The 72,089-nt window shown below is 43.7% G+C and overlaps 3 protein-coding genes and 1 long non-coding RNA gene across 6 annotated transcripts; 1 reads left to right on the top strand and 3 right to left on the bottom strand.

The window, feature by feature from the left end:
• Positions 1-16,252: 16,252 nt before the first annotated feature.
• Positions 16,253-17,517, bottom strand: LOC127336415 (uncharacterized). Its single transcript, XR_007873302.2, has 2 exons — positions 16,874-17,517; positions 16,253-16,651 (listed from the first exon to the last, which is right to left on the bottom strand). It is a non-coding gene; the product is annotated as an uncharacterized lncRNA (long non-coding RNA).
• Positions 17,518-43,026: 25,509 nt separating this feature from the next.
• LOC127336414 (protein HOTHEAD-like) lies at positions 43,027-45,959 on the bottom strand. The gene is made up of 5 exons (XM_051363223.2): positions 45,394-45,959; positions 44,651-45,298; positions 44,109-44,539; positions 43,468-44,033; positions 43,027-43,289 (listed from the first exon to the last, which is right to left on the bottom strand). The coding sequence occupies exons 1-5, from the start codon at positions 45,614-45,616 to the stop codon at positions 43,223-43,225; spliced, it is 1,935 nt and encodes a 644-aa protein (XP_051219183.1). The 5' UTR covers positions 45,617-45,959; the 3' UTR covers positions 43,027-43,222.
• Positions 45,960-46,143: 184 nt separating this feature from the next.
• Positions 46,144-52,790, bottom strand: LOC127336413 (SPX domain-containing membrane protein OsI_17046). 3 transcript variants are annotated; one of them, XM_051363220.2, is made up of 12 exons: positions 52,561-52,790; positions 52,297-52,468; positions 50,900-50,977; positions 50,474-50,594; positions 50,033-50,344; positions 49,824-49,931; positions 49,245-49,699; positions 48,832-49,133; positions 48,458-48,633; positions 47,928-48,118; positions 46,831-46,964; positions 46,144-46,715 (listed from the first exon to the last, which is right to left on the bottom strand). In XM_051363220.2, the coding sequence occupies exons 3-12, from the start codon at positions 50,950-50,952 to the stop codon at positions 46,477-46,479; spliced, it is 2,091 nt and encodes a 696-aa protein (XP_051219180.1). In that variant the 5' UTR covers positions 50,953-50,977; positions 52,297-52,468; positions 52,561-52,790; the 3' UTR covers positions 46,144-46,476. The 3 variants fall into 3 exon arrangements, with proteins under 3 accessions (XP_051219180.1, XP_051219179.1, XP_051219181.1); XM_051363219.2 differs by having other exon boundaries at positions 50,900-50,968; XM_051363221.2 differs by having other exon boundaries at positions 48,458-48,630; positions 50,900-50,968; positions 52,561-52,788.
• Positions 52,791-62,168: 9,378 nt separating this feature from the next.
• LOC127329473 (cation/calcium exchanger 1-like) lies at positions 62,169-63,434 on the top strand (the record flags this gene model as incomplete). Its single annotated transcript, XM_071825682.1, has 1 exon — positions 62,169-63,434. A coding segment is annotated over one exon (1,266 nt), but the record flags the coding sequence as incomplete, so codon positions are not given.
• Positions 63,435-72,089: the final 8,655 nt, after the last annotated feature.

The following is a 72,089-nucleotide window of genomic DNA, read 5'->3' as shown; positions in this document are numbered from 1 at the left end:
GTCACACAATGAAATTCTTGGGTATTAGTATCATATTAGTTGGTATGAAGTGTCATACAAAACAACGCAATACAAGAATACAATGGCCTAAGTGACTGACAAGGAATATGATAGGAATGCACGTCTGGAACAAAATAAAGTGTTATTATGTTCGTCGTTGACATTCTATCTAGCCCTTAGAATTTATAATAAAGAACTTAATAATTGTTATTTTGCTCTGGTCAAATGAAAACAATGAGTTGTTCAAATTATGACATTACTCCATGTACGATGGATAAGTTATTATAAATCTTAATGGTGAAACACACACACATAATACTGACGCTAAAATGCCATAAGGCAAATGATTTGAATTCCACTTATTTGTGGAACCGCCATTTAGGTCATGTTAGAAAGGAACGCATGAAGGAACTCCATGCAAATGGATTTTTGGAGTCATTTGATTTTTGAATCATTTGGCGCTTGCAAATCTTTTCTAAAGAGAATGATTAAAATACCGTTCATAGGCCAAGAATTGAACGGACAACAAACTTAGTTAAAAAATACATAATGATGTATATGGTTCACTGAGCATAGTTGTGTGCGGGAGATTCTTCTACTTCATGAAAACTTTCAACAATGAATTGAGTATATATATGTGGATATATTCGATAAGGAAGAAGTTTGAAACATTTGAATGGATTCAAATAAATTTCAGCATGAAGTGGAAATCATCGTAATAGAAAAGTCAAATATCTATGATTGGATCATGGTGAAAATATTTGAATTACGAGTTTTAGCGAACATCTAAGAGAGTCATGAAATTGTTCTACAACTCACATTTCTTGGAGAATCATAATGATGATATAGTATCCAAGAGATGTATCCAAACCTTGTTGGATTAATGATGAGATAAAATATTATGACGCCATTATATTTTTGTAGATAATGCTTTAGTGACTACCGCTTTTACACTGAATAGAGCATCATCATGATCCGTTGAAATGACACCATACAAGTTATGGTATGGGTATAAACCCTAATAGTCTTTTCTTTAAATTTTGGTCTAAAAGTTTACAACCAAAATCGGATAAATGTCTTTGTTGGTTATCCCAGAGAATTAATTGGGAATTCTTCCCACTACGAGACAAAGACAAAAGTGTTTGTCAATGTTTCTTATTTCCGAGAAATTGTTTCTAGTGAAGTATTTGAGTGGGAGGACAATATAATTTGATAAGGTTTATGAAACTGAGCATAATGATCAGAGTAGCACAGCATCGGAATTGGTTTCGGAAGCGGCCACGACGATCATGGCTCCCATGACTACAAAGTGTTTTAGCCATGGAGATCGAAGTACATATTGAACCTTGTAGGTATGGTTTACTTTGTGATCAAATAAATGATTTGTGGACAAAGGATTGATTTTGAACAATGATAAACCAACTACAAACAAAGAAGTTATGATGGGCCCTGACTCCGTTAAAATGGCTATATGCCATGAAATCCAAGATAGATAAATACTTTTTGAAAGTAAATGGATCTATAAAATTGATGGACTTGGATGGAATATCCTTAAAGAAGCTCGACTTGTCAAAAAATTGTTTACGACAAAGTTCAAAGAGTTGACTACGATAAGATTAGATCTTCCGTAGCAATGCTTATAGTCTATGTGGATTATTCTAGTAATCACTACATATTTCTTTTATGAGATATGCTAGTAGGATGGCAAAATACATTACTTATCAGAAGTATGTATTAAAAGGTGTATACAAGATACAACCAAGAGTTTTGCTGGTCCGTGGAATACTAGATAGGTATACAAACTTCAATTGAATGAAGTGAGTATCGCGGAGTTGAATCTTCACCAGATGAAATAGTCAAAGAGTTTTTGATTTCATCAGAGACGATGAAGAGGCTTGCATTTGCAAGAAATTAAGTGGGAGCGCTGAGACATATTTATAATACTTATGTAGATGACATATAGTTGGTTATAAATGATGTAATTATATACTTGATTAAAAGGTTTCATTGAAAATTAACTTCAATGAAAGGATTTGGACTGAAACATATTTAGTGTCAAGATCTATGAAGATAGATTGAAACACAAAATAAGTTTAAGTCAAAGTACATAGAATGGATATTAAAATAGTTCAATATAGAAATATTAAGAAAATATTCTTGTCATGTTAAGTTTTAACAAGACTTGAGTGTATCTGACACTCAATAAGTAAAAACACATGAGTGATTATAGATCACGAATAATATGTACACAATCAGATGTCATGTGCTATAAAGTGTTATGAGCATATACCAGAATGATTCATATGATGATCATTGGACGACAGTAAGAATATTCTTGAGTACTTTAGAAGAACTAAGGATATATATATATATATATAGTTTTATATGGGAAATGACAAACAAATCGTTGTAAGATGTTGCACCGATATTTGTTTTGTCACATATAAAAATAAAATTTCAATCTCAAATTAGACTAAGTGTTGTTTAAAAGATAGCACAAATAAGCTAGAAGTTGTCTATGCTAGATTTAGAAGAGTTCTAAATATTATGACGGATTCTACAAAAGAAGGTAGAATATGTCATTGTTTTGACAATGACAAAGGATGTTAAAGTCAAGAGGTTCTTTGAGAACTTGGTGTAATTCCGACAGAGTCAGAACTTTGAAGCTATATTGTGTGTGACAATATTAGTGACATATTTCAGACCGCGGAATTAAGGTTCCACCAGAAGATCAAACATATTTAATGCCGACTCATTTGGAAATGAGTGATGCGTTGAGACGCAAATGAATTACAAAATACATACGTTTCTGAGCATGTCAGATCCGTTGACTAAAACCTCTCCCGTGAGCAAAACATGATAAAGCACCAGAAGGCCAAGGTGTTATATCTTTACAAATGTAAACTAGATTATTGACTCTAGTGCAAGTGGGAGACTGAAGGAGATATGCCCTAGAGGCAATAATAAAGTGGTTATTATTTATATCTTTATGTTTATGATAAATGTTTATATATCATGCTATAATTGTATTAACCGAAACATTAGTACATGTGTGATATGTAGACAAACAAAGAAGTCCCTAGTATGCCTCTTAAACTAGCTTGTTGATTAATGGATGATTAGTTTCATAATCATGAACATTGGATGTTATTAATAACAAGGTTATATCATTATATGAATGATGTAATGGACACACCCAATTAAGCGTAGCATAAGATCTCGTCATTAAGTTATTTGCTATAAGCTTTCGATACATAGTTACCTAGTCCTTATGACCATGAGATCATGTAAATCACTTATACCGGAAAGGTACTTTGATTACACCAAACACCACTGCGTAAATGGGTGGCTATAAAGGTGGGATTAAGTATCCTAAAGTATGAGTTGAGGCATATGGATCAACGATGGGATTTGTCCATCCCGATGACGGATAGATATACTCTCGGGCCCTCTCGGTGGAATGTCGTCTAAATGTCTTGCAAGCATATGAATGAGTTCATAAGAGACCACATACCACGGTACGAGTAAAGAGTACTTGTCAGGAGACGAGGTTGAACAAGGTATAGAGTGATACCGAAGATCAAACCTCGGACAAGTAAAATATCGCGTGACAAAGGGAATTGGTATTGTATGTGAATGGTTCATTCGATCACTAAAAGTCATCGTTGAATATGTGGGAGCCATTATGGATCTCCAGATCCCGCTATTGGTTATTGGTCGGAGTGAGTACTCAACCATGTCCGCATAGTTCACAAACCGTAGGGTGACACACTTAAAGTTGGATGTTGAAATGGTAGAACTTGAATATGGAATGGAGTTCGAATATTTGTTCGGAGTCCCGGATAAGATCCCGGACATCACGAGGAGTTCCGTAATGGTCCGGAGAATAAGATTCATATATAGGATGTCATTTTATGTGAATTAAAATGTCGCGGAAGGTTCTATGGAAGGTTCTAGAAGGTTCTAGAAAAGTCCGGAAGAAACCACCAAGGAAGGTGGAGTCCACATGGGACTCCACCTCCATGGCCGGCCAACCCTAGTGGGGGAGGAGTCCCAAGTGGACTCCCCCTTAGGGGCCGGCCACCCCCATATGGGAGGTGGAACTCCCACCTCTAGTGGGAGTCCTAGCTTGGCTAGGTTTCCCCTCCATATGGAAGGTTTTTGGTTCGGGTCTTATTCGAAGACTTGGAGACCAACTCTTGGGGATCCACCTATATAATGAGGGGCCAAGGGAGGGGGCCGGCCACCCCCTCCCAAACCCCAAGACCACAAGCTGGCCGCCCCCCTTGAAGTGGCCGGCCACCCCCTCCCAAACCCTAGCCGCCCCCTCTCCTCCATATCTCCCGCGTAGCTTTAGCGAAGCTCCGCCGGAGTTCTCCACCGCCACCGACACCACGCCGTCGTGCTGTCGGATTCAAGAGGAGCTACTACTTCCGCTGCCCGCTGGAATGGGAGGTGGACGTCGTCTTCATCAACAACCGAACGTGTGACCGAGTACGGAGGTGCTGCCCGTTCGTGGCGCCGGAACCAATCGTGATCAAGATCTTCTACGCGCTTTTGCAAGCGGCAAGTGAACGTCTACCGCAGCAACAAGAGCCTCCTCTTGTAGGCTTTGGAATCTCTTCAAGGGTGAGACTCGATAAACCCCTCGTTGCTACCGTCTTCTAGATTGCATCTTGGCTTGGATTGCGTGTTCGCGGTAGGAAATTTTTTGTTTTCTATGCAACGTTATCCTACACCTCGATCGGCTCTCAGGTTGTCCCATGAATCGGCTCAAGGAGCCGATCCACCCATGGTTCGTATGAGGTCTACGATCACATGGTGGTCCTGCTTGATCAATATGAAGCTAAAGCGACCTACGACGATTTAGGGTTTTCACCACATAATCGGAACATCCTACGCGTGATTGAGCCTGGCAGCCACGCACGGTGAATAATAAACCAACCCTAGATAAGGCCTAAAAACCAACATGAAGTTGATCCCCGGAACATCCTATTTAGGGCCAGCAGATTACACCCTACGTGCTACTGGATCCTTCAACCCGTTTGCAAGGCCTAACTATGCAGATGTTAAACTAATCCTTGAGGAACAAGGAGCAATCATAACAGGTCGGATCTACTAAACAACGATCAAGCGAGGTGCCGCCCTTACACCTGAAATAGGTGTAAGGGCGGCTAGACGTCTAAGGATTGCATGGACGAAAGCATGTGACACGATGAAACAATGCTAACCCTAACACATCTATGATAACTACGTTGCTCGCCATCAACAAGGCTTCAGCACGAGCAACGCATGAACAGCGAATAAACGTGTGCTGCCTAGATCGCAAGATGCGATCTAGGCAGCATGGTGCTTACCCGGAAGAAACCCTCGAAACAAGGGGTTGGCGATGCGCCTAGATTGGTTTGTGATGAACGTGATTGTTGTCTTTCTCAATAACCCTAGATACATATTTATAGTCCGTAGACTTTCTAACGTGGGAGTAATCCCAACCGTGCACGAGCCAAATTCTATCTAACCGACACGTATCCTACTATATTTACAGATACACGGGCAAACTAGCCCAAACTTTGTATACAAGGCCGATTCATGTATTTCTTCCAGGTATATTCTTCAAGCCCATCTTAATCGCGGCCCACCTCTGATCCGGTCAAATTCTGGTGATAACACCTTTGCCTTGCAGCCGATTTATGCCACAGTTGACGCTGTGGCAGATTTTGCTGATCAATTCACTCGTCTGGAGTCTGAGAATGCTCATCTTCGAAAGACCATCAAGACTTCGGCTGACCAAGTGCTGGAGGCTAACAAGCTCGCAGCCGATGCTCAAAATGAAAACATCTTGCTGAAAGATGAACTGAAGAAGCTGAAGCAGAAGATGAAGGATGAGCAGGATGCTAGACGCGAGGCTGCAATTGCAAACTTGTTGAGTAAGTTCCTCCGTGCATGTTACTTTTCCAGTACTTTCCTCCAGATTACTTATCTATTTTCTTCCAGGCGCTGCCGATATTACCATCAATCGAGCCCGCAAGCTTCGGGAAGATTCCATGTCTGACGCCCTGTCACTCGCTACTGAGTCCAACATCCAAGTCCTTGGACTTTTGCAAAAAACCAAGGGAGCATTGTCAAGGTTATTCTCGATGATATACCCGAAATGAGGCAGGACAAGACTCTTGGCGAGATGGCAGATGCTTTCTTCGTCGACCCTTCTGAGCCTGTAGAGGTACTTAATCGCCGTTCCCGTTTGTTTGGGGCGGTTCTTACTTTTTAGCTACTAATGGGTCATGGGCTGCGCTCTGAGCTAGAAAAGTTGTCTAAGGCATTGCCTGTAGATAACAACAATTGCCTAGTCAATCTCGAGCCCTTCAAACAATCGGCAGTAACATGTTCTAATCAACTCCTCAAGCTGGTTGACGAGGCGAAGACCAAAACTGCGCCTGAAGCTGCCCCTGGCTCATCATCAGCTCTTCCTTGAATGAATTCTTGCTTTGTCAGCTGTAATTAAGGCCTGATACAGTTTAACCTAGTCCTGTTTTATTCTGGCTCTGTTGCCAGTGTCAACAATCTTTTGGATGTAATATATACGTTGTTGCGCTCCCGATGGGAGTTTTTATTAATGCTGTTCTAAACTGAGAATTGTGCTGCAGATTCCTTCGTCTTCTTCTCGTGTCAATCCTTCTTTAAATTCTTCGACTAGCGATGAATTCGACCTTGTACGTCGTTTATGTGACCAAATATCCCGATTAAATAGAGACATAACCACCCTTCACGCAATGGCAGCATTGGTGAAAAGAAAGAGTGAGATTGCTACTGCAATCAAACAACATGCTCTTGACCGTCTCCGTGTTGCTACTGAAAGTTTGAGCTGTAAGTGTCCATCCATCTGTCGATTTTTACCGAAGCTTGAATATTCCTTGACTGATTTTTGCTTTTCAACAGTCGTAGCTTCTGATGAATCAGAGGAAAACAACAGGATCCATGAAAAGATTGAAGCGATGACCAATGTTGCTCACCCGAAGCACGAATTATGGTCCCATCGACCGAAGGCTGTTGTCGTGGCCAAATTCGAACATCGAGCAGAGAAGGTGCACTATTACTTTGACAAGTATCACGCTCATCTCTCGATGGTGTGGAGAACCTTGTTTCCTTTAGACCAGGCACCCGATACTTTATCTGCTTTGTTTACCCGATTTAATACTCCAGAAAGGATTCGACTGTTGGTGCGGAAGGAACTCCTGGCCGGCGCCGAACTTGCTTTTGCTTCAGTTTTAGCATGTCACCCGACCTTAGATTTGGAGGCCATAGCAAATACCAGCAGGAGTTTAAACCAATATTATGACATTGCTAGAAATCCCGCATATGTCATCATCTCTCGAATGGAAACAGGTATTGAAAGGGATCTGAAGGCCCGAGAGGACCAAGGAAACCTGCCATGAAATTATGCATTCATATGTATGTAATGACCTTGTACCTGCAAGGGATAATTTCATATGTAACTTAATGTGTGTTTTATACATCATGTACTTTTGGTCAATTTGCTAATCCGGTTAATAATTTTTTGTCGAGGGCGGCTGAGTGATCAAGTCAGCATGCTCACTCGATGTCAACACCCGGATTTTTAAGTCCAGATGCCTATTATGCCATACATCGCAATCCCAGGAAGATTATTTTTGCGAGACATAACAATTGATAGCATAGAGTCATCATTCATTACAAACCATAGTCTTCTTACAACAACGGATCACATGATCCACACTTACAATAATAGTTGATCTAATGATCAACAAACACAACACATAGCGGAAGCGAAGTAGTAGTCCATCTAATCCACAGGCAATGCTTGACGTTAGGAGATGATCCTAATTATCGTAGACGTCCTGCTGTCCATCGTCCTGATACTGCTGCTCCTCCTCATAGTCTGGCCATTTGAATAGCCAGGGACACAGCCATGAGTACTTTAAAGTACTCGCAAACTAATACTAGTGTAAGTACTTATCAATTTTAGTACGGGGGTGCTAAGCTCTAAGTTTATTTGCATAAAGCCAATTTTATTTCATAAGCACTTTTAAATGAAAGACTCCTCATTTGCCTAACTTAACTCAAGTGGGAACATTAGTGTCATTCCCACAACCATGTTGTGTTCAAGATAAATTCACCATTCAATTCACCATTCAATCCACCATTCAATTTTAGAAATATCTGACAACAGAACAGTATGGCCTTTCCAATCGTCTGTAACCGTGGACACGGCTATTCGAATAGTTTTACACTCTGCAGAGGTTGCACACTTGTGCCACAACTTTTGATTACATCCGTCAGGGATAACCCTAAATAATCATAACTCAGTATGCGGATCATCAACCATAACCTTTCACTTATAAACTCTAGTATAGGCACTTCTCCCCATGAGTTTGGCCTCCCGGTGATAGCCAACTGTTATCCCGGGAACTGCACAGGGATTGAGTCGTACATTCACCTCATTTCACGTCATTTCACTTTCAACGGAGGCAGCCTCGGCATAACCTCTATGACGCTTGTTTAGAGGGAACCCATACTAAGGTGCATAAGTTTCTAGTTAAGCCTTACCCATAATCAGGTATTGTGGGGGTACACTAAAATTGGAATGGTATCGCATCCGAACCCAATCATCAGTTTTTGTCAAAGTCACCATTTCATTCATGTCATATTCACCTTCAAAATCTTTCAATAGAATGACTCATCATTCCAAGGTTTTCAAAGTCATTGGTTTTCACATGTTCCCATCTAGAGTAGTCATTTTTAGTTTAGCACTAGCAACTAGTCATGAGGGGTGCTAATCTAGCTTGTATTTCTCTAGGCTACCTTTGATGTTCTTGTAACCATATATACTTAGACCAAGATCAACAATAAAGTAAGCTTTGATAAAATAAAGTAAAATCTTGCAAGTAATAAAAATTGGGATGGGATCCTTAAACAAAATAGAAGTGTAATGGTGCCTTGCTCTAGTAGAGCTTTGCACTTGTGAGCTTGCAAGAGTATAGCTTGCCTTGAGTGGTGTATTGATCAAAGTGTTCTTCTTCCTCCTCGTAGACCTCCTCCTCCTGGTATTCCTCGGTACTAGCGTCTATACACTAATACGAGGTATACAACCACCAAACAATTCTTAAGGGCTATACTAAGCACACAATTGGTTCACACAAACTATTCTAGCATCACAATATTATTACTTGGTGTGTTACTTTGTTTCCTTTTAAGAAAAATAATTTCCTCTCATTGAAATAATTATAAGGTTTGCTATTGTTGTTCTTTGAGAAATAATTTCCTCTCATTGAATCTTGTTTAAGATTTAATCTCCTCAAATAATGAAGTATGATCACATGTTGACCAAGGTCAACACTTCATAATTATCATTTGGGAAAATGATTTAAATGAGATACTCCATCTCATGCAATTTAAATATTACTATGAATAACTTAAGACCATGATTTAAATGAGAGAGTAACTCTCATACTATTTAAATAGATTAATTGAAATAATTTAAATGGACTAGAAATGGCCACATAGCCATTATTTTGCTCTAGCCCATGATCATATGAAGTAACCATGTCATATTTTTACATATTCAGATAGACAATATGAAATGTGATTTTTGAGAGTTGGAATCAACTAAAAATCATTTATGGTTAATTTTTAATAAATGTTTGAAGTTTGAAAAGGCCCTGCCTTGTTATTTTTACTACATTATTTCTACAACAAGTCTAGGCTGAGACTGGTGGAGTTGGATAGATAATTTCACAGACTTTCCAAAAATATTAAATTCATCAAATTTGGCTCAGTAGATTTGATTCTATTCAAATTTAAAAAAGGGTCCAGTATTGAATTTGAATTGAAACAGCAAAACAAGATTTGAATTTTTGGGCCTGGCGGGAAAGCTTAACGGGCCACAGGGGTGAAAAATAAACGGGCCAGCCCAGCAGCGTGGCTCGCACGCATGGGCTGCCTGACAAGGTGGGCTCCACCCGTCAGCGAAACTTAACAAGCGAAACAGTATGGGTGCGTGTGAGATGTAGGATTAGGAGAAGATCTGACGGCCGTGGATCGTCGTCGTCTCCGACGAGATCCGGCGTCTCTGGCGGCGAGGCTAGGGGGTCGGAGAGCCTACCGGTGCTACGGCGATCGACGACGATGTGCGCAGCGACGTTGGCGTGGACGACGAGGCTCCAGGTACAAGTGGCTCCGCTCGAGGTGGCTCCAATCGACGGCGCGGTGCTGCGGGTACTGGCGGGCTCCGCCATCAAATTGGCGATGCTCCGGTGAGGATGTGTCTAGGTAAGAGGTCGAGGAGAAGCAGAGATGGGAGGAGAGTGAGATGGTGTGAGGAATGGAGGAGCGGAGGAGCTCTATTTATAGCATCGGAGGGGTGCTGCGGGTGCCCGTGGAGGTCGACCATGGTGCGGCCGTTCCAGTGCGCGAAGGGGCAAGGTAAGGACGGCACGGGGTTCCTGGCATCATGGCGAGCCTCGCGTGCTAGCTAGCGCGGCAAAAGCGAGACGGGACGGTGCAGGAGAGGGCGGCGCATGCTACGGTGTCCGGCGGCAAAGTTATTCGCGGGCGGCGGCGATAGAGCTGGCGCAGGCATTCGAGTGTGTCCAGCGTGTAGCCGTTGGCGAGAAGATGCCGTGTGCATAGAAGGAGGTGCAGGGAAGGACGGGTGTGATACGTCTCCAACGTATCTATAATTTCTGATGTTCCATGCTTGTTTTATGACAATACCAACATGTTTTGTTCACACTTTATATCATTTTATGCGTTTTCCGGAACTAACCTATTGACGAGATGCCGAAAGGCCAGTTGCTGTATTCTGCTGTTTTTGGTTTCAGAAATCCTAGTAAGGAAATATTTTCGGAATCGAACGAAATCAACTCCGGAGATCTTATAATTTCAGGAAGCTTCCGGAGCACCGAAGAAAAGTCAGAGGGGTGCCAGGGGGCCCCACCTCACAGGGTGGCGCGGCCCAAGGGGGGCACGCCCCCCTATGGTGTGGGCACCCCGTGGCCCCTCCGACTCCGACTCTCCGCCTATATATTCGTCCCTGACCTAAAAACATCGACCAGTTCGACGGAAACAGAGAAAACCATCCAGAGCCGCCGCCATCGCGAAAGTCCAATTCGGGGGACAGAAGTCGCTGTTCCGGCACCCTGCCGGGACGGGGAATTGCCCCCGGAGCCATCTCCACCACCGTCTCCACCGCCATCTTCACCGCCATCGCTGCCTCCATGATGAGGAGGGACTAATCCACCCCCGAGGCTGAGGGCTCCGCTGTAGCTATGTGGTTCATCTCTCTCCCATGTACCTCAATACAATAATCTCATGAGCTGCTTTACATGATTGAGATTCATATGAGTTTTGTATCACTATTCATCTATGTGCTACTCTAGTGATGTTATTAAAGTATTCTATTCCTCCTGCACGGTGTAATGGTGACAGTGTGTGCATCCGTGTTAGTACTTGGCGTAGGCTATGATTATGATCTCTTGTAGATTATGAAGTTAACTATTGCTATGATGGTATTGATGTGATCTATTCCTCCTTTCGTAGCGTGAAGGTGACAGTGTGCATGCTACATTAGTACTTGGTTTAGTCATGTTGATCTTTCATGCACTCTAAGGTTATTTAAATATGAACATTAAATTGTGGAGCTTGTTAACTCCGGTATTGAGGGTTCGTGTAATCCTACGCAATGGTGTTCATCATCCAACAAGAGGGTGTAGAGTATGCATTTATCTATTCTGTTATGTGATCAATGTTGAGAGTGTCCACTAGTGAAAGTAGGATCCCTGGGCCTTGCTTCCAAGCATCGAATCTCCGTTTGTTTACTGTTTTACTGCGTTACTACTGCTGCGTTACTACTGCTTGTTTACTGTCCTGGGCAAAGCACTTTTATGGTGCCGTTGCTACTGCTTATTCATACCACCTGTATTTCACTATCTCTTCGCCGAACTAGTGCACCTATTAGGTGTGTTGGGGACACAAGAGACTTCTTGCCTTGTGGTTGCAGGGTTGCATGAGAGGGATATCTTTGACCTCTTCCTCCCTGAGTTCGATAAACCTTGGGTGATCCACTTAAGGGAAACTTGCTGCTGTTCTACAAACCTCTGCTCTTGGAGGCCCAACACTGTCTACAAGAATAGAAGCACCCGTAGACATCAAGCTATTTTCTGGCGCCGTTGCCGGGGAGGAAAGGTAAAAGGCACTCATACTTCGGTTCCAGGTAACAGTACTTTTCTGGCGCCATTGTGTTTGTGCTCGAAGCTATTTCCTTTAGATCCTGCAATTGCATCTTTTTGTTTCTTGTTTACACTAGTTAGGCATAATGGAATACAACTATGAGCTTTTTGATTTATTTCCTAAGTTAGGACATGAATTGTGTGATGCGAAAATTAAAGAACCTATGGAGCCTCAATTGCATGCTAGTAGTAATGTTATTAGTATGAACGCAATCACTACTAATGCTATGAACAAGTCTAAGCTTGGGGAAGCTAGTTTATATAAAAATAATTTTTTTTGCTCTTCAGCTTTTGAAGAAATATTTTGCTCTAATAATGCTTTATCTCCCATATGCGATAACTCTAATGATGCTTCTGATATTTTAAATCCACCTACTGCAAGTACTTCTTTCAAGATACCCATGAAAATTATTGAACGTGTTATGGATAACTGCTATGAAGGGGATGGAACTGTCCATCCTAAAGATCATTTACTGTTTTTGCATGAATTATGCGGGTTATTCAAGTGTGCAGGTATCTCTATGGATGAAGTGAGGAAGAAGCTATTCTCTGTTTCATTGTCTGGTAAAGCGGCGCATTGGTATAAATTATTGGAGAATAGTCATTCTCTTGGTTGGGAGGAAATTGCATCTCTCTTTTATTCTAAATTTTATCCTCCTCATGAAGTGCATATTGATAGGAATTATATTTATAACTTTTATCCTCGTGATGGAGAGAGTATTTCTCAAGCGTGGGGGAGATTGAAGTCACTAATTCTCAAATGTCCCATTCATGAGCTCCCCCGTAATGTTATTGTTAACAATTTTTATGCGAGGCTTTCAGGACAACACAAGGACTATCTGGATTCCTATTCGGAGGGATCTTTCACAAGCAAGGAGGTTGAAGCTAGGTGGGATCTTCTTGATCGGATTGAGGACAACGCTGAAGGATGGGAGAACGACAAAGGTAAAGAGTCAGGTATAAATTATGATTATGAATGCATTGAAGCTTTTATGGATACCGATAAATTTCGAAATATGAGTGCTACTTATGGTCTTGACTCTCAAGTTGCTGCAAATATTTATAAAGCCTTTGCTTCTCATTTTGAATTGCCTAAAAAGAATTTTGATAAGTATCATGAACCTTTTAAAGAGGCTTGCATGAAGAATGAAATTGTTGTTAATTATTGCAATAAGCATGCTCAAACTCCTAAGAATGCTATTTCCTATAAGCATGTTAATTTTTGTGGAATACATAGACCTTGTGGAATTAATCAAATCAAAGATGAATATTGTATCCATCATGCTAATGAAAAAACTAGAAAGTGGCTTAGGGCTCTAGATGATCTTGGTAAAAAAGTTTGTACTCTCTATCCTTTTATTTGTGAAGTTTGCCATGAAGTGGGTAATTTTAATTTTCAATGCTCCTCCAATGATAATTTGAACCCAATGAGTGCTGCAAATTTGTATTGTGATGATGAAATTACTCCTAATCAGCATGATGAACTTACTTTATTTTTGGGGTGTGAAGAACTGTCGAGAAAAATCTCTTTGTTACATATGAGTGATCCTGATATTGATGATGTCCTGCATGGGTGTTTTTCTTATTGCATTGATAATAGCCATACAAATACTTACATACAAAATATTTTAGAAGATGACACCTTGCCAAAATATGATAGGACCGCTGTGTGTTTTCAACTAATTAATGAAAAGGAGGGATCCTCCCAAGTTTCTTCTATTGTTTCTGAAAGAAAATCAGGTTATGCGGACAAGCCACCCTTCAAGCCTCTTCCTCCTAAAGAGGGGAACGAGGAGAAGGAAGAGAAGAAGAAGAAGAAAAAGGGAACGAAGAAGAAGAAGGAGAATAAAAAGAAAGAGGTAACGGCGTATCCCCGCGTGAATGAGATAACGCTAGGTAACCGTAAGTATGTTGCTCCTAATGATTATTGTGATAATGAATCTGAATACGATGATTTTCCTATGTCCTTTACATACATTAGCAATCATGATTTGAATGAGCACGCTACTTTTGATATTGCAAATCTCTGGGAAACTAATTCTGAAAATGACGATGACAATAATTGCCATAGTGTCAGTGCTATCCATGCTTCCTCCCATAAAGATATAGAAAGCTCTATGCTTGGGGAAGAGGTGTTTGAAAATCCTTTAGCTACTGGTCATTATGTTCTTGATACATCTCCTTCTAATAACAATAATGGTGTGGACACAGATAAACCGACTGTGAAAGATAACTATTCTATTTCCTATGATGACACTGTTCCTCCGATCTCTGATGATTATTATAAAGAATGCTATGATATAGGTTCTAACTATCCTTATGAGGCTTGTCATAGTCATGATTGGATTACCAAAAACAATTCCCTTAATATGCAACTTGTTTACCATGTTCAAATTCTTGATAATAATCTTGCTCCAATTACTATTAATGAGAATAACTCTTCTTATGCCAAATTTAATGATACTTCTATGCATATGAACCATGATAAGAATGTTTTAAGTGATGGGTATATTGTGGATTTCATCAATGATGCTACTAAAAGTTATTATGAGAGAGGGAAATATGGTCGTATGCATCTTAATAATATTAAGTTTCCCCTCTTTATGTTGAGAATCTTGAAGTTACTCGTGTTTTATCCGCTTATGCTTGTCACTTTGTTCTTCATGAATTCATTTGTGTACAAGATTCCTCTTCATAGGAAGCATGTTAGACTTAAATTTGTTTTGAATTTGCCTCTTGAAGCTCTCTTTTTGCTTCAAATACTATTTCCTGCGAGTGGATCATTAAAACTGCTGAGCCCATCTTAATGGCTATAAATAAAGAACTTCTTGGGAGATAACCCATGTGTTATTTTGCTACAGTACTTTGTTTTTATTTTGTGTCTTGGAAGTTGTTTACTACTGTAGCAACCTCTCCTTATCTTAGTTTAGTGTTTTGTTGTGCCAAGTAAAGTCGTTGATAGTAAAGTTCATACTAGATTTGGATTACTGCGCAGAAACAGATTTCTTTGCTGTCACTAATCTGGGCAAAATTCTCTGTAGGTAACTCAGAAAATTATGCCAATTTACGTGAGTGATCCTCAGATATGTACGCAACTTTCATTCAATTTGAGCATTTTCATTTGAGCAAGTCTGTTGCCCCTTTAAAATTCGTCTTTACGGACTGTTCTGTTTTGACAGATTCTGCCTTTTATTTCGCATTACTTCTTTTGCTATGTGGGATGGATTTCTTTGTTCCATTGACTTCCAGTAGCTTTGAGCAATGTCCAGAAGTGTTAAGAATGATTGTGTCACCTCTGAACATGTGAGTTTTTTATTATGCACTAACCCTCTAATGAGTTTGTTTCGAGTTTGATGTGGAGGAAGTTTTCAAGGGTCAAGAGAGGAGGATGATATACTATGATCAAGGAGAGTGAAAAGTCTAAGGTTGGGGATGCCCCGGTGGTTCATCCCTGCATATTTCAAGAAGACTCAAGCATCTAAGCTTGGGGATGCCCAAGGCATCCCCTTCTTCATCGACAAATTATTAGGTTCCTTCTCTTGAAACTATATTTTTATTCGGTCACATCTTATGTACTTTACTTGGAGCGTCTGTTTATTTTTGTTTTTGTTTGAATAAATGCTTGTATGGGAGAGAGACACGCTCCGCTGGTTCGTATGAACACGTATGTTCTTAGCTTTTAATGTTCATAGCGAAGGTTGAAACTGCTTCGTTAATTGTTATATGGTTGGAAACGGAAAATGCTACATGTAGTAATTGGTATGATGTCTTGAATAACTTGATACTTGGCAATTGTTGTGCTCTTGTTTAAGCTCTTGCATCATATACTTTGCACCTATTAGTGAAGATAGGAAAAGTGCCTGTGCGTTGCTACGGATGATTTTCATTAGATAATTTTTTATGTCACATATAATTTACGGAAATAGGTTTTTCATTTATTTCCTTCCATCTGCATATATGAACAACAACACAAAACAATCAGCAACAAATTATCAAAACACAACAACCTGTAGCAACTATATCAATAGGAATCAGTAGCCATATAATTCTTGTTCTGGTCAAATCACAGTATTTTCTTTCTTCCGTCTGATGCAACCATGACAGGAAAAGGTTTATTCACTTTATTCTATGATATGCTACGGTAGTTACAAACAAGAGATCTCCATCACAGGCTTCATTATGTGTGGCTTGAAGTCTTCTTTGTTCACTAAGAAACAGCTTAGCAAATGAATGAATTCATCACCTGAAGATGCCCCCTTAGGATCCACAAGAATGTGAGAATCGGACATCTCGGACACAGTTGACTAATAATTTTACATGCACGTGTATAAACACCACAATACCAGATCACGCCCAGTTCCGAGAGAGATCTCCACGCTAGCATGTACCTGGAAGCGCCGCACCACGTTAGGACATCTTGCTGGACAATAAGGGCAGAAATTGTGCCAAGCATATACGATAACAAAACCGCTATATGGATCAGTACAGAGAAACCAGCAAAGCTTCTTTTTGAATCATCTCCATCACTGACATCTGACGTAGATTCATAATATACACATTTAGGACTCTTCTAGAACAACAGAAAGCTAAAATAACCGTTTCCAATTTACCTCTATTCGTAAGCATCTCATTATTTTTCCAAGCGTCTTTTGACAACGCCCAACCTCTTGTCATGATCAAGATTTTAGTTATCATCATCTTCATCCCGTTAATTCCAAGCCGCAGTGCATTTTGCACCTCCGGTTTTCTGCCCCTTTTGTGGATCAATCACCACTTGACAACGGCCATGTCACTGTGCCGCCAATGGACCATCTCCGGAGGCTTTCTACCTCCCTCCATCGACCACCGCAATTTCTTCCAAGGACCGAGGGCTCAGCTGTCCAAGGCTGATATCGTCGCAGCTCCTATGTGTTTTTGTCATTTTGCCGCCTTTTTCTGTCCATGGCTGATATCGTCGCAGCTCCTATGCATTTTTGTCGTTTTGTCGCCTTTTTCCTCGGTTGTGTCGTGTCCGAGGTAGCGACAAGAGCTCGTTGTTTCATCACAGCTCAGATCTGCATCACCACCACCTTGGACTATTGCGGCAATGGCGATGAGAGATTTGCTTGCTTGCTGTCACATCCTGCGGCAAGAGGACCTTGAGCTTGGCGTTGTCGCTGCCGGTGGCGACAAGAGGTCCAGTAGATTTATCAACTGGCACATCCAGCCATTGATGGCGGCGGCAATTGATGTTACACTTGTTCCTGCAGGAAAGAGTTTTATCAACGGACCAGCCAATAATATATAATTGCAGGAAAGAGCTGTATCATTTGACCAGCCAATGATTTGGCACATATAGGCGCTGATACTGCTTTCCTAGAAAGCTAGCACGAAGGAGCTGATCCACGATTTAAGGATTGCATGCAAGCTCAGCCAAAGTAAATCAAAATTAGATAAACCTTGGGAGGCCTGCAGATTGGTGCGCTTCCACTCTGTAACTGACATGCGCTGCGACCTCCAAAACTGTTGCAATCTGAACCTCAACAATCACGCGGGCTGCAAGCAAGAGTGCCGGCCACCGACGTGGTGGAGATGGCAGGGGCGGCCTTTGCGTCCGAGGGTGGCAGATTGAGGACTACCGCGCCGGACGCAGGACTCCCCATGGGATCCGACCAGCACTATCTCCTCAGAAGAAGTCCAGCAGCAGATCTTGAGTCAGTCGGAGAAGAACGAATCGGACGGAGAAGGCAGTATCTGATGTTCACATCGCGACGTGATGTATGTCTTCATGGACTCACGGTGTATCCTGCTCATGACGCTCCCGCCGCCTAGCAGGCCACGCCGATCCAGATCGACATCTCGCTCCTCCCGCACCGCACGCATAGTGGTTCGCCATGGGCTCGTCTCGGAGGACGCGGAGAGCGGCGCCTGGATGAATCTAGGGGCTGAGATGAAGGATTTTCGATGCGATTTTGACCTAATCTAGAGATTAAAGATTGGAGGAGAGGGATGCTCGTTCCCTGGCTATATGAGGAGGCAGCTGTCGATGCCCATCGAGAGGTGTGATTTGGGCCACGAGGAGACAAAGGACGAACGACCGGACTCTGCTTCCGCGACGAATTTGAAACGGTACGATGGCATCTGTACGTATTATGCGATTTGGTGGGAGGGCAAAACGGTCCTAAAAAAAGTTGGACGAAAATTTTGGCAGAAACCTTAGCTCCTTTATTATTAGGTATTGAAATACATAGAGCTTGTTAAAATTTGGTTTGCATGAGTGGTTTCTCTAGAGTCTAGATATTTTCTAGTGAGGTGTTTGAACAACAAGGAAGACGATATATAGTCTTATAATGCTTGTAATATGTCTTTTATGTAAGTTTTGATGTACTAGTTCGTGCTTGTGTTTGCTTCAAACAACCTTGCTAGCCTAAAACCTTGTATCGAGAGGGAATACTTCTCATGCATCCAAATCCTTGAGCCAAACAACACTATGCCATTTGTGTCCACCATACCTACCTACTACATGGTATTTCCTGCCATTCCAAAGTAAATTGCTTGAGTGCTACCTTTAAATAATTCAAAATTTATCACCTCTGATTTGTGTCAATGTTTTATAGCTCATGAGGAAGTATGTGGTGTTTATCTTTCAATCTTGTTGGGCAACTTTCACCAATGAACTAGTGGCTTCATCCGCTTATCCAATAATTTGCAAAAAGAGCTGGCAATGGGATTCCCAGTCCCAAATTAATTAACAAAAATAGACACTCCTCCATGGTATGTGATTGTTGGACGGCACCCGAAGGATTCGGTTAGCCATGGCTTGTGTAAGCAAAGGTTGGGAGGAGTGTCGTCATAATAAAACTAAAATAAAAAGGCACTCCTTCATGGTATGAGATTGTTGGCAGGCACCCGAGGATTCGGTTAGCCATGGTTTGTGAAAGAAAGGTTGGAAGGAGTGCCACCCAAAAATAAAATAAAATGGGAGCCGCTCTTTGAAGGTTTGTCTGGCAAGGGGGTTAGAGTACCCGCTACCATTCGTTGACAACAACATACACCTCTCAAAACTTTATTTTTATGCTCTCTTTATGTTTTCAAAATAAAAGCTCTAGCACAAATATAGCAATCGATGCTTTCCTCTTTGAAGGACCATTCTTTTAATTTTTATGATTGAGTCAGTTCACCTATTTCTCTCTATCTCAAGAAGCAAACACTTGTGTGAACTGTGCATTGATTCCTACATATTTGCATATTGCATTTGTTATGTTGCTTTGCATTGACAATTATCCATGAGATATACATGTTACAAGTTGAAAGCAACAGCTGAAACTTAATCTTCCATTGTGTTGCTTCAATACCTTTACTAAGAATTTATTGCTTTATGAGTAACTCTTATGCAAGACTTATTGATGCTTGTCTTGAAAGTACTATTCATGAAAAGTCTTTGCTATATGATTCAATTGTTTACTCATTGCATTTACATTGTTTCGAATCGCTGCATTCATCTCATAAGCTTTACAATGGTATGATTAAGATTATGTTGGTAGCATGTCACCTCAGAAATTATCTTTTATCGTTTACCTACTCGAGGATGAGTAGGAACTAAGCTTGGGGATGCTGATACGTCTCCAACGTATCTATAATTTCTGATGTTCCATGCTTGTTTTATGACAATACCAACATGTTTTGTTCACACTTTATATCATTTTTATGCGTTTTCTGGAACTAACCTATTGACGAGATGCCGAAAGGCCAGTTGCTGTTTTCTGCTGTTTTTGGTTTCAGAAATCCTAGTAAGGAAATATTTTCGGAATCGGACGAAATCAACTCCGGAGATCTTATAATTTCAGGAAGCTTCCGGAGCACCGAAGAAAAGTCAGAGGGGTGCCAGGGGGGCCCCACCTCACAGGGTGGCGCGGCCCAAGGGGGGCGCCCCCCTATGGTGTGGGCACCCCGTGGCCCCTCCGACTCCGACTATCCGCCTATATATTCGTCCCTGACCTAAAAACATCGACCAGTTCGACGGAAACAGAGAAAACCATCCAGAGCCGCCGCCATCGCGAAAGTCCAATTCGGGGGACAGAAGTCGTTGTTCCGGCACCCTGCCGGGACGGGGAATTGCCCCCGGAGCCATCTCCACCGCCGTCTCCACCGCCATCTTCACCGCCATCGCTGCCTCCATGATGAGGAGGGAGTAATCCACCCCCGAGGCTGAGGGCTCCGCTGTAGCTATGTGGTTCATCTCTCTCCCATGTACCTCAATACAATAATCTCATGAGCTGCTTTACATGATTGAGATTCATATGAGTTTTGTATCACTATTCATCTATGTGCTACTCTAGTGATGTTATTAAAGTATTCTATTCCTCCTGCACGGTGTAATGGTGACAGTGTGTGCATCCGTGTTAGTACTTGGCGTAGGCTATGATTATGATCTCTTGTAGATTATGAAGTTAACTATTGCTATGATGGTATTGATGTGATCTATGCCTCCTTTCGTAGCGTGAAGGTGACAGTGTGCATGCTACATTAGTACTTGGTTTAGTCATGTTGATCTTTCATGCACTCTAAGGTTATTTAAATATGAACATTAAATTGTGGAGCTTGTTAACTCCGGCATTGAGGGTTCGTGTAATCCTACGCAATGGTGTTCATCATCCAACAAGAGGGTGTAGAGTATGCATTTATCTATTCTGTTATGTGATCAATGTTGAGAGTGTCCACTAGTGAAAGTAGGATCCCTGGGCCTTGCTTCCAAGCATCGAATCTCCGTTTGTTTACTGTTTTACTACGTTACTACTGCTGCGTTACTACTGCTTATTTACTGTCCTGGGCAAAGCACTTTTCTGGTGCCGTTGCTACTGCTTATTCATACCACCTGTATTTCACTATCTCTTCGCCGAACTAGTGCACCTATTAGGTGTGTTGGGGACACAAGAGACTTCTTGCTTTGTGGTTGCAGGGTTGCATGAGAGGGATATCTTTGACCTCTTCCTCCCTGAATTCGATAAACCTTGGGTGATCCATTTAAGGGAAACTTGCTGCTGTTCTACAAACCTCTGCTCTTGGAGGCCCAACACTGTCTACAAGAATAGAAGCACCCGTAGACATCAGGGTGCGGCGGCGCGTGCTGCCACTCTGGCGCATCCAGTACGCGCTCACCGCGCAGGCTGGCATGGCCTGGACACTCTGGGCACATACGGGGCTGGCCAATGCCGGCCTCTCGCGTGCCAGGGCTTGGCATGGGCGTGCTCAGGGTGGTTTGGGGATGCTCTGTGACAAGGTGAAAAGAGAGGGAGAGGGCCAGAGGTGAGAGGTGGCATGAGGGTGGCAAGGATGCTCGGCATGGGCTTGCTCTGGCCATGTCCATGCTTTAATCAACACTCTAATGGCTTGGTTTGATGCAGGGGACATAGAGGTACAAATTTGATCAGGGTTGGTCTCTAGTTTAGGCAAAAAACTGCTGGGTAATAGCATGTGTGGTAAAGTTTGATTCCTGCCTGCCATGTGTTCGACCAAATGGCCGCATGAAAGAAATATTTGAATTTTGTAGAGATTTTTGGTGGAGTTGATTTGAATAATATATGGAGTAGAGTGGTGGTGGTGGTGTGCAACATGGTGTAGTTTTGTGAAATCACAAAATGGGTATGATCTTCTTTTTGTTTCAATGTTGCTACTTGTCCATTTTATATTAAGCAATGTAGGCAGAGTCAACTATGGTGGTCAACACAAAAAGTGTTCACCTTGATATGCTCTTGGATGAGGTGGAAAAATATGGGAGGGTTTAGTTTAGGATTTGCTTAATAGAAGGGCTCAAAGTGGGTAACATTTTATTATGGGCAGATTTGACCATTATCATATGTGATCAAGATTTGAATTTTCCTTTGCTTTGAATTGTGTCTCTTTGATTCAAAACTGTTTGTTATTGGTCTCTTGATGTTTCCCAAGCATTGGCACAAGCCAAAGTGGTCTTGGTTGAGGATTTGCAAAGTTGGCCATGCTCACATAGGGTTTTTCCTTTCTTATTTTTCTTCTTGATTATTTTATTTCTTGGTGACCTCAAATAGCAAGTGTGAGGGTTTTAGATGTATTAGTAACACTCTAGAAAACAATCATGGCATAAGTCAAAACAATCATGCATGATCACTATGCAACATATTAAAAGTTTTTGTTAGTTCCAAAATTTGAATAATTGGATTTCCTTTTCTTTATTGATTTGAAATTTGGGATGTTACACTTGACGACTCCGTTGTAATTGCAAGTTTATTGCGGAGTCGATGCGTAAGTTCTGTAAGAGCGACACCCGTCGAATAATCGAGGGATTTAGGCGCTTGGCTTCGTCACACGGTGCACCGGTTTGAGCCTTGTTTGTGATAATATGTCCATCGACTGCAGCGCTCGCGTATTTTCTCGAGGCTTGGATGGGTTGTTGCGTTTCATTAACCATAGCTCCCGACGGGAGTATTTAATTAATGATACTGTATGAACATGTTTTTGGCCAGCGCTCCCGATGGGAGTAAGAGCCAATGACGAAGGCCCCGAACAAGTTGTTCGGATAATGAGGCCTGGAACAATAAAGGTAGAAACCCGATCAGAAATTTTATTCATAATGTAAGACAAGCTTAGGAGCTGCCAAATAACAAGGAAAGGATAATTATATCCTATGCATAGAATTGTCGCAAATGTGCAACATTCCATGGATTTTCAACATCTTCACCCGAAGCTGGATTCTTGAGACGATGAGCTCCCCCTGGTATTACTTAGTGATGATGAATGGCCCTTCCCATGGAGATTCGAGCTTCAGAGGTCTTTCTTGCTTTAGTCGCAGTACCATATCTCCAACACTGAAGCTTCGATTACGTACTCGTCGACTGTGGTAATTTCTTAACGCCTGCTGATACACCGTTGTTCTTGCCAAGGCGATGTCCCGAGCTTCATCAAGGAGGTCCACGGCATCTTGCAGCGCGTTGTTGGAAGTTGCTTCCGTGTACGCAGTCACCCGAGGGGCTTCGAACCGAACATCGGCTGGCAAAACTGCTTCGGCTCCGTATACCAAGAAGAACGGAGTGTACTGAGTTGACCTGTTGGGTGTAGTACGCAAACTCCAAAGTATGGATGGCAATTCTTCGACCCAAGCTCCAGCTGCACCCGTAAGGCGTTTCTTGAGGCCATCTCCTATTAGACCATTGATCCTTTCGACCTGACCGTTGGTTTGGGGATGTGCCACTGAAGCAAATTTTAGTTTAATACCACCGTCGTCGCAAAACTTCCGGAACTTTTTGGAATCAAAGTTAGCTCCATTGTCTGTGACGATACTGTGAGGCATGCCAAATCGACAAGTTATTCCCCTGAAGAACTGGACGGCAGTTTCGGCTTTCTGATTTCGAACAGGTACAACCTCGATCCACTTGGTAAACTTGTCGACTGCAACCAGTAGATACGTGTGACCCCCAGGCGATGATCTTGGCAGCGGTCCAACTTGGTCGAGTCCCCATTATGCGAAGGGCCACGCGAGAGGTATCGTCATCAGATCTGTTGCGGGAGCGTGTGGTTTTGGTGCAAAACGCTGACAAGGGTCGCACTTCACAACTAGGTCCCGAGCATCTGATGCTGCCGTTGGCCAGTAAAATCCTGCTCTGAAAGCTTTCGCCACAAGGGCCCTGCTGCTTGCGTGGTGTCCACAAGTTCCTTCGTGTATCTCGCGTAGTAGAGCCTTTCCATCGTCGATGGCAATGCACCTTTGAAAGATGCCAGAGATACTACGCTTGTAGAGTTCTCCGTTTACCACAGTGAAGGCTTTTGACCATCTCACAATTCGCTGGCTTCCACCGGATCCTCCGGTAGTTACTACTCTACTAGGTATGCTAAAAAAAAGGTTTGGTCCACAGGGGTTCGAGGAGGAGGACCTGCTCTGCGGATCGAGATGGAGATTCTTCGACAGTTTGCCGCAAGCTTGCTTCTGAATCATCAACCGATGATTTTGGAGGTGCCGATGCTTTCTCCTTTATCGATCGTTGAGTGATAACTTCATAAAATACTACGTCTGGAATGGGAGAACACATGGATCCAATGTTTGCCAAAGCGTTGGCTTCCTCGTTGCTGGCTCTGCCGATGTGCTTAAGTTCGCACCCTTCAAATTTGGCTTCCATATTCTGGTATAATTGATGGTAGGCGATCATATTATCGCTGACTGCGTTGCATAAGTTCATCGACTGCTGTACCACCAGGTTCGAATCTCCATAAATTTCCAGGCGAGTTGCTCCGCATGCCTTGGCCATCTTCATTCCGTGCAACAGTACTTCGTATTCCGCTTCATTATTAGTCGGCAGGGAGAAATTCATACGTATGATATACTTCATCTTGTCTCCTTGTGGCGATATCAATATCACCCCTGCTCCCGCGCCTGTACTCCGCTTTGATCCGTCAAAATACATTGTCCATGAGCCAGACATGTCGGGTGCTGCCGGTGTTTGCGACTGAATCCAGTCTGCCACGAAATCTGGGAGGACTTGAGATTTGATCGCCGTTCGGTTGATATAGGTTATGTCGTGTGGTGCTATCTCGATGGCCCATTGGGACACTCGACCCGTAGCTTCTGGGTTAATAAGTATATTCTTCAGCGGTGCTTCGCTTACCACAATAATCGGGTGCTTCGTGAAATAATGGCGCAGCTTTCGAGCTGTTCTCCATACCGCATATGCTAACTTATGGTGATGAGGGTATCTCTGTTTTGCTGGCGTGAGTACTTCGCTGAGGTAGTAAACGGGTCTTTGCACGCCATGAACTTTTCCTGCCTCCTCTCGTTCAACAACTAGGACGCTGCTGAAGACTTGCACCGTTGCTGCTATGTACATGAGCAGTGTTTCTTTCTCATGTGGGGTTACGAGTATTGGGGACGTCGACAAGATCTTCTTCAAATTATCAAAAGATTCCTGCGCCTCATTTGTCCACTTGAATTTTTCTGACTTCTTCATCAGACTATAGAAGGGCAAAGCTTTCTCTCCCAGCTTGGCGATGAATCTGATGTGTGCTGCCAGCCGTCCTGCCAATTGCTGCACTTGGTGCAAATTCTTTGGCGGCTCCATGTCGAGAATAGCTTTGATCTTCAAAGGATTGGCCTCTATCCCTCTGGCTGAGATGAAGTACCCGAGTACTTGTCCTCCTGGCACCCCGAAGAAACATTTCTTCGGGTTCAGCTTGATTTTGTACCTGTCGAGGTTGTCGAAGGTTTCACGCAAATCGTCGATGAGTGTAGCTGCGTGCTTGGTCTTTACCACGATATCATCAATGTAGACTTCGATATTCCTTCCGATCTGCTCTCCAAGACATGCTTGCATACATCGTTGATAGGTTGCTCCTGCGTTTTTCAACCTGAAAGTCATGACATTGTAACAGAAAACGCCGTGCGGGGTGATGAACGCGGTCAACTCTTGGTCCTCCTTCTTGAGCTTGATCTGGTTATACCCGGAGTATGCATCGAGAAAAGAGAGACGATCACATCCTGCTGTAGAGTCGACTATCTGGTCGATACGAGGCAGCGGGAAGTGATCCTTAGGGCAATGCTTATTGAGACTTGTATAATCGATACACATGCGAAGAGCTGTTGTGTCTTTCTTCGGTACCATGACTGGATTGGCCACCCACTCGGCTTCCTTAAGCTCCCGAATGAATCCAGCCTTGCGGAACCGACTAACTTCTTCGCCGATTGCTTTTCTCTTCGGCTCTGAAAACCGGCGCATCGACTGCTGTACTGGTTTGCCTTTTGGGTCAACATTGAGGGCGTGCTCAGCGAGTTCCCTGGGAATACCTGACATGTCAGATGGTTCCCATGCAAATATTTCCCAGCGCTCACAGAGGAACTCGATGAGCGCGCTTTCCTAGGCGACAACAAGGTCTGCCGAAGTGTTGACTGTCTTCTTTGGGTCGGAGGGATGCACCTGCTGTTTCTTTGCTTCCTTTGCGACGTCGAATTCATCATATCTCACGTTCCGATTATCGGCTGGTGGCTTTGTGTGGTCTGTGATAGCGTCGATTGCATTGAGTTCTTCCTTAGTCCCAAACTTCGAGGCGATCTTCTGAAAATCCCTGTCGCAGCTGTCTGAACGGGAAAAGCTCCCATGGATGGTTATTGCTCTCCCATTATTGCCTGGCATCTTCAGCTTCAGGTACGCGTAGTGGGGTACTGCCATGAATTTGGCAAACGCCGGTCTGCCGAGGATGGCATGGTACTGAGATTCCCAATCAACTACTTCAAATTCGATTTTCTCCTTTCTGAAGTTGCTAGGTGTGCCGAAAACTACGTCCAGTGATATTTTACCAAGGGAGTAAGCGGGTCTAGTCGGTATGATGCCGTGGAATCCTGTGTCAGACTCTCTCAGCATATCGACTGTTAGGACCATTGCTTTCATTGTGCTGACGAATAACAGATTCAGACCGCTTCCTCCATCCATGAATACCTTGCTCATGTTGTACCCTCCGATCTGTGCTTCAAGGACCAGGGCAGCGTGACCAGGCCTTGGAACGGCCTTCGGGTGACCTGCTTTGCTAAAAGATATGCTTTGGTCTGACCAGTCGATGTATTCGGGTGTATCGACCATAGCAACTTCTGCGTACTTTACTTCCCATGAAAACTTCTTGACTTCTCTCTTTGAAAAACTGGTTTTATGGATCATGTTGACCTGTCCGCGAGATTCTGGAAACACCTCGGTTGGTACGTACTTGTTTCCTCCTTCTGGTACGTACGGTTCTGGTATGTATGGTTCTGGTGGATAACCGTAGGGTGCCGCTCTTCTCTCCATTGAGTGAACTCTTGCCGCGGCTTCGGCTCTAAGATCATCGCAGAACTGCCGAATTTCGAGGAGCTGCCGACAATTCCTGAGCAGATGACTGGATTTTACAAGGCTATCTTTTGGGTCGATGTAAGAATGTAGATAACACGGTGCTTCAAGTTGCTCCGTGGCCGATAGGTAAGGTGTGCGAAGACTATTCTTGCTCGGCTGCGTGCTGTGGCATCCTCGTTCATACTGTCGGGGCGAGTCGCGATTTGCTCTTCTTCTTCGCGGCGTGAGTCCCTTCGTCTTTTCCTTTGCTCCTCTACGGCGCCGAAGCTGCTTCGGCCGCCTTCTCCCGCACTCCTGGATGGGACTGCCGAAGCTGCTGCTGGCGCGATATCTTCTAGAACCGAAGTTCTTGGGCTTGATGCATTTGAACTAGGGAGGCGAAGGAACCCTCTGGAATCGATGATGAAGTGAACACCACCAAAAGTAGTATCCATGTTGCCGCGCGATTCTGCGGAGATCAGATGCGACGCCTCGGTGTGCGGTACGAACTCGAAGGATCCGCAACGAACTGAATCTCTCGGACCTGTTGGCGTTGGTGACTCCAGCACGAACGCTGCAGACGTGACCGGTACTGCCGATGACCTGCCTTGTGCCGATAGTCTTCCCACAGACGGCGCCAATTGTCGAGGGTACTCCTCGGCAATGCCCTCCGTTTGGGGCTTACGGTTGATGGAATCCTGTAGGCTGACACGAGACATCGGTTAACAGACAAGCGGGGAGAACGATTACCCAGGTCCGGGGCCCTCGATGAGGTAAAACCCTTACGTCCTGCCTGTCTGATCTTGATTATGAAAATATCGGGTTACAATGGGGTGCCGAAGGTTTCGGCTGTGATCTCGTCGAAAGGCTAAGTTCTACGTGGACCTAGCTCTAGACTTGCGGTGGCTAAAGTTGCTAAGATTGATTGTGTCCCTCGGCAGCCCCTCTCCTGGCCCTTATATAGGGGGCCAGGTCTCAAGAGATCTGTCCGGGTACGACTAGGTTAGAGAAGACCTTAGTTCTAAACTTTCCTTTTTCGATTCGCCTCTTCGTCTTATTCTTCAAGGAATCTTCTTCGGCACCGACGTAGTGGCGCACCTTGCCATCGGGTGTCTTCATGGGCCTCCGGTTGGGCCATACAGGATAGGGCAATAACAGTTACCCGAAGGGTAATGCCCACGTCAGGGGCCATGTTGTGTAAGACACATAACCGCCCCGGTCATGGCCCGGTCGCTGGCCCGGTTTGGACCAATGATACGCCTCAAACGTATCTATAATTTCTTATGTTCCATGCTAGTTATATGACAATACTCACATGTTTTATATACACTTTATATCATTTTTATGCATTTTCCGGCACTAACCTATTAACAAGATGCCGAAGCGCCAGTTCCTGTTTTCTGCTGTTTTGGTTTTAGAAATCCTACATAGGAAATATTCTCGGAATTGGATGAAACAAAAGCCCACGGTCTTATTTTGCACGGAGCCTTCCAGAAGTCCGAAGAGGAGACGAAGAGGGGCGACGAGGCGGCCACACCCTAGGGGTCGCGGCCCCACCCTTGGGCGCGCCGCCCTATGGGGTGGGCCCCTCGGGCGCCTCCCGACTCTGCCCCTTCGCCTATATAATCTCTCCGTCGCGAAAACCCTATTACCGAGAGCCACGATACGAGAAAAGTTCCAGAGACACCGCCGCCGCCAATCCCATCTCGGGGGATTCAGGAGATCGCCTCCGGCACCCTGCCGGAGAGGGGAATCATCACCGGAGGGCTCTACATCACCATGCCCGCCTCCGGACTGATGCGTGAGTAGTTCATCCTTGGACTATGGGTCCATAGCAGTAGCTAGATGGTTGTCTTCTCCTCTTGTGCTATCATGTTTAGATCTTGTGAGCTGCCTATCATGATCAAGATCATCTATTTGTAATGCTACATGTTGCGTTTGTTGGGATCCGATGAATATTGAATACTATGTCAAGTTGATTATCAATCTATCATATATGTGTTGTTTATGTTCTTGCATGCTCTCCGTTGCTAGTAGAGGCTCTGGCCAAGTTGATACTTGTAACTCCAAGAGGGAGTATTTATGCTCGATAGTGGGTTCATGCCTCCATTGAATCTGGGACAGTGATAGAAAGTTCTAAGGTTGTGGATGTGTTGTTGCCACTAGGGATAAAACATCAATGCTTTGTCTAAGGATATTTGTGTTGATTACATTACGCGTAGTACTTAATGCAATTGTCTGTTGTTTGCAACTTAATACTGGAAGGGGTGCGGATGCTAACCCGAAGGTGGACTTTTTAGGCATAGATGCATGCTGGATAGCGGTCTATGTTATTTGTCGTAATGCCCTAATTAAATCTCATAGTAGTCATCATGATATATGTATGTGCATCTCTATTTGTCAATTGCCCAACTGTAATTTGTTCACCCAACATGCTATTTATCTTATTGGAGAGACACCACTAGTGAACTGTGGACCCCGGTCCATTCTTTTACATTTGAAATACAATCTACTGCAATCTCTGTTCTCTGTTGTTCATCGCAAACAAACATCATTCTCCACACCATACGCTTAATCCTTTGTTTTCAGCAAGCCGGTGAGATTGACAACCTCACTGTTAAGTTGGGGCAAAGTACTGTGATTGTGTTCTGCAGGTTCCACGTTGGCGCCGGAATCCCTGGTGTTGCGCCGCACTACACTCCTTCACCAACAACCTTCACGTGGCCTTCATCTCCTACTGGTTCGATAACCTTGGTTTCTTACTGAGGGAAAACTTGCTGTTGTACGCATCACACCTTCCTATTGGGGTTCCCAACAGACGTGTGCTTCACGCGCCATCAAGCAATTTTTCTGGCGCCGTTGCCGGGGAGATCAAGACACGCTGCAAGGGAGTCTCTCACATCCAATCTCTTTACTTTGTTTATTGTCTTGCTTTACTTTATTTTATTTTCTGTTTTGTTTGCTTTCTTTATATTAAAAACACAAAAAAATTAGTTACTTGCTTTACTTTACTTTATTTTCTATCCTGTTTGCTTTCTTATATCAAAAACACAAAAAAATTAGTTACTTGTTCTACTTTATTCAATTCGGTTTTGCTTTGTTTATTTTTACTATTGCTAAAATGAGTAATCCTGAAGTTGAAGTTCGTTCTTTTAAGCAACAAGGGGGAGAAAGTTTTAAAGATGCTTGGTATAGAATTAGTGATGCTCATCATAGGTGCACTAAGAAACACTCCACTATTATCCTCCTTAGGAACTTTTATGTTGGTATATCTAGCTGGAATAGGTATGTTCTTGATACTCTTTCAGGGGGTAATTTTCTAGGTACTCCTGCTTTAGAAGCTAGTTGCATCATTGAGAGTCTAGTCGGAATACCACCTGTTAATGAAGCTAAAATTGAAATCTCTCTTGAGGATGTCATGAACAAGTTGGAAGCCATAGAGAAAAATCTTCCAAGTGTTGAGACTAAATTGGGAATATTACTTGATAATACTGATAAACTTGATAAATCCGTAGGAGGAATTAATGAAAGAATTGCTATCTTAGAAACTATTGCTATCGATAATAATCAAACCCATAGGATTGGTGAACTTGAAGAAGCTATGGGAACCTTGGGTTCAACTTTTTCTTCTCTTAAATTTAAGGAGAAAGCTTATGTGGGTAAGGAGCAAAAATTCATGTATGTCTCTAAGGTGCCTCAGCCAAAGAATTATTATAAGCCTAAAATTGATAAAACCCTTAGTACCACTATGGGAAATTTAGATAATGGAGCATCTAAGGTACCCTCTGCGACAAGTTGTGTTTGTAAGGAAAATTATGATGTTGATGCTTTTTCTCTTGATAATACTTGATTTGCACTTTCTGCGCCTAGCTGAAAGGCGTTAAAGAAAAGCACTTCTTGGGAGATAACCCATGTATGTTTTTATTACTGTTTTGTTGTGTCTTGGAAGTTGTTACTACTGTAGCAATCTCTCCTTATCATATTGTTGTGCCAAGTAAAGTCTCAGATAGTAAAGTTGATACTAGATTTGGATTCCTGCGCAGAAACAGATTTTTACCTGTCACGAATTTGAGTAGATCTCTCTGTAGGAAACTCGTAAAATGCTGAAAAATTTCATGCGTGATCCTCAGATATGTACGCAACTTTCATTAGTTTTGAGATTTTTCATCTGAGCCTGTTAAGTGCCTCTAAAAAATTCGTCTTTACGGACTGTTCTGTTTTGACAGATTCTGCCTTTTATTTCACATTGCCTCTTTTACTGTGTTGAGTGGATTTATTTGTTCCATTAACTTTTAGTAGCTTTGGGTAATGTCCAGAAGTGTTAAGAATGATTGTGTCCCCTCTGAACATGTGAATTTTTGATTATGCACTGACCCTCTAATGAGTTGTTTTGAGTTTGGTGTGGAGGAAGTTTTCAAGCGTCAAGAGAGGAGGATGATATACTATGATCAAGAAGAGTGAAAAGTCTAAGCTTGGGGATGCACCCGTGGTTCATCCCTGCATATTTCAAGAAGACTCAAGCATCTAAGCTTGGGGATGCCCAAGGCATCCCCTTCTTCATCGACAACTTATCAGGTCACCTCTAGTGAAACTATATTTTTATTCCGTTACATCTTATGTGCTTTACTTGGAGCGTCTATTTGTTTTTGTTTTTGTTTTTGTTTGAATAAAATAGGATCCTAGCATTCCTTGTATCGGAGAAAGACACGCTCCGCTTTTTCATATGAACACTGGTGTTCTTAGCTTTATTTAATGTTCATGGCGGAGTTGAAAACCGCTTCGTTGATTGCTATTTGGTTGGGAACAGAAAATGCTTCATGTGGTAAATGGTATATGGTCTTGAATAATTTGATACTTGGCAATTGTTTTGAGCTCTCATAGATCATGTTTAAGCTTTTGCATCATGTAGTTTAAACCTATTAGTGGAGAACTACTGTAGAGCTTGTTGAAATTTGGATTGCATGATTGATCTCTCTAAGGTCTAGATATTTTCTGGTAAAAGTGTTTGAGCAACAAGGAGACAGTGTAGAGTCTTATAATGCTTGCAATATGTTCTTATGTAAGTTTTGCTGTACCAGTTCATACTTGTGTTTGCTTCAAACAACCTTGCTAGCCAAAGCCTTGTATTGAGAGGAAATGCTTCTCGTGCATCCAAAAACCTTGAGCCAAAACCCATGCCATTTGTGTCCACCATAACTACCTACTATGTGGTATTTCTCTGCCATTCCAAAGTAAATTGCTTGTGTGCTACCTTTAAAATTTCATTCCTTGTCTTTGCAATACATAGCTCATGGTAAAATAGCTTAAAAACTATTGTGGTATTGAATATGTTGCTTATGTATCTTATTTCTTATTTCTTATAAGTTGCTTGTTGAGCGGTAACCATGTTTCTGGGGACGCCATCAACTTTTTACACCTTTTTTGAATATCATGTGAGTTGCTATGCATGTTCGTCTTGTCTGAAGTAAGGGTGATTTATCATGATTAAATGGTTTGAGTATGCATATTGTTAGAGAAGAACATTGGGCCGCCAACCAAAGCCATGTATCATGGTGGAAGTTTCAGTTGGACATTAATCCTCAATCTCTTATGAGATATTATCTGTTGTTGAATACTTAAGCATTAAAGAGGAGTCCATTATCTGTTTTCTATGTTGTCCCGGTATGGATGTCCTCAAGTTGAGATCTATCAAAACTGAGAAATCAAATGCGATCTATTTCCTTGGACCTTTGTACAGGTGGCATAGAGGTACCCCTTTGTGACACTTGGTTGAAACATATGTAATGCAATGATAATCCATGGAAATCCGAACTAATTAGGACAAGGTGCGAGCACTATTGGTATTCGATGCATGAGGCTTGCAACTTATAAGAGGTCTTATGCATAACACATATGAATTATTACTACCGTTGACAAAATTGTTTCCATGTTTTCAAAATAAAAATCTCTAGCACATGAGTAATCCATGCTTCCCTCTGCGAAGGGCCTTTCTTTTACTTTATGTTGAGTCAGTTTACCTACTTCTTTCTATATTAGAAGCAAACACTTGTGTCAACTGTGTGCATTGATTCTTACATGTTTACTTATTGCACTTGTTATATTGCTTTATGTTGACAACTATCCATGAGATATACATGTTACAAGTTGAAAGCAATTGCTGAAACTTAATCATCCTTTGTGTTGCTTCAAAACCTTCTATTAAGAATCTATTGCTTTATGAGTTAAATCTTGTGCAAAACTTATTGATGCTTGTCTTGAAGGTACTATTCTTGAAAAGTTTTTGCTATATGATTCAGTTGTTTAGTCATTATCATTACTATTGCTTCGAATCACTTCATTCATCTCATATGCTTTACAATAGTATTGATCAAGGTTATGATAGTAGCATGTCACTTCAGAAATTATCCTTGTTATCGTTTACCTACTCGAGGGCGAGTAGGAACTAAGCTTGGGGATGCTTGATACGTCTCAAACGTATCTATAATTTCTTATGTTCCATGCTAGTTATATGACAATACTCACATGTTTTATATACACTTTATATCATTTTTATGCATTTTCCGGCACTAACCTATTAACAAGATGCCGAAGCGCCAGTTCCTGTTTTCTGCTGTTTTGGTTTCAGAAATCCTACACAGGAAATATTCTCGGAATTGGACGAAACAAAAGCCCACGGTCTTATTTTGCACGGAGCCTTCCAGAAGTCCGAAGAGGAGACGAAGAGGGGCGACGAGACGGCCACACCCTAGGGGGCGCGGCCCCACCCTTGGGCGCGCCGCCCTATGGGGTGGTCCCCTCGGGCGCCTCCCGACTCTGCCCCTTCGCCTATATAATCTCTCTGTCGCGAAAACCCTATTACCGAGAGCCACGATACGAGAAAAGTTCCAGAGACACCGCCGCCGCCAATCCCATCTCGGGGGATTCAGGAGATCGCCTCCGGCACCCTGCCGGAGAGGGGAATCATCACCGGAGGGCTCTACATCACCATGCCCGCCTCCGGACTGATGCGTGAGTAGTTCATCCTTGGACTATGGGTCCATAGCAGTAGCTAGATGGTTGTCTTCTCCTCTTGTGCTATCATGTTTAGATCTTGTGAGCTGCCTATCATGATCAAGATCATCTATTTGTAATGCTACATGTTGCATTTGTTGGGATCCGATGAATATTGAATACTATGTCAAGTTGATTATCAATCTATCATATATGTATTATTTATGTTTTTGCATGCTCTCCGTTGCTAGTAGAGGCTCTGGCCAAGTTGATACTTGTAACTCCAAGAGGGAGTATTTATGCTCGATAGTGGGTTCATGCCTCCATTGAATCTGGGACAGTGACAGAAAGTTCTAAGGTTGTGGATGTGCTGTTGCCACTAGGGATAAAACATCGATGCTTTGTCTAAGGATATTTGTGTTGATTACATTACGCGCAGTACTTAATGCAATTGTCTGTTGTTTGCAACTTAATACTGGAAGGGGTGCGGATGCTAACCCGAAGGTGGACTTTTTAGGCATAGATGCATGCTGGATAGCGGTCTATGTTATTTGTCGTAATGCCCTAATTAAATCTCATAGTAGTCATCATGATATATGTATGTGCATCTCTATTTGTCAATTGCCCAACTGTAATTTGTTCACCCAACATGCTAGTTATCTTATTGGAGAGACACCACTAGTGAACTGTGGACCCCAGTCCATTCTTTTACATCTGAAATACAATCTACTACAATCTCTGTTCTCTGTTGTTCATCGCAAACAAACATCATTCTCCACACCATACGTTTAATCCTTTGTTTTCAGCAAGCCGGTAAGATTGACAACCTCACTGTAAAGTTGGGGCAAAGTACTGTGATTGTGTTCTGCAGGTTCCACGTTGGCGCCGGAATCCCTGGTGTTGCGCCGCACTACACTCCTTCACCAACAACCTTCACGTGGCCTTCATCTCCTACTGGTTCGATAACCTTGGTTTCTTACTGAGGGAAAACTTGTTGCTGTACGCATCACACCTTCCTCTTGGGGTTCCCAACAGACGTGTGCTTCACGCGCCATCAACCAACCTAGTCCGGTCATGCGCCCGGTCGGACCGGGCTGTGGACCGGGCGCCCCGGCGCCAACCGGGTCCTGCCCTGGTGACATCCGGAGGCATGTATTGCGCGACAATTTCTGTCCCCGGTCAAGGTACGGCCTCAGCTCCGGTTTAGACCGGATGGTCCGGTCCCAGACCCGGTCTGACCGGCCCCTGCACCGGACTGCCCGGTCCCAGGTCCGGTTGACCGTATTCCTCGAAGAAAAAGCTGAGGTGGCAAGTTGCAACGGCCAGATTTCAAGTGACACTATAAAAACCCTTCTCCTACCTCTGAATAGTTAGGCACTACACTACAAGCTGTTCTTGAGCTCTCTCTCTCTCATACTCCATTGTTAAAAACACCAAAGCCTCAGATCTTCCTCCTCCTCCACCCAAACTCAAATCCCTCCGGGGAAAAGATAGAGGAGGTCCTGACCTACCGTTCTACCAAGCCAAATCTTGTTCCCCCTTGTATTCATCAAGATACTTGCTCTCTAGGGTTCTTTGGAAACCCTAGGTGGGCAAGAGAGGTCCGGAAGCATCCGGGCTGTGGATTTGCTCTTGACAAGATTGTGAAGGTTTGGAGGCTACCTCAAAGTCTACCACAAGTGAGTGAGCTATTCCTTCGTGGGATAGGCTCCGGAGAATAGGGTGAGCCTTCGTGGCGTTGGGGAATCCTTCGTGGGACCTCCACCCCTCCAAACGTGACGTACCTTCTTGCAAAGGAAGGGAACACGGGAATAAACCCTCGTCTCCGCGTGCTATCGGTTATCTCTAACCGAACTCCTTACTTGTGACATAATTGCCTGTGAGAGCCTTCGTGATTGAGTTACTTGTATATTCATATAGGTTGCCTCACCTAGTTTGCATTAGGCTCATCTTTATATTCCGCAAAACCTAACATTGCAAAGAAAGAATTAAAATTAGTAGAAACCTATTCACCCCCTCTAGGTTTACCATCTCTGAACTTTCAGTAGTTTATGTTGCCTTGATAGTTCCGGAGTGAAAGTCCTCTAATGTGAAGTAATATTTGGTTGGTCAATATCTCGTGAGGTTGATTGTCTCTATGAGGAGCTCTCTTCTCCTTCACATCACGAAAAGTTCCAAGTTTCTTCCATCTCCGGTTGTGATGATTGTTTAAAGTCATCCACTTCACCAACATGTAACATGGAACAAGGTAATGATATGGTGAGTGAAAAAATCACATGTTATGATGTCAATGTTGCTCTTTACACCGATGACTCTTATTCTGTAAATGCTAATGGTGTAGAGAGCTTGGACATAAAACACTTATTGCAATAAATATTTCACACATTCTTGTGTTAAAGGATCTCGCATATCTCATAGAGTTTGCTTGATTAAGTTTTGTAATGATATTCTTATTTCTAGTTGTGGCCATGATAAAAACGCCTCTATTTCCTCTAGTTGTTCTATGACTAACCATGTAGAGGAAATTAAGATAAAAAATTGGCGCACATCATTGAGGAGGAAATTGCTAGAAGAACCAAGAAGGTTCCCATCAAGAGGAGAACGTGACATGAATGTTATGAGTATGTTCATCTTGCAAAAGTATGATCATCTTGCAAAAGGTTGCCCTACTGCTGATACTGAAGTTCCCTCCTCCTCAAATGGAGAATCGTCAACCCCCGATAATCAGAGCTGCCTTATTGCAAGAGGATCAAAGGTAACTGCTACTTTAAATACTAACACATCTATTTATGAGGGTGATGATGACGTTGATGATGATAATGACGCTTTCCTCCATTAGATGGGAATTGTGTATGGTTATCTACTTATCTTCATGGTAATACTTTATGGAAACATTTAATGATATAAACACAAGGAAACCATAAAGGATTTGAACTCCCTTGTTATTGAGGGGAAATGGGGATTCAATCTCCTTGAACAAGAGCTACACGATGAGAAACATGCTAGTGCTTCTCTATCCCAATATATTAAAACTTGCAAGCTTGAAAAGGCTAAATATATTAATGATGCTTGTGCTACTAACTATACTTCTTGGGGAACATCTATATCAAAGTAGATTGTTGACCTAAGAGTATTCCCACCGGTGCCCCCAATGGCCTTTGGGGCTTCTCAGCCAAAAACGCCTCCCGCCGGTGCTCCCCAAGCAGTGCCAGCGCGAGCTGTGGCCCGATAACTCGATCGGCACTCCTATGCCGGCCCCGTAGCGTGGGGCTCAAACAGGGAGCGCCAGCGCAACAGATGGGCGTGCATGACCTTCCTGGCAGCACACAACACCATTCCAGCCGACCTATTTCTCTCTCCTCCCCCCACTCCCCGACCTTTACGGAGGTAGTCCGCACCCATTGTCGCTTCCAAATCGACATCGTCACTGCCAGGAATCGACGCGTCAAAATCTCGGTTTAGGTAAAACCACTTGGCGGGATAAGAAGGGAAGAAAGAAGCCTTCTCGTGGAGAAATAATGATTGGATACTCACCAACCTTTTCAACTGACACTATTACTGAGGATGGGACGAGGAGCTGATGAAGAGAATTTGCTGGCCATTAGACGCAAAAGAAATTCTTTTAATTCCCCTACCAAATCATAATAATCTGAGTTGTACCGAAGCAACATGATCCAACGCCCGTCGCGTCGCGTGCGGCTGGATCCACCACAACAGCTTCTCCACCGGCGAACTGAGGCCATCGACACCACCCAAAGATTGTCGAGATGGAAAAACGGGGAGGTCCAGCGAGTCTTGGCTTGGCGATGTGAATCCTCCCTCCCCTCTAGCCCCTCTCCTACACCAGTGATGTGCTTTTAGGTTTAGGGTCTTGGCGAGGTCCAACGAGTCTTGCCTTGTCAATTTAGGAAAAATCAATAATTGTGTTTGTAGCTTAAAATTGTGTCAATTCTTGGTGATGTGTAGTATCCCGACATGGACTATGCGGCGCAGAAGATTGTCGACCCAGCATGGACCGGCTTTGCCGACCCCGCGTTTTCGTATGCACGACCTTCTACCCGAGAAGGTCGTTTCTTTTGAAGGGGCGAGTACAGGATTGCCGATTCTATGTGTGTCGAAGAAAAATGTAAGTAGTTGTGTGCTACATTGTAGTTGCGTGCTACATTGTTTCGATTTAGTAGGGAGATAAATATCTCAAATTCATTCATAATTTATATTTGTAGGATGGTATCAACTATGGGTTTGTGAGTTGGGTTGATCCTTAGTGGTCTTTGTCATGCCAACATGCATTAACCTCTTTGTGGGGCATATATGAAAATGGGGTTGAAGTAAAGAGCAAGGTGGAAGAAAAACATTCATGTTTAATGAAGGATGTGAATCATTGGATGGATGCCGCTGTGAAGCCGTACGATGGAGCAAAACTATACAAAATTGAAGGGTGAGGACAATTCTAAAAGTGAGTTGCGCAAAATGGAGAAGGAGGGAGATTTTGAGCTAGATGAGAAGAAGATATGGGAGGATGAAAATAAAAATAAAAAAATAAAAAAAAAAGAAGAAGAAGTTGGAATACACCTTGTTTGATCTCCTGAAAGTTGGGATGCAAACAAGTATAAGTTGAATAAGATCCGTCAATTTTTTATGAGTGAGATTTGTTTATTGGGCGTGTGTGCTAAACACAATTAGTAGTTGTTGTAAAATATATGCGTGTGACACTATGTGCTTTGGAAACTATTCTGGGAGGTGTCGTTATAGTCTTCATTGATAAATGTCACACAAACCAAACACATTTGTGCGTATTTAAACAAATAAAATTCCATGGCAACTTGTGCTGCAAGCAGAACTAAAATGCGATGTCTCCATGTGTTGTGTTAGTAAGAGACGTGACATTACTTTATGTGACAACTCACTAGAATTTTATTTTTTGAGAACAACTCACTAGAAAATGGGTTGCCACATAAAGTAATGTCTCATCGGTTGCCACATAAAGTAATGTCTCATCTCTTACTAACACAACACACCAAGGCATTGCATTTTAAATCATCTTCCAGCACAGGAAGACATTGCATTTTATTTGTTTAAATTATCCAATTTGAATTACAAATGTGTTTGGGGGCTTTATTATGGAAGCGTCGGTGTGGGCGGCCTCGCCCCAAGCGGCGGCAATTTTTGTCGGCGCCGCCCAAATGGCTCGTCCGACGTAGTTGTTGGGTTCCGTTTAGGGGGCACTGGCGGGGATGCCCTAAGGGCTCAACTTGTGTTGCTACCTGGCATGCTAGTATTCATAAAAAAACTAGAAATTATAGAAAATTGGAGGATAGTCATTAAAAGCTCTCGATCTCTCGTAATGATCTCCTAATCTCCTATGATGGTATGAAGCTAGCTCATGAGGCAAGTATCACTATGGCAACATCTTGTGAGCCTCATATGTAGATTCGTGTAAATTCTACTCAAAATGCTATATTGCCATGTGCTAGTCCTAGTAATTCATCGAGCCATATTATTGCCACATCTTGTGATGAATTACATGCTTTGCCTTGTTTCTTTAACAATGATTTTTCTACTTTCTCTAGTACTTATATTACCACAAACCATGTACAGAAAATAAAAGAGCTCAAGGTCTAAATCTTTTCTTTGAGGAAAGACTTGGAAAAGAGCCATAAAGGGAAATTCACGCTCAACAATATGTTCAATGTGCAAAAATTCCCTAATGACAAAGTGTAATTGGATTCAACTTCAATAATAAGAACAATTCCGAGAGCAACAATAAAAAGGACTAGGAACAAGTAAAGAATTCAGCCAATATTATTTGCTCAAGTGCAAAGTTGAAGGGCACCAAGTTAGAAAAGAAGAACTTTAGTGATAAGAAACAAGGGAGGCGGCCACAAGGTCAAGTTCAACATCAACCTCCAGCTCAATCTCAAGTTGAAGATAGGCAACTTCACAAGACGAATCAATATAGAGCTCCCAAGCCAAGAAATCAACAAAGAGAAGAAATGGGAGCACTTGTTGCTACCTATGTTGTGCAAAGGGACACTTTTCATCTTCGTGCATGTTCAAATTGTACCTTATCAAATCCTATCATTATTGATTATAATTAGTATCTTAGGAAAGATAAGGATGCCAATGTGTTTTCCAAGTTTTATGGGACTCAAAAGTGGTATCAAGAAAAAAAAACTATTTGGGTTCCCAAGCCTATTAGACTCACCTCTTAGGACCCAACTTATTTGGATACCAACAAACTACAACTTGATCAATAGGTGATTGCGAAGGGCATTGGAGACTTGGATACTTCATGAAGAATTAAGGGATCGATCTTCATAAATTATATTTGATCAAGTCAAGTCATAATTATTATTATCTATTTATCTTATATCCAATGTACCTCATTGTGGTAACTTCACTCAACTTATTAACATTGTACGTTTCTTGCCCTTTGCATGTTTTGGTTTTGTACCTATAAAGTGTTTGTATATGTTGTGCCTTATACTTTCTTCCACATCATGTACTAGTGCGCTTTTGTTTTGAGCCTTTAATGCATCTTGTTTGTATCTTATTTGGCTCTCTTCAAGTAATTTGGGCATATCTTCACATATCCATGATCACCATAAGAATGACAAGCTTCAAGCCTATGATCTCTTATAGATGCTTATCTTGTACTTGCACTTCATTTTTTCATTCTTCATCATGTTGATGTCTTGAAGATACGCATGAGAGTTTACTTAATATTCTTCTCTTCAAGACATATTCTTCATCAATTTCTTCTTATTGCAACCTTGAAGCCAACATATGCTTCAAGCATTGCCTATGGATAACTCCTACAAAATATAACTCAATGCAAACACTAGTCCATCGGAATTGTCATCAATTATCAAAACCACACATGGGGGTTCCATGCACTTTCAAAAGCGCGTCCAGATAAAGCGCCTGATCGAGCGTTTGGGGGCCGCCGCGTGGTGCCACTTTTGGGACGCGTCTGTTTCCAGTCGCGTCCCCAGATAGGAATTTAAGAAAATTAAATTCGAATGGAAAACACTAGAATTCATTCAAATTTGTTATAATTACAAGCATTTGAATGAAATTCGACTAAACTTAAACTAAAATAAATTAATAGAGCCTACGGTGGCCGGAGCGATCGTAGTACTGGAAGAAGTTGTAGTCCTCGTCGGCGCCGCGAGGGTCGGCGGGCTCGTCCTCCACCGCGCCGCTAGGGCTAGCTTCGTCGCCGTCACGCGTGATGTCGACGAGCAGCCTGTCGTGGATGGAGAGGGCGATCACGTCCTCAATGTTACCCTCCCATGTTGTGTGGTCGTTCAGTGAAAACATGAACGTTGCGTTAAATCCCGGCGTGTCCTCGGGATCGTCGCTGCTTGTTTTAGACATTACTGCTGGTCTCCGACATACCTTCATTGCACCGTTATTTTTTTAATCTTTTATTTATGTGACTGTGTGCATGCTAGCTATGCATAGGTCAGGTGTAAGCTCTTAATTGTACCAGCGTGATGCAAACTTATAAATTTCATTTTTTTAAAGAAAGAAAGTTTAAGATTTTAGAGTATATTCGCTGGCGGCTCCAATACTCCCCCAATAAGCTCACCGGGGCGCCGAACACGAAATCAAACCCCGCCGGCTGCCCCAATAGCCCCCATCTGTCTGGGTGGTCTAATAAACTGTTTGATAACCGCTTGTCCGCCCCCAACCTTCAGGGCTGGCTCAGGGCTGCCAGGCACGTCTACCACGGAGGACATCGACCGGTGGGCACCACATGCCAGCGACCTAGCCATTTGCCCCATCGTTTGAGAGCCACGGTACGCGCAATGGATCAAATTGTTGGCAGCTTGTACTATACTATATGGGGGCGCCTGTGGAGATGATCCTATACTGGACATGATTGGATGTTGCTGGTTCTAAATCAAGCTGATGCGTCCATGAGGTCCAATCTCTTACTTATGAGGTGGAGATATGACACTTGAGAAACAACTTATATTGCAGCGACTCAATACTACTGAGATTGAACAATTAATAGGTACCAATGGCAACGGAAGAAGGGAGAACGATTGTATCAGCTTGGGGAAGGTTGGAGAACTGTCGATCAGCAGAAATGGCAGAAACCCTGGCGGCTCTGCACAGCTTGAAGGCGATCTTACCGGCCAATCTTCCTAGATCGGGTGCATGTAGAGAACGGCTGTGCTACGCTAGTGGTAGAACTGCATTGCAAAAGCCAGAGCAAGTCAGTTGTCTCCGATGTTGTTGGTGAATCGTTGGGTCTGCTGAGGTCTTTCCAAGAATTGCTATGTGTCAAAAGTAAAACCATTTTGTAATCGAGCTAGCAGCGCTAGGTACAAATGTGTCATGTGGGCTTGTGTTATGTGGTGATGTTCCCCTCTGCGTGGAGGAAATAGCCAAGTGTGAAGCTGAAAGCCTGAAGCTGTCAAAACCAAATCTTTACAATCTCTGAACCTGCTTAAGCTAGGTCCAGTTACAGGGCAACTCTCCTTTGGCAGAGCACTGGATGAAGCTACAAGACTTCAAATGCTCCCTGCCAATAGAGAGGAGCCCTGAAACTGGACTGCTCAATACAAATACCTCACCATTGATCGCTTAGAACATTCGCTTCCTTCTTCTTCATCTTCCTTACCTTTTGAGTCCTTGACCTTGCTGCTCTCCCACTCTGCCGCATCGCGGGATTTATAGGGAACATAAATCCAGCAGGCGAGAGCCACGAGGCATATACCTGCTAAGTTTTCAAAGGGTTTTAAACCATGGATATCCTCTTGGCATCCAACATCTCCCTTTCCCTTTTACGTTGAGGGTTGTGCCCTCTAAAAGCTCACACCCCACTATGGGATTCTTCTTTCGTTTTCGAGACCCTTCTTTGGCAATTGGAGCTGACACTTTGCGTCGCGAAAGAACAATCTCAGAGGAGATGTGAGAGTATATTACCGGTATTTGACTGTCAGAACTTTAGTCCACGAATGTTTCTTGATAAGATTTCTTGTTAAATTACAAATTTCAGTTTGTCTTTCAGACAATACAGATTTCATCTTGGTAGTTCATACGAACACACAAATCCAACAATTAATGACGTGCAATTCATCCCAATGAAATTACAGTCGATCATGACTAGTAACAGGTTCAGGCTACCAATAGTGAAACAAGCATCACACTAGTAACTAGTTACAGTTTTCGCCTCTTGAATCCTTCAGCGTGCAACCTCTCGTTTTGGATTTTGACCCCCATATACCTGTCAAGATAACACACAATCAGACATAATCATTATTTTTTAAGAGAGAGATTGATAAGATCCGACCTAAAACTGCAACCATGGAGACAAAATCAGTACCACTAGGATCTTGGCTAAAAAGTGCTAGACATTTAGGGATGGTAGAAAGATGCCCGATGAGCAAAAGATGGGGGATTACCTGCCGAGCATCATGACGGTGGCCTGCGGGTTGGTTCCCGGCGAGGCATTGAGTGTGGAGCCATCGATGACACGCAGCGCATCGACGCCGAGCACCCTGTACTCGGCGTCGACGACCCTGCCGACCTGGCATCCGCCGTGGTAGTGCCAGATGGTCATGACGGTGTCCTTGCAGAACTGCTCCAGGGACCTGGAGTCGTTGTCGTGCCGGGGCAGCATGTTGACGGGGAACTCCGCCGTCATGTTGAGCAGCATCTCGATGGAGAAGTCCGGGTACGTGAACCTCTGGAAGGACTTGGACCTGATGACGCGCTCGATGACCGTCAGGCCGTCGACGCAGCGCCGGAGGTCCTCCGGGTGGGAGAAGTAGTTGAAGGTGACCGCCGGGTTGTCGTCCGGGTTGCGGTTCCGCAGCTCGAGGTGGCCCGTGGACGCCGGGCCCATGACCTTCTCCAGGATGAAGCCGCCGCGGAACGCCGCGTCATCGAGCCGGCTCATCGCGTCCGCCGCGCGCGCGATCGCCTCCGGCGTCCGCTGCTTCGGGGGCACCGTCGCCAGCTGCCCCGTCTGCAGGAACAAAATCACTGTCACCTGTTCATTTTGCTCAAGCTGTCACACCGTCACTTGCAATGTACAACGTACCTGCGGAGAGAACATCCCGAAGTTGCGGGGCGGCCGGTGTTGGCCGCCGCCGGAGCCGGAGCCGGAGGCCTGGTGGCGCGGGTTGGCCCAGTTGGAGCCGCTGGCGCCCTCGATGTAGCTCCCGAACTGGGTGATGCCGACGACCTGGATGAGAGAAACCTCGACCAGGGAAGGCGACGGCACGAAGATGGCGTTCATGGGGTTGTCAGCCATGCCCTGGCCGACGGCGGGCTGGTTGAGGACGAGCGTGATGTTGAAGGAGCGCAGGTGGTCCGCGGGTCCGACGCCGCTGAGCATCAGCAGCTGCGGGCTGCCCAGGGCGCCCGCCGAGAGGATAATCTCGTTGCGACGGCCGGCGTTGAGGTACGCTCTGTGCATCTGCCCCTCCGAGTCGTGGAACACCACCCCGTGCGCCACCGGCCGGCGCCCCCCTGAGACGACAAAAAAAAAAAAAGGCGCGCGGGGTAACGAAATGTTACACGATCGAAATGCACGTCAGCGTGTGTGTGATGGATGGTGTGAAGAGGCTCTAACTACCGTACCTCCGACGTTGAAGAGGATCTTGGCGACTCTGGCCCGGAGCAGCACGTCGACGCCCTCGGGGCGCGCGTACCGCAGCAGGTCGGCGGCGGTGTGGCGCCGGCCCTCGTCGTCGAAGATCGACCCACCGATCTTGGTGCCGTCGATGTGGTCGAACGTGAAGCCGTTGTCGGGGGCGATGCCGGCCTCCAAGAGCCCCCTCTGCAGCGCGGATTGCCATGGCCCGAGCTCCGGGTGGAACGCCACCACGTCCTCCACCCACCGGTACGCCTCCTTTGTGGCGGCCAGGTCCCACCCGACGTCCAGCACGTAGTCGTCGCTGGCGCGGGTGTAGAACCCGGCGTTGATGCAGCTGCCGCCGCCCAGCACCCTAGGGCGCGAGTTGATCACGCCGTCCTCCGACACGAACCGCTGCGCCGGCGACCCCGCGGAGGTGTCGGCGAGCGTGGCCGTGAAGTGGGTCATGTTCTCCACCCGCTCGTCGCCGTACGGCGAGCCCCCGCGCTCCAGCAGCAGCACGCGGAAGCGCTGCGACAGCGTCGCGGCCAGCGGGCACCCCGCAGTGCCGCCGCCCACGATGATGTAGTCGTAGTAGGACACCGCCGGCGCCCGCGTCGCGTCCCTCGCGAAGGTGTAGTTCACGCCTCGCGCTGTTCGAAGCATGATCAGTAACATGATGAGACAAAATCCATGCAAGGTGCCAAGGTGGCTCATCTAAGGAAACGGAGAAGATCAAATCAGTCACCTTGCTGCGAGCAGGATAGGAGCACCAAGAAGCTTGTGACGAGGTAGATGGCCGGTGTTCGTGCGAAGGAAGCCATTGGGATTAGTGGAGCTTGGCTCTTGTGTGACCAAGCCGTATGATACAATGCGGCTTTATATGCCGACCGAGCACCGGTGCGGCGGTGCCATGCATGCGCCGGTGAAATCGCCCGACGACCGGGCACGCACACTCTTGCTGTACACATACGACCGGCCACGTCCTACACGGTCGGTACACAGGCCGCAGTGGCCATGCCACAAGCGTGGTAAAGAAGGGGTAGGAAAAGGACTTAACCACCAGAACAACCTCGGAGCTCATCCGTGTGACTGGCCATTCTCAGCGAAGCTCGAGCTCCATGACCGTGCGGAGCGGCCGCGTCAAACCTGACGCCCTCTTGCCCTGTTTCGTAGCGACAAACCGTCGAGCACAGAGCGGGTCGGCGGGTGTCCGATCTGGCACGGCCCAGCTAAACGGTTGACGTACCTTCTCCAAACGGCCCGGTTCAGTCAGGTTTATTTAACACGGTCAAGCCCCCTGAAATTGGCACCTTGGAGTTATGGGCCTAGTAATTCGCCTCACGTCTGGGAGCCAGCCGTTGGGAGCTCATCAGAATTAATGCCTCAGGTTTGCTGTGTGAAATGCTCTGTCAGTGTAAAACATTGCCCAGCTCAACAGCACACGGCTACCTGCGTGACTTGTCAGTGTACGCCAGGAAATCATATTCGTGCTGCATTTCCAACACAAAACAAAGCTTTCCACATTGCATCTGAATACACAGGTTCAGGGGTACAAATCTTCCTTCCTTTTGAGAGTTCAGGGATACAGATCTAAACAAGATTACATCTGCCCCATGCACATTGGTACGATACATTTTTCTTACATCTAGGAGGCACACGTCGGCATTTACAAAGATTATTGGAGCCTGAAGACCAATTCTGCTACTGCTTCAAAATCAAATAGACGAATACAACCCAATGTGGGCAGGAACCATTTTAACTGTCTGGACATTGGGCAGAAAGAAAGACTGATCTGCCTCAGAAGAAGAAAACGGTTCTTTAGCTCTCCTCAAAACAGAGTGTTGTATGTGCAGAACGTCGCAACAATGGAGACTATGGAGATCACAAGGGGCGGAAGCAGCGTGACATTGAGAAGCATGTCCGTTCCTAGGTAACCCGCTCCAGTGATCGTCGCGTCAGCGACCACGCGGGCCAGAGTACCAGCCTCTGTCGAGAGGAGGCCGCCGTTGTAGGTCCCTCGCGAGAGCCTTGACGACATGACCCGTGAAAGCAGGGATAGGTTTACTCCTGCATTGTTCATGAGCAACAGAGAGTTATTTTATGATTTTTTTTTCCAGATGCATCGTGCGTGCGTGTAAATATAGTGTCGCTGAGCTGAATAATCTGGTTAAAGTTCACATACCTTCAAGCACCTCCGCAAATACAAATGTGATGAGAGCCGAAGAGACGTATTGTGGGATCGAGTAGTGAGGCGTGTAACGGAAGCTCATGATTATGCCAATCAGAACCATGATTTCAGAAGCCAACAGAATTTGCCTGTGCAGGAAAATTTCCTTGTCATGATAATCTTTAGAACGGGTTAACTAAGACTAATTGTAATTATGGCACTCCCTCCGATCCATATTACTTGCCACTAAAATGAATGTATCTACAGTTAAAATGTGTCTAGATACATCTATATTAGTTGCAAGTAATATGAATCGGAGTGAGTACTTCAAAAGGTAAAGGGTGTAGCCTCACTTCATTTTATCTTGGTGGAATCATGACCTTAACAATCTAACACTTAAAGCATTTTGAGACTGAATTTCTGATGTGTGAGTAAAGCAGTATTACAATTATAATACTTATAGAGAAAAATTAAGTCTATTTTTAACCATGAACTATTGTGCTTGGTCCCACTTGAACCGTAGACTTTAAATACCCTTCACCAATATTGAAAGTGGGGTTTTTATTACAAGCCTTTAACTTTATTGAAAATTCCTGGATGTTGAGAATGTTACTAGAAAATTCAGAAAAAAACATGACTATTTGTGCCATGTTTTATTTCTATCGAATACAAATGATTATATTAGTTGATGATGTTTTTCCGTTCTTCCTTTACTCCACACCCGTGAACAGTTTCAGATTCTTGGAGAACTTTGGCATGAGAAATCACCCTCGAAACCTTAAACCAGTCACTATGGTGGTTTTGCATCTTCAAATTTTTAGAAGTAGTTGAAAAAACATGAGAGGGGAGAAGGACGCTTAAGGATAGGGACATTACAAAAAAAAACGCAAAAGTGGACAAGAGGAATTTTTTTTATCTCTTGTTGTTTTACACCTATTTTCGATTAAGATATTTAAGTTATAAATTTCCAGCTCTCCGTACATCTATGAAGACATGTCCATCTTTTTGAAACACCAAGATAGCATCACTATGTAAAACAAGGCTGGGGTGAGCTTAGCCGCTTTTAGAAAAAAATGGTTTCATAATTCAGGGTTCTCGAAAAGAGAAGTTACCTGTCCTCAAACCAATTGGTAACGTAGCTCCCAACGAGGGCGTTGACTGGAAGAACAGTCAACCCAAGAATCGCTAAAAAGATAGCCACTGCACTTGTATCCCAGTTAAAATAGTATGTGGTGATGACACTTGATTCGGAGAGCAAAATTTCCATCGCATACTTGAGCATAAAGTATATCAATAGTTGGACCTGAGAAATGAATGTGCATGTGAAATTACTGAACGAAAATAGAGACGACGGTAGTTTCAACACATAAATTAAACCTAGATAGATATTAACATGCAACCCTCCAAGATTTCTATGGGATCCTCAAGTTCATTTGACATAGTGTATAAGTGTGGTGTGTTTGTTTATATGTGTCAACGCAAATGTACCTTCTAATAATTGCATTATATTTTTTTTCTGAGGTAACGAAAGTTCAGATACCTTACCTTTTTCGTATCAAATAAATATTGAGGTAATTTGCTTTTTTTAGTATGCTTCGCTTCAGAAAAAGAAAAAAGTAGCTGATAAGCGGAAAAAACAAACCTTCACAGATGGTGTCAGCAATTTATATGCTGAAACAAATGATGTTGCTGGTTCATGAGATTTTTGGGAGTCTGTGGTATCATCATTATCCTCCGAATTCTCATCCATTCTGTCTTCTGCTATAAGCAAAGGTTGTGCTAGGCCTTCCTCCAAATTAGCACTTTCTTGATGACCTACTTTTAAAATAAGTTAACTTTGTATAAGAACACCTTCTGACGATGCTAAAATAATGCCAGTAGCTACAACTGCTTTATTGTGCAAGAATAAAATCTAGTGTACTTTACTGTTTAGGCTCCGTTTGAACACATGATAAAAACACAAAGTCAGGAGAGCAATGCAGGTGCAACTACTGTGGTCTGCTAGTTGAGACTTACTAGATTCAGATGCCGCTGCACTGGCTGCAGCCTTAGCGAAGTGTTCGGGCTCTTTGAATGAAAACCATAGCCACACCAAGTAAAGAAGCCAAGAGATGGACATGAGCCATCCAGGCAATGTGCTCTGGTTAAAAGTGAGCGAGTATATTGTAAATTTTGTCTGAAGAAAACCAGCAAGACCAGGTCCACATGCCATTCCAAGAGCACTAGCACTGACAAATCCTGCAGAAGCTTGTAGCCTGGTCTTGAGAGGTACACAGTCGCTGATATACCGACGGTTCACAGCTCTTGCAGAACCCAACCTGTTGTCAGTATGAAAGGAGTAATTTCAGAAAATCTCAAGACACAGATAATGAAGTACTTGCCATTGCAAAAAAAGGTAAGTTTATCAAAGACAGAAAGTGTCTGCATACCCGCATAGTATCCGGCCAATCAGGAGAACTGTCAGCGAATTCAGGTCGTACGCCAATGCATACAGTAGGTTCCCAGAGAACAGCATAATGCTACTGAACACTAGAGGTCTGAAGTATGACCTGTTTGACCATGCACTGAAATAAACGGAGGAAAACACTTGCGCGACCGCCATTGATCCAATAATTATGCCACAAACTGTCGGGGCAGCTCCAAGGCTTACTGAATAGTCGTCTGCAGTTGGCACAATGATATATGTATTCACCATGTAAAGAAATGTGTTCACAAGGTTAAGCATCAGAGACATGAAGTGATAGCTCTCATCATTGACAGTATCCTCCGATTCACTTGTAGTATCATCTTGGACGATAAGTGCATGTTGCCCCAAGTATTGCATAAAGTTCGTCGCGTGTGTGAGTTTCTGCACTGCGTTATTTACTTGGTCTATGATAGGGTCCTGAATATTAGAGAAAATAGTTAGATCACACTCTTAAAACATACAGCAAATAGGCCATCCAGTTGGGAGGACAGAAAAAAAAAATACTGAGCTGAAAGAGAGTGGGACCATGGAAACATATTACCTTCAGTACAACTGACGGATTATCATAGATGGATAAAAAGCTTCCACGATGCTCATCCTCCAGATATGCAAGGTTCCGCGATAACGCACCTGCAACAGCTACAATTCCCTGTATTGGTAGAAGTGTGTGATAAGTAGCAGAGGTCCTGATTAGCTGTAGGGAAGAAAAATAATAAAAGCAGTTGCCAATGTAAAATGCCAGCAAATTACCACTTGCTTAAAGACTTGCTGAAGCTGAGAATAAGGATGGTTTGCACGAGTGGTGACATAATAATCTGTAAACTTGTACCCAAAACGCTTATCAAACTTCTTTAGTATCTTTCTCAGACCAGTAGCATTCATGTCAACAAAGCGGAGAAGCTTTACAAGATCTCTCCCAACTTCTCTGTAATCCTCACGGAGTTGAAAAACTCTTGACGTATCAACTTGTCGTGCAATAGCAGAGCGCTGTGCTCCCAATTCCTCAATCCTGCTAGCAAGGTGGCCTTGTTGTTGTAGCAGAAAGAGCACGATCCTTTCAATCTGAATTGGAGTACATACGAATTTTAGTTAACCAAAACGATCTACCCCTATTGAAGATACCAAGTTCGTGATGCAAGGGACGAGAGACAGAATGGATAAGTCGCTCCGAGAGATCAACTTTCTGCATACCTGATCATCAAGAATCCTTGAGAACTCCTTAAGTATTTGTTCGCAATCTTTGCCACCAATTTGAGTTTGTTGAACGTATTGCTTCAGCATTTTCTTCATTAATTTGTAATTGATATAGTACCTAGCAATAGAAAGACAAAAAAAATTAAGATCTCTGCAGGAATTTATTAGCATTGTGAAGAAAATTATTAGACTGAGGGAACTGGCTTGTGAAATGTGCACCTACTTCATCATCATAAAACTACAGCAGTTAGATGGCTCTTCATTTTTCATTTGATGTATTGGGATTGAAGCAAATGATATAGTATGGACACAAGCATATGAGAAATATCTAATCGACTTTTCTTTAAAAAGAATATGAGAAATCTTATGTTCCAAAAAAGTTAAAGCAAAAACTTCTCAGAAGCACTCCAAGGAAAATCATACCCTTTCCATTCTTCTACTTGATCTTGCGCCAACTTCTTTCCAAAGTTAACCATCTTGCCGTTTCAGTATCTGAATGAACTTGAGAAGATAAATGATTAGATGACATGTAAAAGACATAGCTGAAGTATATTTGCATAAGCAGGTTCAGGAAACTATTTCGTGTATTTTTTTTATCATCGTAAACAAACTTATTTTCTTCCATCAAATGGATCATTGACTAGCATCTAACAACGTTGGAAAGAGGGAAAGATAGCGATGTACACCGAAGAATAGTAGAATTAGCCAATCATTCAGTACGTGTTCACACGGTTCAGCATCAATCAATAAATTTGACTACGGAATCGATCCACAGCCCGCGAATGCCCGTTGTCAAATGAGTGGCTGCTTCTAACAATGGATCTCAGAGAGAACAAAGAAGAACTAAATAAAAAAGTCTGCATGAGTCGCTGGATGGGCAGTTAAACGTGCTTAATATCTGTGGCACGACTTATCGTTGATTGTAGCTACATCAAGCTATTAACAGATGACAATTAGACAAAATCCAGTAGGGCCGGGTCAATCAGAGATAACATTAACATCGTGGATGTCGCTACAATATGCAGAGGGTTCAACATCGGCAGTAACCGATTGGTTGCCGGATGTGAAAAATAAGATCCAGTCCAGGTAGCAACACAACCCAGAACCTGCACATGTTGACGTGGCAACAGAGTGACGCCTCCTTTTTGTCATAGGAGATCATCATTTATTAGGATACGGAATCAATCATGTGTCCCCATAGTACTTCAACAACTTCTCTTTCACCTTGCCTTGGTAAAAAAAAACTGAATGAAAACCAGTCCTTTCACTTGTGCATTTGTCTTGCAGTGGTTGTTCTTGAGTTTGAAAGGTAAAAAAAGTTGCCTTCCGGCCTATTATAGTTTGTTAATACTGTAGTTGTTGAAGTGCATATGTAGAAGGATGAACAAACACATCCATCGAATTACCCAATTACTAGTTACCCTCTGTTTCTTCACAGAAAGAAGACCGGGTGGTTCTCCTGTCATGAGTACAGAGTACCGACTCCCAACAGAAAGGAAGAACAATAATTGAAGATGCATCATGCGGCTAGAGACAAACATGAGCCTAGCCATTAGAACGATGTACTCTCACTGGACATAGGCATTCTCCCTGTAGATTTCCTAACGAACTCGGGTATTAAATGGGATGACCGGAGAGTGCGCAATGAGATCTACGGATGGAACACGGAGCAGCGGAAACACAAGACAGCTAGCAAGATAATAGAAGCATTATTGCAATGCCAAAATCTTCAAACACGCGACGATACGAGGCAGGGTAGTCTGTAACAAATTCAGCAAAGCGAAAGTATTAGCACAGGCAAACTCAGAGGAGGAACTCACCGGTGCGTCCGTGACCAATGACCAAGCGAAATCGAAATTTAATTTCTTTGCTTCTCCACGGTCAAGCGAGCTCCGTGATCAATGGCCGGCGGATTATTAGATGAACATCAGCAAAGCAGGTCGAGCACGCGCGCCGGGGAGAGCACGCGAACTGCAGCCCGGCAGTACGTCTCTGCAGCACACCGACTAATCAGTTTGCCGAAGCATCAGCAGCAAATCAACAGCCAACCGCGCAGGATGCGCAGAGATGGATGGATTACTCACACGTATGCGGGTATGCAACGGGTGTGCTCGGAAGAGGCGGTGGGCGGAGAGACCGGAGATGTGGGATCGCCGGGGGTATATATATACAGCGCGCGGTGGCACGCAGCGTGGGAGAGGAGGAAGAAGAAGGCAGATTGGATTGGAGAAGGAAGGGAGAGAGGTGTCTCCGGGTTGTGGCGGAGACGGCGCTGCCACTTTGGCCGCTGGGGAGTTTGTGCTCCGCGTGTTCAGGACGCGGACGTCGAGGATTCCATCTGGACTCTCCGGGATCGGCCTGTCTCTGCCGTGTCAGCGTCAGACTGCGCGGGCCCCTGTGTTTTGGCCAGTGATTTACACGCTCTCGCCCTCACCTCATCTCTCAAGACTTCTTCCTCTCTATTCTCAAAAAAAGACTTCTTCCTCTCTCTTTCTTTTGCTTCTCAAATTTGATTTCTTTATTTTTTTAAATGAGGGAAATATCGTCTCAGCTTCTGCATACAAAGAATGCACACGTTTTTTATTAAATTATTCACCGGCTTCTGCATACAAAGAATGCACACATTTTTTTAATTAGATTATTCACAACACTTACAAGAGCAATACAAAAGATCAAACTGAAGCCACCTCGCTAAACCTACATAGGGATAAAGGGGGTGACAATTCACCAACGCATATCATCCAAAAACCAAATGCCTTTCCAAGAAAGCACATTCAGTCAAGCAGACTCTCAGCATACGCCAATGCACACGTCATATAAGTTGCTACCGTCGTCTTCCTCGACTCCATATTCAAGAGAGATCATCGCATTGACCATGCCAGGCCTGCCATCGATGCTGCCACAGCGCCAGACGACTCCACCATCCTGCGCATGTCCATCACACTGCATCCGATCCGAGACACCACTGCACCATGCCGCGGTGACTCGACGACACCAACACAGCAAAAGCACACGCTCCACCTCAGCACCACCGCCATCCTTTGTCTGCTCCAAAAAACGACCCCAACAGGGAGAACGGCGTTGCGCGCCGCCATCATCCGATTCGGGAGACCCGGGTCTAGAGTTTCCCCTGGAGCAGCCCAGGCGAAGAACGCGGACTGCAGAGACAATGCCTTCAACAAGGTAACGATGAAACGCGCCGCCATCATACGCCATGACCGAAATCCGGGCCTGCTTTCACCGGCAGCTGCGCCTCGCCATTGGGAGCTATGCGACGGATCGCAAGATCCACCACGGCTAGCCACACAACTAGCTGATCTCCTCCGGCGAGAGAGAAGACCACCACCGCGGTGCCACGATCAGCGACACCTGATGCCCGCCACCTGCCACCAGGTCGACGCCGTCACCGCCATCGCCATCCAGGGCGCCGCCCTTGGTGCCGTGGTCCTAGACCATGAGGAGGAGGAGCGCGAGATCTGCCCCATCCCCACCCGCTCGACGATATCGAGGCGAGGAAGGAGGAGAGGACCGCACCGCCAGGATCCGAGGTCGCGCCGCCGCCCCCATCACCACCCGCCCGGCGAGGCCGCGGCGAGGAACAGAGGAGAGGGCCGCGCCGCCATGGCTCCAGGGCCGCGCCGCCGCCCCCATCGCCGCCCGCCCGGCGAGGCCGTGGCGAAGACGGGATGAGAGACCGCGTCATCATCGACCGGCAGGTACCGGGACCATCCCCCGGTGCGGAGGCGTGCCTCCTACCGCCGCACCAGGTGACCACGCGCGGATCCCCGCCGCCCATGATATGTCTCAAACGTATCTATAATTTCTGATGTTGCATGCTTGTTTTATGACAATACCTACATGTTTTGCTCACACTTTATAATGTTTTTATGCGTTTTCCGGAACTAACCTATTAACAAGATGCCGAAGTGCCAGTTCCTGTTTTCTGCTGTTTTTGGTTCCAGAAAGGCTGTTCGGGCAATATTCTCGGAATTCGACGAAACAAAAGCCAAATATTTTATTTCACCGAGACGGACCAGAACACCGAAGGGGAGACGGAGTGGAGGCCCAGGGCTCCCACACCATAGGCCTGCGCGGCTGATGTCTACTTCCCCCTCCTTTTCCTGTAGACAGTGTTGGGCCTCCAAGAGCAGAGGTTTGTAGAACAGCAGCAAGTTTTCCCTTAAGTGGATCACCCAAGGTTTATCGAACTCAGGGAGGAAGAGGTCAAAGATATCCCTCTCATGCAACCCTGCAACCACAAAGCAAGAAGTCTCTTGTGTCCCCAACACACCAAATAGGTGCACTAGTTCGGCGAAGAGATAGTGAAATACAGGTGGTATGAATATATATAAGCAAGAGCAACGGTGCCGTAAAATAGCTTCTTTGGCGTGTAGTTGATGGTGGTAGTATTGCAGACAGTAGTAACACAAAGAAACAAGAAACAAGCGTAGTAACGCAGCGGTATTTAGGAACAAGGCCTAGGGATTAGACTTTCACTAGTGGACACTCTCAACATTGATCACATAATGTAACGTATAAATGCATACTCTACACTTTTGTTGGATGATGAACGCATTGCGTAGGATTACACGAACCCTCAATGCCGGAGTTAACAAGCTCCACAATTTGTTCATATTTAGTAACCTTATAGTGTAAGATAGATCAACAGACTAAACCAAGTACTAACATAGCATGCACACTGTCACCTTCATGCATATGTAGGAGGAATAGATCACATCAATATTATCATAGCAATAGTTAACTTCGCAATCTACAAGAGATCATGATCATAGCATAAACCAAGTACTAACACGGATGCACACACTGTCACCATTAAATTGTGCAGGAGGAATAGAACTACTTTAATAACATTGCTAGAGTAGCACATAGATAAATTGTGATACAAACTCATATGAATCTCAATCATGTAAAGCAGCTCATGAGATTATTGTATTGAGGTACATGGGAGAGAGATGAACCACATAGCTACAGCGGAGCCCTCAGCCTAGTGTGTGGATTACTCCGTCCTCTTGATTGAGGCAGCGATGGCGGTGAAGATGGCGGTGAAGACGGCGGTGGAGATGGCTCCGGGGGCAATTCCCCGTCCCGGCAGGGTGCCGAAACAGAGTTCTGTCCCCCGAATTGGAGTTTCGCGATGGCGGCGGCGCCCCTGGAGTCTTTCTGGAGTTTCGTCAATTGGTACTGCGTTTTTAGGTCGAAAGGGATTTTTTAGGCGAAGAGGCGGCGCAGGGGGGTCGAAGGGGTGCCCACACCATAGGGTGGCGCGGCCCCCCCCCTGGCCGCGCCGCCATGTGGTGTGGTGGCCCCCTGGCCCCTCTCCGACTCTTCTTCGGTGTTCTGGAGCCTTCCGGGAAAAATAGGAAGTTTGGCGTTGATTTCGTCCAATTCCGAGAATATTGCCCGAACAGCCTTTCTGGAACCAAAAATAGCAGAAAACAGGAACTGGCACTGTGGCATCTCGTTAATAGGTTAGTTCCGGAAAATGCATGAAATCATCATAAAGTGCAAGCAAAACACGTAAGTATTGTCATAAAACAAGCATGGAACGACAGAAATTATGGATACGTCGGGGACGTATCAGCATCCCCAAGCTTAGTTCTGCTCGTCCCGAGCAGGTAAAACGATAACAAAGATAATTTCTGGAGTGACATGCCATCATAACCTTGATCATACTATTTGTAAACATATGTAATGAATGCAGCGATCAAAACAATGGTAATGACATGAGTAAACAACTGAATCATAAAGCAAAGACTTTTCATGAATAGTGCTTAAAGACAAGCATCAATAAGTCTTGCATAAGAGTTAACTCATAAAGCAATAAATTCATAGTAGAGACATTGAAGCAACACAATGGAAGATTAAGTTTCAGCGGTTGCTTTCAACTTGTAACATGTATATCTCATGGATATTGTCAACATAGAGTAATATAATAAGTGCAATAAGCAAGTTTGTAGGAATCAATGCACAGTTCACACAAGTGTTTGCTTCTTGAGGTGGAGAGAAATAGGTGAACTGACTCAACATTGAAAGTAAAAGAATTGTCCTCCATAGAGGAAAAGCATCGATTGCTATATTTGTGCTAGAGCTTTGATTTTGAAAACATGAAACAATTTTGTCAACGGTAGTAATAAAGCATATGTATCATGTAAATTATATCTTACAAGTTGCAAGCCTCATGCATAGTGTACTAATAGTGCCCGCACCTTGTCCTAATTAGCTTGGACTACCGGATCATCACAATGCACTGTTTTAACCAAGTGTCACAAAGGGGTACCTCTATGCCGCCTGTACAAAGGTCTAAGGAGAAAGCTCGCATTGGATTTCTCGCTATTGATTATTCTTCAACTTAGACATCCATACCGGGACAACATAGACAACAGATAATGGACTCCTCTTTTATGCATAAGCATGTAACAACAATTAATAATTTTCTCATTTGAGATTGAGGATATATGTCCAAAACTGAAACTTCCACCATGGATCATGGCTTTAGTTAGCGGCCCAATGTTCTTCTCTAACAATATGCATGCTTAACCATAAGGTGGTAGATCTCTCTTACTTCAGACAAGACGGACATGCATAGCAACTCACATGAAATTCAACAAAGAGTAGTTGATGGCGTCCCCAGTGAACATGGTTATCGCACAACAAGCAACTTAATAAGAGATAAAGTGCATAATTACATATTCAATACCACAATAGTTTTTAAGCTATTTGTCCCATGAGCTATATATTGCAAAGGTGAATGATGGAATTTTAAAGGTAGCACTCAAGCAATTTACTTTGGAATGGCGGAAAATACCATGTAGTAGGTAGGTATAGTGGACACAAATGGCATAGTGGTTGGCTCAAGTATTTTGGATGCATGAGAAGTAATCCCTCTCGATACAAGGTTTAGGCTAGCAAGGCTTATTTGAAACAAACACAAGGATGAACCGGTGCAGCAAAACTCACATAAAAGACATATTGAAAACATTATAAGACTCTACACCGTCTTCCTTGTTGTTCAAACTCAATACTAGAAATTATCTAGACCTTAGAGAAACCAAATATGCAAACCAAATTTTAGCATGCTCTATGTATTTCTTTATTAATGGGTGCAAAGCATATGATGCAAGAGCTTAATCATGAGCACAACAATTGCCAAGTATCACATTACCCAAGACATTAATAGCAATTACTACATGTATCATTTTCCAATTCCAACCATATAACAATTTAACGAAGGAGAAACTTCGCCATGAATACTATGAGTAGAAACCAAGGACATACTTGTCCATATGCTACAGCGGAGCGTGTCTCTCTCCCATAAAGTGAATGCTAGGATCCATTTTATTCAAACAAAACAAAAAACAAAAACAAACCGACGCTCCAAGCAAAGCACATAAGATGTGATGGAATAAAAATATAATTTCAGGGGAGGAACCTGATAATGTTGTCGATGAAGAAGGGGATGCCTTGGACATCCCCAAGCTTAGACGCTTGAGTCTTCTTGATATATGCAGGGGTGAACCACCGGGGCATCCCCAAGCTTAGAGTTTTCACTCTCCTTGATCATGTTGCATCATACTCCTCTCTTGATCCTTGAAAACTTCCTCCACAACAAACTCGAAACAACTCATTAGAGGGTTAGTGCACAATAAAAATTAACATATTCAGAGGTGACACAATCATTCTTAACACTTCTGGACATTGCATAATGCTACTGGACATTAGTCGATCAAAGAAATTCATCCAACATAGCAAAAGAGGCAATGCGAAATAAAAGGCAGAATCTGTCAAAACAGAACAGTTCGTATTGACGAATTTTAAAATGGCACCAGACTTGCTCAAATGAAAATGCTCAAATTGAATGAAAGTTGCGTACATATCTGAGGATCATGCACGTAAATTAGCTTAATTTTCTGAGCTACCTACAGGGAGGTAGACCCAGATTCGTGACAGCAAAGAAATCTGGAACTGTGCAGTAATCCAAATCTAGTACTTACTTTACTATCAAAGACTTTACTTGGCACAACAAAACACAAAACTAAGATAAGGAGAGGTTGCTACAGTAGTAAACAACTTCCAAGACACAAAATAAAAACAAAGTACTGTAGCAAAATAACACATGGGTTATCTCCCAAGAAGTTCTTTTCTTTATAGCCATTAAGATGGGCTCAGCAGTTTTAATGATGCACTCGCAAGAAATTGTATTTGAAGCAAAAGAGAGCATCAAGAAGCAAATCCAAAACACATTTAAGTCTAACATGCTTCCTATGCATAGGAATCTTGTAAATAAACAAGTTCATGAAGAGCAAAGTAACAAGCATAGGAAGATAAAACAAGTATAGCTTGAAAAATTTCAGCACATAGAGAGGCATTTTAGTAACATGAAAATTTCTACAACCATATTTTCCTCTCTCATAATAACTTTCAGTAGCAACATGAGCAAACTCAACAATATAACTATCACATAAAGCATTCTTATCATGAGTCTCATGCATAAAATTATTACTCTCCACATAAGCATAATCAATTTTATTAGTTGCAGTGGGAGCAAATTCAACAAAGTAGCTATCATTATTATTCTCATCAAGTGTTGGAGGCATAGTATAATCACAACAAAATTTACTCTCCATAGTAGGTGGCACCAAAAGACCACTATCATTATAATCATCATAAATAGGAGGCAAAGTATCATCAAAGAAAATTTTCTCCTCAATGCTTGGGGGACTAAAAAGATCATGAAAACCAGCTTCCCCAAGCTTAGAACTTTCTATATTATTAGCAACAATGGTGTTCAAAGCGTTCATACTAATATTACTACCAGCATGCAAATAAGATTCCATAGGTTTTTTAATTTTCGCATCAAACAATCCATGTTTTAAATCAGGAAATAGAATAAGAAGCTCATTCTTGTCCATTATGCCAAACTAGTGTAAACAAGAAACAAAAAGATGCAATTGCAGGATCTAAAGGAAATAGCTTTGAGTACTTACGGCGCCGGGAAATAGCTTAGTAGCCGAGATCCGGAGTGTGAGTACCTTTTACCTTTCCTCCCCGGCAACGGCGCCAGAAAATAGCTTGATGTCTACTTCCCCCTCCTTTTCCTGTAGACAGTGTTGGGCCTCCAAGAGCAGAGGTTTGTAGAACAGCAGCAAGTTTTCCCTTAAGTGGATCACCCAAGGTTTATCAAACTCAGGGAGGAAGAGGTCAAAGATATCCCTCTCATGCAACCCTGCAACCACAAAGCAAGAAGTCTCTTGTGTCCCCAACACACCAAATAGGTGCACTAGTTCGGCGAAGAGATAGTGAAATACAGGTGGTATGAATATATATAAGCAGTAGCAACGGTGCCAGAAAATAGCTTGCTGGCGTGTAGTTGATGGTGGTAGTATTGCAGCAGTAGTAACACAGTGAAACAGTAAACAAGCAGTAGTAACGCAGCAGTATTTAGGAACAAGGCCTAGGGATTAGACTTTCACTAGTGGACACTCTCAACATTGATCACATAACAGAACAGATAAATGCATACTCTACACTTTTGTTGGATGATGAACGCATTGCGTAGGATTACACGAACCCTCAATGCCGGAGTTAACAAGCTCCACAATTTGTTCATATTTAGTAACCTTATAGTGTAAGATAGATCAACAGACTAAACCAAGTACTAACATAGCATGCACACTGTCACCTTCATGCATATGTAGGAGGAATAGATCACATCAATATTATCATAGCAATAGTTAACTTCGCAATCTACAAGAGATCATGATCATAGCATAAACCAAGTACTAACACGGATGCACACACTATCACCATTACATCGTGCAGGAGGAATAGAACTACTTTAATAACATTGCTAGAGTAGCACATAGATAAATTGTGATACAAACTCATATGAATCTCAATCATGTAAAGCAGCTCATGAGATTATTGTATTGAGGTACATGGGAGAGAGATGAACCACATAGCTACAGCGGAGCCCTCAGCCTCGGGGGTGGATTACTCCCTCCTCATCATGGAGGCAGCGATGGCGGTGAAGATGGCGGTGAAGACGGCGGTGGAGATGGCTCCGGGGGCAATTCCCCGTCCCGGCAGGGTGCCGAAACAGAGTTCTGTCCCCCGAATTGGAGTTTCGCGATGGCGGCGGCGCCCCTGGAGTCTTTCTGGAGTTTCGTCAATTGGTACTGCGTTTTTAGGTCGAAAGGGATTTTATAGGCGAAGAGGCGGCGCAGGGGGGTCGAAGGGGTGCCCACACCATAGGGTGGCGCCCTCCCCCTGGCCGCGCCGCCATGTGGTGTGGTGGCCCCCTGGCCCCTCACCGACTCTTCTTCGGTGTTCTGGAGCCTTCCGGGAAAAATAGGAAGTTTGGCGTTGATTTCGTCCAATTCCGAGAATATTGCCCGAACAGCCTTTCTGGAACCAAAAACAGCAGAAAACAGGAACTGGCACTGTGGCATCTCGTTAATAGGTTAGTTCCGGAAAATGCATGAAATCATCATAAAGTGCAAGCAAAACATGTAAGTATTGTCATAAAACAAGCATGGAACGACAGAAATTATGGATACGTCGGGGACGTATCAGCGGCCAAGAGGGGGGGCGTCGCCCTATGGGGTGGGCCCCCCAGGCGCCTCCTTGCGCCGCCTCTTCGCCTATAAGACCCCTCGTGACCTAAAACTTCGACACCGATTGACGAAACTCTAGAAAGACTCCAGGGACGCCGTCGCCATCGCGAAACTCCAATTCGGGGGACATAAGTCTCTATTCCGGCACCCTGCCGGGACGGGGAATTGCCCCCGGAGTCATCTCCATCGACACCACCGCCATCTTCATCGCCATCGCTGTCTCCCATGATGAGGAAGGAGTAGTTCTCCCTCGAGGCTAAGGGCTGTACCGGTAGCTATGTGGTTAATCTCTCTCCCATGTACTTCAATACAATGATCTCATGAGCTGCCTTACATGATTGAGATCCATATGATGAGCTTTGTATTACTATTAATCTATGTGCTACTCTAGTGATGTTATTAAAGTAGTCTATTCCTCCTCCATGATGTAATGTTGACAGTGTATGCATCATGTAGTACTTGGCATAGGTTATGATTGTAATCTCTTGTAGATTATGGAGTTAACTATTACTATGATAGTATTGATGCAATCTATTCCCCCTTTCATGGCCTGATGGTGACAGTGTGCATGCTATGTTAGTACTCGGTATAATTGCAATGGTCTATCATGCACTCTAAAGGTTACTTAAATATTACGGATGAAGCCTGGTGACCGGGTGTATACGTGAGCACGCGCTCAGAAGTTGACACGTGTCTAACGGCGTTAGTCCCTCCGTGAGGTGATATACTACCACTAAAAAACTGTTTCACCAGATTTGACGGGTCCTCACACCCCCACCTAATCCTCTCCCCAACGAGATTTTCTTCCGCGAGCTTCAGTCTTCCATGTCCCAAAAAATAGAAACGAACACAGTGGATCAAAAGAAGAAGAGCACAACCGGAGGTTAAATCAAAAGATGAGAACACACGGCTGATTAATCAAAAGAAGAAGAAGAGCTTCCGTCTTCCATCGACCAACGCATGCCCCTGCATCTGCTTCCTGCTCTTCCTCCTCCTCCTCCTCGCCGCAACCTCTCGCCACCACTCCTCCCCCGCCACAAATCACGTCCTCAAGTTGACGTCGACCGCGCCCCCGTCCACGTCCCCTTCCTCCGGCAAGAACGAGCCGGGCAACTGCGAGGACCTGGAGGCCCTCGACGGCGCGGAGGCCAAGTGCGCCTACATCCTGTCGCACACGCCGTGCGCGCCGGCGGGGTACATCGACTACCTCCGCCTCGTCTACTGCGGCTTCGGCGCCGCGCCGGCGGCCGTCGGGTACGCGGCCTTCCTGCTCTGGCTCCTCGTCCTCTTCTACCTCCCGCGGTGGCGAAGGCGGGGCCGTGGTGGAGCTGAGCGGGTTCGTCCGCGACCTCTGCTTCCTCTTCTTCGCGCTCTGCTTCCTCGTGGCCGTCCTCGCCACCGGCACGGTCACCGTCTGGGTCGCCGCGGCCTTCGTCTCCCTCTATGCCGCCTACGTCGTCCTCGTCTGGACCTCCCAGTGCTGCGCCGACGCCGGCGCGGGCAAGCCGGACCTCGCCGAGCCGCTCCTCCTCGACGGCGACGCCCCCACCCTGCCGTCCCACTCCGCGAAGCCGACGGACCCGGCGAAAAAATCGTGTCTTCAACGCGTCCTGCACGCGCTCACCATGCCGCTCTACCTCCCGCGGCGCCTGACCATCCCGGACATCGCGGGGCACCGCTGGCGCAAGCCCTACGCCGTGGCCTCCGCCGCGCTGGCGCCGGTCCTCGTCGCCACGACCTTCACCTCGCGCAGCGCCGCGGCGGCCTCGCTCGACCACGGCCACGGCGTCGGCATCCTGCTCGCCAGCGCCTTCCTGGGCCTCCTCCTGGCGGCCCTCGCCGCGTCCACCACGGATGCCGGCTCCACGCCCCGCAGCCGGTGTCACCGAGTGCCGTGGCTGGCCGCGGGGTTCCTGATGAGCGTGCTGTGGGCCTACACGCTGGCGCGGGAGCTGGTGGCGCTGCTGGTGGCCATCGGGTACATGGTGGGCGTGGACTCGGGCGTGCTGGGCGTCACGGTGCTGGCGTGGGGGGACTCGCTGGGGGACCTGGTCTCCAACGTCGCCATGGCCACGCACGGCGGGCCCGGCGGCGCGCAGACGGCCGTGTCGGCCTGCTACGCCGGCCCGCTCTTCAACACGGTGGTGGGGCTCGGGCTGTCGCTCACGCTGGCGGCGGGCGCGCAGTACCCGGCGCCCTTCACGATCCCGGCGGACGGGGCGGTGTACGAGACGGTGGCGTTCCTGTTCGCCGGTTCGATCCATGAAGCAGTTTCGGCGCTTTGTTCCGTACTCCAGACAAACTCGATTTGTTCATCCGTCTAGCACTCTAGCCCAACTCGTTTCCCTTTTTTTTTATTTAGTAGTTGATTATTTGGAAGTACTGAATGGTTACGGAGATTTTATTTATTAGCATATGGCTCCAGGAGATACTAATTAGCTTTATTCGGCTGATTTCGTTGGGGAGCTTTCGTTCCAAGAGATGATCCAAACCAGCACAGAAAGCACTAAAAAACTCTGAACTATGATGTCCTCTAGCGGTTGCAGCTCAGCTCACTTCGCGTGGTCAACTAAGTAGATTCGACGCCGTGTGATGCCCGTTAACATCTCCCCATAAAGTGAGAATCTTAAAGCAAATCCAATGGCAACGGGCGCGTGCTCACGTATACACCCGGTCACAGAATCCACTCTCTAAATATTAACTCCGAATGTTGTGGAACTTGTTCACTCCGGCTTGAGGGAGCTCTCGTAGCCCTACACAATGAATGGTGTTTGTTATCCAACAAGAGAGTGTAGAGTAGTTTCAGTTATGTGATCAATGTTGAGAGTGTCCACTAGTGAAAGTATGATCTCTAGGCCTTGTCTCTAAGCATTGAAACACCATTTCCAACAAGTTCTGTTACATGTTTGCTTGCTGCCATATTTATTTCAGATTGCAATTACTACTTATACTCATCCACATTACTTGTATTTCATTATCTCTTCGCCGAACTAGTGCACCTATACATCTGACAAGTGTATTAGGTGTGTTGGGGACACAAGAGACTTCTTGTATCATGATTGCAGGGTTGCTTAAGAGGGATATCTTTGACCTCTTCCTCCCTGAGTTCGATAAACCTTGGGTGATTCACTTAAGGGAAACTTGCTGTTGTTCTACAAACCTATGCTCTTGGAGGCCCAACACTGTCTACAGGAATAGAAGTGTGCGTAGACATCAAGCTATTTTCTGGCGCCGTTGCCGGGGACGTGAAGGAAAATTACACCACAGAGATTTCTAACTCCCACGTCAACTCCACGCCAGCAAGCTATTTTCTGGCGCCGTTGCCGGGGAGGTAAGGTAAAAGGTATTCACATCCTCCGACTACTAAGCTATTTCCTAGCACTGTTACTGGTGTGTGAGTGCTCGAAGCTATTTCCTTTAGATCCTGCAATTGCATATTTTTGTTTCTTGTTCACTAGTTAGGCATAATGGAAAATAGCAGTGAGCTTTTTAATCTATTTCCTGAGTTAAAACATAAATTGTGTGATGCAAAAATTAAAAAACCTATGGAACCTTATTTGCATGCTAGTAGCAATGTTATTAGTATGAACACCATTGTTGATAATGCTATGAAAGAATTTAAGCTTGGGGAAGCTGGTTTTGATGAGCATGATATTTTTAGTCCCCCAAGTTTTGAGGAGAAATTTTACTTTGATGATACTTTATCTCCTATATATGATGATTACAATGATGACTATCATCCACCTACTATTGAGGAGAAAATTAATTATGATTATACTATGCCTCCTATATTTGATGATTATGGTGATAATGATAGCTACCTTGTTGAATTTGCTCCCACTATAATTAATAAGAATGACTATGCTTATGATGGGAGTAGTAATTATTTTATGCATGAGACTCATGATAAGAATGCTTTATGTGATAGTTATATTGTTGAGTTTGTTCATGATGCTACTGGAAATTATTATGAGAGAGGAAAATATGGTTGTAGAAGTTTTCATGTTACTAAAACACATCTGTATATGTTGAGAATCTTGAAGTTACTCGTGTTTTATCTTCCTATGCTTGTCACTTTTCTCCTCATGAATTTATTTGTGTACAAGATTCCTTCCCATAGGAAGTGGGTTAGACTTAAAAGTGTTTCTTATTTGCTTCATGATGCTCTCTTTGCTTCAACTCTCATCCTTATGTGAGCATCATTAAATTTACTGAGCCCATCTTAATGGCTATAAAGAAAGCACTTCTTGGGAGATAACCCATGTTTTTGTTTTGCTACTGTTTTATTGTGTCTTGGAAGTTGTTACTACTGTAGCAACCTCTCCTTATCTTTATTTATTGCATTGTTGTGCCAAGTAAAGTCTTTGATAGTAGGGTTGATACTAGATTTGGATTACTGCGCAGAAACATATTTCTTGCTGTCACAAAATTGAGCAGCCCCGTCTGTAGGTAACTCAGAAAAATCTGCCAATTTACGTGCGTGATCTTAAGATATGTACGCAACTTTCATTCAATTTGAGCTTTTTCATCTGAGCAAGTTAAGTGCCCCAGAAAAATTCGTCTTTATGGACTGTTCCGTTTTGACAGATTCTGCCTTTTATTTCGCATTGCCTCTTTTGCTATGTTGGATGGATTTCTTTGTTCCATTAACTTTCAGTAGCTTTGTGTAATGTCCAGAAGTGTCAAGAATGATTGTGTCACCTCTGAATATATGAATTTTTGATTATGCGCTAACCCTCTAATGAGTTTGTTTTGAGTTTGGTGTGGAGGAAGTTTTCAAGGGTCAAGAGAGGAGGATGATACAATATGATCAAGAAGAGTGAAAAGTCTAAGCTTGGGGATGCCCCCGTGGTTCATCCCTGCATATTTCAAGAAGACTCAAGCATCTAAGCTTGGGGATGCCCAAGGCATCCCCTTCTTCATCGACAACTTATCAGGTCACCTCTAGTGAAACTATATTTTTATTCCGTCACATCTTATGTGCTTTACTTGGAGCGTCTGTGTGCTTTTATTTTCGTTTTTTTTTACTTTCATTCTCTGAATAAATTCATTCTTATGTGGGAGAGAGACACGCTCCGCTTGTTCATATGAACACCGCTGTTCTTAGCTTTTAATGTTCATGGCGAAGGTTGAAACTGCTTCGTTCATTGTTATTTGGTTGGAAACAGGAAATGCTTCATGTGGTAATTGGTATAATGTCTTGAATAATTTGATACTTGGCAATTGTTGTGCTCATATAGATCATGTTTAAGCTCTTGCATCATGTACTTTGCACCTATTAATGAAGAACTACATAGAGCTTGTTAAAATTTGGTTTGCATGATTGGTCTCTCTAAAGTCTAGATATTTTCTGGTGAGGTGTTTGAACAACAAGGAAGACAATGTAGAGTCTTATAATGCTTGCAATATGTTCTTATGTAAGTTTTGCTGTATCAGTTCATACTTGTGTTTGCTTCAAATAACCTTGCTAGCCTAAGCCTTGTATTGAGAGGGAATTCTTCTCGTGCATCCAAATCCTTGAGCCAAAAAACTATGCCATTTGTGTCCATCATACATATCTACTACATGGTATTTCTCTGCCATTCCAAAGTAAATTACTTGAGTGCTACCTTTAAAATTCCATTCTTTGTCTTTGCAATATATAGCTCATGGGAAAATAGCTTAAAAACTATTGTGGTATTGAATATGTATTTATGTATCTTATTTCTTATAAGTTGCTTGTTGAGCGGTAACCATGTTTCTGGGGACGCCATTGATACGTCTCCAACGTATCTATAATTTCTGATGTTCCATGCTTGTTTTATGACAATACCTACATGTTTTATTCACACTTTATGATGATTTTATGCGTTTTCCGGAACTAACCTATTGACGAGATGCCGAAGTGCCAGTTCCTGTTTTCTGCTGTTTTTGGTTTCAGAAATCCTAGTAAGGAAATATTCTCGGAATTGGACGAAATCAACGCCCAGCATCTTATAATTCCACGAAGCTTCCAGAACACCCGAGAGGGACCAGGGGAGGGCCACAGGGGGCCCACACGTGTGGGCGGCGCGGCCAAGGAGCCAGGCGCGCCGCCCTACTGTGTGGTGGCCCAGTCAGCCTTCCGACTCTGCCTCTTCGCCTATAAGAAGCCCCCTGACCTAAATCTTCGATACGAAAAAGCCACGATACGGAAAACCTTCCAGAGCCGCCTCCATCGCGAAGCCAAGATCTGGGGGACAGAAGTCTCTGTTCCAGCACGCCGCCGGGACGGGGAAGTGCCCCCGGAAGGCATCTCCATCGACACCACCGCCATCTTCATCACCGCTGCTGTCTCCCATGAGGAGGGAGTAGTTCTCCCTTGAGGCTAAGGCTGTACCGGTAGCTATGTGGTTAATCTCTCTCCCATGTACTTCAATACAATGATCTCATGAGCTGCCTTACATGATTGAGATTCATATGATGAGATTTGTATCACTATTAATCTATGTGCTACTCTAGTGATGTTATTAAAGTACTCTATTCCTCCTCCATGATGTAATGTTGACAGTGTGTGCATCATGTAGTACTTGGCGTACTTTATGATTGTGATCTCTTGTACATTATGAAGTTAACTATTACTATGATGGTATTGATGTGATCTATTCCTCCTTTCATAGTGTGATGGCGACAGTGTGCATGCTATGTTAGTACTTGGTATAGTTGCAATGATCTATCATGCACTCTAAGGTTATTTAAATATGAACATCGAATGTTGTGGAGCTTGTTAACTCCGGCATTGAGGTGCTCTTGTAGCCCTACACAATTAATGGTGTTCATCATCCAACAAGAGAGTGTAGAGTAGTTTTATTATGTGATCAATGTTGAGAGTGTCCACTAGTGAAAGTATGATCCCTAGGCCTTGTTTCCAAATACTGCAATCACCGCTTGTTTACTGTTTTACTGCATCTCTACTTCCTACAATATTACCACCATCAACTGCACGCCAGCAAGCTATTTTCTGTCGCCGTAGACAGTCAAGTATTTTCTGGCGCCGTTACTACTGCTCATATTCATTCATACCACTTGTATTTTACTATCTCTTCGCTGAACTAGTGCACCTATACATCTGACAAGTGTATTAGGTGTGTTGGGGACACAAGAGACTTCTTGCATTGTGATCGCAGGGTTGCTTGAGAGGGATATCTTTGACCTCTTCCTCTCTGAGTTCGATAAACCTTGGGTGATCCACTTAAGGGAAAACTTGCAGCTGTTCTACAAACCTCTGCTCTTGGAGGCCCAACACTGTCTACAGGAAAAGAAGCGTGAGTAGACATCAAGCTATTTTCTAGCGCCGTTGCCGGGGAGGAAAGGTAAAAGGTACTCACACTCCGGATCTCGGCTACTAAGCTATTTTCCGGCGCCGTTGTAAGTGCTCGAAGCTATTTCCTTTAGATCCTGCAATTGCATCTTTTTGTTTCTTGTTTATCACTAGTTTGGCATAATGGAAAGCAACTATGAGCTTTTTAATCTATTTCCTGAGTTAAGACATAAGTGGTGTGTTGCAAAAATTAAAAAACCTATGGAACCTTATTTGCATGCTAATGGCAATGTTATGAACACCATTGTTGCTAATGATATGGAAAATTCTAAGCTTGGGGAAGCTGGTTTTGATGAGCATGATATTTTTAGTCCCCCAAGCATTGAGGAGAAAATTTGCTTTGATGATACTTTGCCTCCTATTTATGATGATTATAATGATAGTAGTCTTTTGGTGCCGCCTACTATGGAGGATAAATTTGATTATGATTACAATATGCCTCCTATATTTGATGATAGCTACTTTGTTGAATTTTCTCCCACTATTACTAATAAAATTGATTATGCTTATGTGGAGAGTAATTATTTTATGCATGAGACTCATGATAAGAATGCTTTATGTGATAGTTATATTGTTGAGTTTGCTCATGATGCTACTGGATATTATTATGAGAGAGGAAAATATGGTTGTAGAAGTTTTCATGTTACTAAAACACCTCTCTATATGCTTAAAATCTTGAAGTTGAGCTTGTCTAGTTTTCCTATACTTGTTGCATTATGCTTCTTGAATTTGTTTATTTACAAGATTCCTTTTCATAGGAAGTGGGTTAGACTTAAATTTGTTTTGAATTTGCTTCTTGATGCTCTCTTTTGCTTCAACTATTATTTCTTGGGAGTGCATTATTAAAATTACTGAGCCCATCTTAATGGCTATAAAGAAAGCACTTCTTGGGAGATAACCCATGTTTTTGTTTTACTACAGTAACTTTGTTTTATATTTGAGTCTTGGAAGTTGATACTACTGTAGCAACCTCTCCTTATCTTTATTTTATTGCATTGTTGTGCCAAGTAAAGTCTTTGATAGCAAGGTTGATACTAGATTTGGATTACTGCGCAGAAACAGATTTCTGTCTGTCACGAATTTGGGCAGGGTTCTCTGTATGTAACTCAGAAAAATCTGCTAATTTTTGTGTGTGATCATCAGATATGTACCCAACTTTCATTCAATTTGAGCATTTTCATCTGAGCAAGTCCAGTGCCTCAAAAAAATTTGTCTTTACGGACTGTTCTGTTTTGACAGATTCTGCCTTTTATTTCGCATTGCCTCTTTTGCTATGTTGGATGGATTTCTTTGTTCCATTAACCTCCAGTAGCTTTGAGAAATGTCCAGAAGTGTTAAGAATGATTGTGTCACCTCTGAACATGTGAATTTTGATTATGCACTAACCCTCTAATGAGTTTGCTTTGAGTTTGATGTGGAGGAAGTTTTCAAGGGTCAAGAGAGGAGGATGATATATGATCAAGAAGAGTGAAAAGTCTAAGCTTGGGGATGCCCCCGTGGTTCATCCCTGCATATTTCAAGAAGACTCAAGCATCTAAGCTTGGGGATGCCCAAGGCATCCCCTTCTTCATCAACAATTTATCTGGTTTCTTCTCTTGAAACTATATTTTTATTCGATCACATCTTATGTACTTTACTTGGAGCGTCTGTTTGCTTTTGTTTTTGCTTTTGTTTGAATAAATTGGGTCCTAGCATTCATTGTGTGGGAGAGAGACACGCTCCGCTGGTTCATATGAACACATGTGTTCTTAGCTTTATTCTTAATGTTCATGGCGAAGATTGAAACTGCTTCGTTAATTGTTATATGGTTGGAAACAGAAAATGCTACATGTGGTAAATGGTATGATATCTTGAATAATGTGATACTTGGCAATTGTTGTGCTCATGTTTAAGCTCTTTCATCATATACTTTGAACTTATTAGTGAAGAAATACATAGAGCTTGCTAAAATTTGGTTTGCATGATTGGTCTCTCTAAGGTCTACATATTTTCTAGTAAGGGTCGAACAACAAGGAAGACGGTGTAGAGTCTTATAATGCTTACAATATGTCTTTTATGTGAGTTTTGTTGTACCGGTTCATACTTGTGTTTGCTTCAAATAACCTTGCTAGCCTAAGCCTTGTATTGAGAGGGAATACTTCTCTTGCATCCAAATCCTTGAGCCAAACACTATGCCATTTGTGTCCACCATACCTACCTACTACATGGTATTTCTCCGCCATTCCAAAGTAAATTGCTTGAGTGCTATCTTTAAACACTTCAAAAGTTATTACCTCTTACTTGTGTCAATGTTTTATATCTCATGAGGAAGTATGTGGTGTTTATCTTTCAATCTTGTTGGGAAACTTTCACCAATGGACTAGTGGCTTCATCCGCTTATCCAATAATTTTGCAAAAAGAGCTGGCAATGGGGTTCCCAGCCCCAAATTAATTAACATTCATAATTTTACAAAAAATAGACACTCCTCCATGGTATGTGATTGTTGGACGGCACCCGAGGATTCGGTTAGCCATGGCTTGAGAAAGCAAAGGTGGGGAGGAGTGTCATCTAAATAAAACTAAAATAAAAAGGAACTCCTTCATGGTATGAGATTGTTGGCAGGCACCCGAGGATTCGGTTAGACATGGTTTGTGAAAGCAAAGGTTGGAAGGAGTGCCACCCAAAAATAAAAAATTTCATGGGAGCCGCTCTTTGAAGGTATGTCTGGCAAGGGGGTTAGAGCGCCCACTACCATTCGTCGACAACAACAAACACCTCTCAAAACTTTACTTTTATGCTCTCTTTATGTTTTCAAAATGAAAGCTCTAGCACAAATATAGCAATCCATGCTTCCCTCTTCGAAGGGCCATTCTTCTACTTTTGTGTTGAGTCAGTTTACCTATTTCTCTCTATCTTAGAAGCAAACACTTGTGTTAACTGTGCATTGATTCTTACATGCTTGCTTATTGCACTTATTATTTTACTTTATGTTGACAATATCCATGAGATATACATGTTACAAGTTGAAAGCAACCGCTGAAACTTAATCTTCCTTTGTGTTGCTTCAATGCCTTTACTTTGAGTTTATTGCTTTATGAGTTAACTCTTATGCAAGACTTATTGATGCTTGTCTTGAAAGTACTATTCATGAAAAGTCTTTGCTATATGATTCAGTAGTTTAATCATTGTCTTTACCATTGTCTTGAATCGCTGCATTCATCTCATATGCTTTACAATAGTATGATCGAGATCATGTAAGTAGCATGTCACTTTAGAAATTATCTTTGTTATCGTTTACCTACTCGGGATGAGTAGGAACTAAGCTTGGGGATGCTGATACGTCTCCAACGTATCTATAATTTCTGATGTTCCATGCTTGTTTTATGACAATACCTACATGTTTTGTTCACACTTTATGATGATTTTATGCGTTTTCTGGAACTAACCTATTGACGAGATGCCGAAGTGCCAGTTCCTGTTTTCTGCTGTTTTTGGTTTCAGAAATCCTAGTAAGGAAATATTCTCGGAATTGGACGAAATCAACGCCCAGCATCTTATAATTCCACGAAGCTTCCAGAACACCCGAGAGGGACCAGGGGAGGGCCACAGGGGACCCACACGTGTGGGCGGCGCGGCCAAGGAGCCAGGCGCGCCGCCCTA

Source organism: Lolium perenne, chromosome 2 (genome assembly GCF_019359855.2).
Source record: "Lolium perenne isolate Kyuss_39 chromosome 2, Kyuss_2.0, whole genome shotgun sequence".
NCBI classification, from domain to species: Eukaryota; Viridiplantae; Streptophyta; class Magnoliopsida; order Poales; family Poaceae; genus Lolium; species Lolium perenne.
The sequence above is the reverse complement of the archived record's forward strand: the minus strand, read 5'-3'. Positions and strand labels throughout refer to the sequence as shown.

Excerpts from the sequence above, each read along its gene's own strand:
- LOC127336414 (XM_051363223.2), bottom strand. The coding sequence starts at position 45,616 with ATGTGTACAGCAAGAGTGTGCGTGCCCGGTCGTCGGGCGATTTCACCG. Across the intron at positions 45,299-45,393 it reads CCTATCCTGCTCGCAGCAAG|CGCGAGGCGTGAACTACACC; the intron begins GTGACTGATTTG and ends TGCTTCGAACAG. Across the intron at positions 44,540-44,650 it reads GATCCTCTTCAACGTCGGAG|GGGGGCGCCGGCCGGTGGCG; the intron begins GTACGGTAGTTA and ends TTGTCGTCTCAG.
- LOC127336413 (XM_051363220.2), bottom strand. The coding sequence starts at position 50,952 with ATGGTTAACTTTGGAAAGAAGTTGGCGCAAGATCAAGTAGAAGAATGG. Across the intron at positions 49,700-49,823 it reads ATCCGTCAGTTGTACTGAAG|GACCCTATCATAGACCAAGT; the intron begins GTAATATGTTTC and ends TCTAATATTCAG. Across the intron at positions 46,716-46,830 it reads ATTTGCGGAGGTGCTTGAAG|GAGTAAACCTATCCCTGCTT; the intron begins GTATGTGAACTT and ends TGAACAATGCAG.